The sequence below is a fragment of the Triticum aestivum genome, chromosome 5A (assembly GCF_018294505.1).
Source record: "Triticum aestivum cultivar Chinese Spring chromosome 5A, IWGSC CS RefSeq v2.1, whole genome shotgun sequence".
Taxonomy (NCBI): Eukaryota; Viridiplantae; Streptophyta; class Magnoliopsida; order Poales; family Poaceae; genus Triticum; species Triticum aestivum.
In genome coordinates, this window is record NC_057806.1 from 4,648,669 (window position 1) to 4,720,757 (window position 72,089).

General features: G+C 46.0%; 2 protein-coding genes and 1 pseudogene across 2 annotated transcripts; all 3 read left to right on the forward strand.

The window, feature by feature from the left end:
• The first annotated feature begins 10,093 nt into the window (after positions 1-10,093).
• Positions 10,094-13,805, forward strand: LOC123106233 (probable periplasmic serine endoprotease DegP-like; annotated as a pseudogene).
• Positions 13,806-22,796: 8,991 nt separating this feature from the next.
• On the forward strand, positions 22,797-26,782 carry LOC123106277 (probable periplasmic serine endoprotease DegP-like). Its single transcript, XM_044528483.1, has 9 exons — positions 22,797-23,285; positions 24,213-24,359; positions 24,454-24,608; positions 24,814-25,101; positions 25,258-25,388; positions 25,881-25,998; positions 26,072-26,164; positions 26,278-26,337; positions 26,455-26,782. Exons 1-9 carry the CDS (start codon positions 23,063-23,065, stop codon positions 26,560-26,562), a joined length of 1,323 nt encoding a protein of 440 aa, XP_044384418.1. The 5' UTR covers positions 22,797-23,062; the 3' UTR covers positions 26,563-26,782.
• A 9,244-nt stretch (positions 26,783-36,026) lies between these two features.
• Positions 36,027-54,554, forward strand: LOC123106234 (probable periplasmic serine endoprotease DegP-like). The gene is made up of 11 exons (XM_044528454.1): positions 36,027-36,278; positions 37,091-37,237; positions 37,332-37,486; positions 37,692-37,807; positions 52,096-52,267; positions 52,424-52,554; positions 53,047-53,164; positions 53,238-53,330; positions 53,417-53,503; positions 53,944-53,957; positions 54,545-54,554. Exons 1-11 carry the CDS (start codon positions 36,056-36,058, stop codon positions 54,552-54,554), a joined length of 1,266 nt encoding a protein of 421 aa, XP_044384389.1. The 5' UTR covers positions 36,027-36,055.
• Positions 54,555-72,089: the final 17,535 nt, after the last annotated feature.

A 72,089-nucleotide genomic window follows, 5' to 3' on the forward strand; every position in this document is an offset into this window, starting at 1 on the left:
CTTCCTAAGCCGACAATCTCATTTGTGATGAGAGCAAGCCTAGAGTACATTTCAGCGACACCTTCACCATCCTTCATTTTGAACTTGTCAAGTTGACTTTGAAGCACATCCAACTTGGATTCCTTGACGAAGTCGGTACCTTCGTGCATATCAATCAAAGTGTCCCAAATTTCCTTTGCATTCTCAAGACGGCTGATTTTGTTGAATTCTTCGGGGCACAATCCGTTGAAGAGAATATCACAAGCTTGAGCATTGTATTGCAACATCTTCAACTCATCCACGGTAGCTTCACGGTTTGGTTCTCTCCCATCGAAGAAGTCACCTTGCAAACCAACACAAACAATAGCCCATACGGCGGGATTATGTCCAAGAATATGCATTTTCATTTTATGCTTCCAACTAGCAAAATTAGTGCCATCAAAGTAAGGACCTCTACGGTGATAATTTCCCTCGCTAGACGCCATACTCTCCTAGGTTGTGAAACCAAGGCTATGATCACCAAAAGCTATGGAGATCAAGGCAAATGGAGACCAAAGCTCTGGTACCACTTGTAGGATCGAAAGTATGTCTAGAGGGGGGGTGATTAGACTACTTGACCAAATAAAAACTTAACCTTTTCCCAATTTTAGTTCTTGGCAGATTTTAGCTATCTTAGGACAAGTCAAGCAATCATCACACAATTCAAGCAAGCATGCAAAGAGTATATTGGCAGCGGAAAGTAAAGCATGCAACTTGCAAGAATGTAAAGGGAAGGGTTTGGAGAATTCAAACGCTATTGGAGACACGGATGTTTTTCCCGTGGTTCGGATAGGTGGTGCTATCCTACATCCACGTTGATGGAGACTTCAACCCACGGAGGGTAACGGTTGCGCGAGTCCACGGAGGGCTCCACCCACGAAGGGTCCACGAAGAAGCAACCTTGTCTATTCCACCATGGCCGTCGCCCATGAAGGACTTGCCTCACTAGCGGTAGATCTTCACGAAGTAGGCGATCTCCTTGCCCTTACAAACTACTTGGTTCAACTCCACAATCTTGTCGGAGGCTCCCAAGTGACACCTAGCCAATCTAGGAGACACCACTCTCCAAGAAGTAACAAATGGTGTGTTGATGATGAACTCCATGCTCTTGTGCTTCAAATGATAGTCTCCCCAACACTCAACTCTCTCTCATAGGATTTGGATCTGGTGGAAAGAAGATTTGAGTGGAAAGCAACTTGGGGAAAGCTAGAGATCAAGATTCATATGGTTGGAATGGAATATCTTGGTCTCAACACATGAGTAGGTGGTTCTCTCTCAGAACACATGAGTTGGAATGGTGTATGTGTTCTGATGGCTCTCTCCACGAATGAAGAGGAGGTGGAGGGGTATTTATAGCCTCCACACAAAATCCAACCGTTACACACAATCTACCAATCTTGGTGGGACCGAATCATAAAACTCGGTCGGACCGAAAAGGTAAACCTAGTGACTGTTAGAGATTTCGGTGGGACTGACATGCAACTTGGTAGGACCGATTCGGTTAGGATTTGGGCATAACGTAATCTCGGTGAGACCGATTGCACAAACTCGGTGAGACCGAGTTTGGCAATAAGCTAACCAGAGAGTTGGTCAGGTAAACTCGATGAGACCGATTTGCTCTTTCGGTGAGACCGGAATGTTACAAAAAGGAAACAGAGAGTTTACATTGCAATCTCGGTGGGACCGATTCGCTCTTTCGGTGAGACCGAAAAGTTACGAAAGGGAAACAGAGAGTTTGCAATCCCATCTCGGTGAGACCGAGATCCTTATCGGTAGGACCGAATTGCTAGGGTTTGGCAGGGCAAATGACAAGAGAAACTCGGTGGCGCCGGATTGGAAGAATCGCTATGACCGAGTTTGGCTTAGGGTTTAGGTCTTTTGTGGCTATGGAAAAGTGGTTGAGGATTTTGGAGCATATCACCAAGCACATAAAGCAAGAGGCTCATTAAGCAACACCTCATCCCTCCTTTATAGTATTGGCTTTCCTAAAGACTCAATGTGATCTTGGATCACTAAAATGTAAAATGAAGAGTCTTGAACTTTTGAGCTTGAGCCAATTCTTTGTCCTTAGCATTTTGAGGGTTCCACTTTCACATCCATGCCATGCCAATCATTGAGCTTTCCTGAAATAATCATCTTGGAATAGCATTAGCTCAATGAGCTATATGTTGTTATGAATTACCAAAACCACCTAGGGATAGTTGCACTTTCAAAACGGGGAGATGGTAATGCATGATCTTTAAGCAGGATGGTAAGATGCATGATTGAAAAGTTGGAAGACTTACAAAGTTGAAAGTAGGAAGAGGTGGAAGTGGAGGAAGATCCGGCAAATTGGAACCCTGCATATTAGCTCTGAACTGAGCGAACGCCTCCTGCAGGGATGCCTGCTGTGTAGCCATGAATTGCTGTTGTTGAAACAGGGGTTGCTGCATTTTCATGGCTTGCTCCTGTTTAAGCTGGGCATTCGCCTGAGCCTCCTCCTGCAACCTGGTTTCTTTCTCTAGGCGGGCCTACAATATGCCATCGCAACAAGTTCACCATCGTTGCAATACAAAGAAGAAATCACAAGGAATGTCAATTAAGCAAAACATACCTCGAATTGATAGAGCATGTGCAGCCCAGGTTGTGGGCGACACTCTATAGCAGGACCTGAGCTCGACGTGGTAGCACTGAGGTGGGAGAGTTTTGGAATGTCCTTACGGATGGCACCGTCGCCAACATATAACCAGCCACACTTATTGCCTTGTCCTGACTGGACGGAAATCGTAGCGTCAATATCCCTTGAGGCCGGATCAGAGTCGGGCCCGTTGTGCTCCTTGAACTTCCCACTGTATGCATCAATCCTCAAGCCAGCACCTCGGTTGACCCACCCCCTTCTGGTCTCTTTGACTTGCGAGAGACATAATCCCATGAATGTATTGAGCGGCTCTTCGCCGTAACATCTCTCCCTATTCTGCAATAGAAGCAATAATATCCATAAGGGCACAAGTTCAGAAGTTCCGAGCCGGATGAAATTATTACCTTGTTCTTCATGTAAGCACTGCTGTACACCCTGCCCCACTTGTCTTCGGTATCCGGAGCGCGTTTCCAATGCTCCCAAGACCAAGCTGGCTCCTCCTCACCGTCTCCTATGGGGACCATGCGAGGGTAATAATGCCTGCCAAGACATCCAATGATGCTGCTTGGCTGGCATGGCACCTTTATGTCTTCTCGAAGAACCACCAAGGCCCTGCACAATGAAAAGGCAAGTAAGTTAGTATCTGCAAAAGATCTTGAATGTAAAGACGCAAGTAAGAGTCCACATAAGCACTTACCTCACACCGACTGGTTTGACAATGAGACCCTTATGTGGATATGGTCGCGAAGGGAGCGTGGACACACCACGCAACCAGATACGTGCTCTGGCCACTCCTTTTGTATTTACAGTGACAACACTTGTATTTCCACAAGCTTAACATATAATTGACATGCCTGACTTATTCACTAGATTACAATATATGTATGAATTCTAGCATTTGTAATGTTTGCCCGTGCCTTTAACTTGTAAGGGGGGCAAATAATTTCTTCTAAAGAGATTTGGCAGAGAGCACAAAGAGGTTATTCATATATGCGCCATGGCCCTCTCAGTGGAATCAAGGATTTGCATCAGAAATAAAACCTGCCACCAGGTTTCACACCATCGAGCTTTTCCCCGTCTTTCGATCCGGAAGCAAGGCTGTGCTCCTCGCTGCGAAATTTCTTCTAGGGATTTCATCCTCTCGCGGTACTTTTATATGTATCCTTGTACACTCTATGATTTGGATTAGTTGATCCGTCGTCGCGCAACTTAACATATATATTGTGTTTGAATCACACAGATGGTGAACCGCTAAGAAGGTGCTCTGGCTTCTGGGTCGATTGGGATGAGGAGAAGAAAACGGGCCTTATTTTGACAACTGCGCGGCTGATTCGCACAGAGGATGCTCCTTACAGTGTCTGGTCAGGGGGTCAAATTCCCTCCTGACAACACAAACCTACATAATTTGAGAACGAGCAAAAATGGGGCGGCCTTATTTCAGGTCAGGTACCAACTCCAGGTTACAGAACCAAACCAGGGGGTCGCCATTTTCCAAAATGCAGTTTTTTATGTACGCCAGCCTTATTTCCAACCAAATCTATGATCATATCTCATACACTTGCTGTTTGTGTCCATCACAATTGATTCAAATAAAATTACAAAGTAATGGACAGATGCAAACTGAACCAAATATGTAACAGAACATGCATTTGTTCCTGAAGATGCAATTGGGGGAGGGAGGGGAACCAATACCTGGTTGCTGATGTCGTTGTTGCACGAGGAGGAGATTAGCAGGGGCACGCCGGACTGCCGGAGCACCTTGCCGCCGGAGGAGCCGGCCCTGGACAACAGACAAATAGGCCGGTCAGAGAGAGAGAGAGAGAGAGGTACCTGCCGGCGGAGGTGGCGTAGCGGAGATGGCCAGGCGACCTCAACCCTAGCGGACGGGGAGGGGCGGCGGCGCCGATGGGAGGGCCGGCTCGGGTCAGCTCGGGGCTCCTCATGCTCGGGAAGGGGGCGGGGGAGATCTGTGCGCCGAGGAGAGGACGGCACCGGGGGGAGGGGGTGACGGCGAGGCGGCAGGTGGGTGGAGGGTGGGCGGCGGCGTGAGGAGAGGGACGGCGCGGGGGGGAGAGACAGGGGGGCGGCACGGTTTGGGGCCAAAAATGAGCTATGCGCACGGTCGATTTGGGCCAAAAATGAGCTCTGCGCACGTGTATTTTCGCTAAGTCCCGCCCTGGGTAAGCCGAGTGTCATAGCTAGATACATGGTTTATAATTTATTTTTATTTTATCTCAATATAAAATTTTATTAATTTCACTTTTAATAATTACCGTATTTCATTTTATTGTATTTATATTATACTTAATTTATTTTCTTTTTATTTTATTGTTTTCATAAATGAAACCTTTCCCCTTATTTCATTATTTTCATTGTTCAAGATATCGGCCGATATTCCGGTAAACCGGCCGATTTATCGCTTCAGTGTCTGTCCGATAAGATAAATTGGCCGATATATGCCGATAAATCGGCTGATATGCCGATAAACTGACCAATTTACGCATTATCTCGAATCGACCGATAAGTTCCCGATAAGTGCCCCAATATTGATTATTTCATACATATATTAGGTCATTGTTACATGTCGAACCAACATTGGGTCGCACGCATGTGCGAGCGGTCTTCCTACCCTCTCTCGTACTGTTTAAATTATCGAAAAATCGTACGATGCCGGAAATCCTCGGGAGCTGGCACGCGTCACCAAATGCCCCCTGTAAGGTGTGGTAAAAGTTTGGGCGCATTTCGAATAGGCCTAACATTAGGCCGCTTGTAAACTACACCATCTCCGAGGTAGTCTATGGGTACCAAGAGGGAACGAGACGGGTTTGTGAAAGTAGTGCAGGCCCTATTGCTCCGTTGGCCTCGGAACTTCTCATGCTCTCAAAGAAGGCCATCGAATGACATGTGTCAGGCCACTACATTTTTCGGACCCGCCAAGAATATTTGAGAGATTTATTGCACTGCTAGTGTTTCAGCGCCGAAAATTGCAGGGGGGGGAAACGGCCACGTCGGGTCGACACGGAGGGAATCTTGTGGTGTGTTTGGCCCGGACCTTGTTCCGAAGTGTTCCTATGGGCTCACCTACCACAACCGGGTGGAGAGATCCATTGGTCAAAGCCCGTCCGATGAAAGTCAAAGGGTTAGATCTCCTGGTCAACCGCTGCAAGGTTTGGCGGGATGGGGTCCTTGGGGGTAGCAATGCCACCGGAGCATCGCGCGGGGCCCTCATACATGCCTTAAGGTATGGTGGCATGTCCGAAGAGGCAGCACGCGGCTCCAGGGTGTGCCCCCCCTCACGGACGGCGATGACACGGTATAGTAAACGTTCTGCGGTAACTGTGTGGCGTGAATATTATTGAACACTCGGAGCGCGATAAAAACATGATTTTCTTACACGGCGTGCACACATGTGATAAAGGACGGATGGTAATTTTTCATAATTTTTGGTGATGCCGAAGTATCTGAACAATTCCCTCTATGCGGATTGCTCCTCGCGTGTCTATGATTGTGGCCGGCGGCCTTCGGGGGCTAGCGATGCCGCCAAATCTTGCGTCGGGGCCTCTTACACGTCTAGAAGTGTGGTGGCGAGTGCCAGCACCCAGCACGCGTCCCCGGAGTGTGACCCCCTTCACGGTCGGCGCCGGCGCCGGCACATGGAGGGGGGAAACGGCGGCGTCGGGTCGACATAGAGGGAACCTTGCGGTGCGTTTGGCCCGGACCTTATTCCGAAGCGTTCCTATGGGCTGACCTACCACAACCGGGTGGAGAGGTCCATTGGTCAAAGCCCATCCGGTGAAAGTCAAGGGGTTAGATCTCCTGGTCAACCGCTGCAGGGTTTGGCGGGACGGGGGCCTTTGGGGTTAGCAATGCCACCGGATCATCGCGTGGGCCCCTCATACATGCCTTAAGGTGTGGTGGCATGACCGAAGAGGCAGCACGCGGCTCCGGGGTGTGGCCCCCCTCACGGATGGCGATGACACGGTATGGTAAATGTTCTGCAGTAACGGTTTGACGTGAATATCATTGAACACTCGGAGCGCGATAAAGTTATGATTTTCTTACACGGCGTGGGCACATGTGATATAAGACAGATGGTAATTATTCATAATTTTTGGTGATGCAGAAGTATCTGAACAATTCCCTCTACGCGGATTGCTCGCCGCGTGTGTACGATTGTGGCCGGCGGCCTCCGGGGGCTAGGCATGCCGCCAAATCTTGCGTCGGGGCCTCTTACACGTCTAGAAGTGTGGTGGCGGGTGCCAACACCCGACACGCGTCTCTGGAGTGTGACCCCCTTCACGGACGGCGCCAGCGCCGGCACATGGATGAGGGGAAACTGCCGCGTCGGGTCGACACAGAGGGAATCTTGCGGTGCCTTTGGCCCGAACCTTATTCCGAAGTGTTCCTATGGGCTGACCTACCACAACTGGGTGGAGAGGTCCGTTGGTCAAAGCCCGTACGGTGAAAGTCAAAGGGTTAGATCTCCTGGTCAACCGCTGCAGGGTTTGGCGGGACGGGGTCCTTGGGGGTTAGCAATGCCACTGGAGCGTCGCGCGGGGCCCTTGTACATGCCTTAAGGTGTGGTGGCATGTCCAAAGAGGCAGCACGGGGCTCCGGGGTGTGGCCCCCCTCACAGACGGCGATGACACTGTATAGTAAACGTTCTGCGGTAATGGTTCAACGTGAATATTATTGAACACTCAGAGTGCGATAAAATTATGATTTTCTTACACGGCATGGGCACATGTGATATAAGACAGATGGTAATTATTCATAATTTTTGGTGATGCAGAAGTATCTGAACAATTCCCTCTACGCGGATTGCTCGTCGCTTGTGTATGATTGTGGCCGGCGGCCTCCGGGGGCTAGCCATGCCGGCAAATCTTGCATCGGGGCCTCTTACACATCTAGAAGTGTGGTGGCGGGTGCCAACACCCGGCACGAGCCTCCGGAGTGTGACCCCCTTCATGAACGGCGCCGGCGTCTGCACATGGAGGGGGGAAACGGCCGCGTCGGGTCGACACAGAGGGAATCTTGCGGTGGGTTTGGCCCGAACCTTGTCTCGAAGTGTTCCCATGGGCTGAACTACCACAACCGAGTGGAGAGGTCCATTGATCGAAGCCCGTCCGGTGAAAGTCAAAGGGTTAGATCTCCTGGTCAACCGCTCCAGGGTTTGGCTGGACGGGGGGCCTTGGGGGGTAGCAATGCCACCGGAGTATTGCGCGGGGCCCTCATGCATGCCTTAAGGTGTGGTGGCATGTCCAAAGAGGTAGCAAGCGGCTCCGGGGTGTGGCCCCTGTCACGGGCGTCGATGGCATAACATAGTAAACGTTCTCCAGTAACGGTGCGGCGTGAATATTATTGAACGCTTGGACCGCGATAAAATCATGATTTTCTTACACAGCGTGGGCACATGTGATATAGGATGGATGGTAATTTTTCATAATTTTTGGTGATGCAGAAGTATCTAAACAATTCCCTCTATGCGGATTGCTCGTCGCGTGTCTACGATTGTGGCCGGTGGCCTCCGGGGGCTAGCCATGCCGCCAAATCTTGCGTCGGGGCCTCTTACACATCTAGAAGTGTGGTGGTGGGTGCCAACACCCGGCACGCATCTCCGGAGTGTGACCCCTTTCACGGATGGCGCCCCCGCCGACACTTGGAGGGGGGAAACGACTGCGTCGGGTCGACACAGAGGGAATCTTGCGGTGGGTTTGGCCCGGACCTTGTTCTGAGGTGTTCCTATGGGCTGACCTGCCACAACCGAGTGGAGAGGTCCAATGGTCAAAGCCCGTCCGGCAAAAGTCAAAGGGTTAGATCTTCTGGTCAACCGCTCCAGGGTTTGGCAGGACGGGGGCCTTGGGGGTAGCAATAACACCGGAGCATCGCGTGGGGCCCTCATACATGCCTTAAGGTGTGGTGGCATGTCTGAAGAGGCAGCACACAGCTCCGGGGTGTGCCCCCCTCAGGGACGGCGATGACACGGTATAATAAATGTTCTGCGGTAACGGTGCGGCGTGAATATTATTGAACACTCGGAGCGCGATAAAATCATGATTTTCTTACACGGCGTGGGCACATGTGATATAGGACGGATGGTAATTTTTCATAATTTTTGGTGATGCAGAAGTATTTGAACACTTCCCTCTACGCGGATTGCGCTTTGCGTGTCTACGATTGTGACCGGCGATTTCCGGGGGCTAGCCATGCCGCCAAATCTTGCGTCGAGGCCTCTTACACGTCTAGAAGTGTGGTGGCGGCTACGTTAGGGTGTCGAAGGAGTCATCAAAATATTAAAACTGGCGTTAAATTAAGAATTTCACAAATAAGACACATGAAAACTAGTCAACAGAAAAATAGGTGAGAATAATAATACTAATTAAGTAGTAAATATAAATGCAATGAAAACCATCTTAAACCAATTTCGCACAAATGTTACCGTTGCAAAAAAACCGCAAAAATGTAAGCCTAGTGCTTTTATCGGACACACGGCTTACATTTCCTATAAGCCGAGTGTCTGTTTTGGGCACACGACTTATATGTGCTATAAGCCGGGTGCCTTCTTCGGACACACGGCTTATAGGCTGCTCCGTGACGGGCGCCGTCAACCACTGCCGTTGCAAACACGTGGCAGAGGTCTTTGCCGAGTGTGTGCTGTAAGCCGGGTGCCTTTTCCCGTAGATACCATGTGTTTCATGTTAGCCGTGAGCTTTTTGCGAAACTCGGCTTATAGATGACCATAAGCCGAGTTCTTTGTATTTACCGGGTGTTTTTTCCTCGAGACTCAGCTTAGATGAGCATAAGCCGGGTGCACGAAAAAAAGCACTCGGCTTATAGGATAACACGCGGGAAACTGGGATTTTCCTGTAGTTAATATCTTATAGGCGAACTAAAAAAGACCGAAGGGAGTACCATTCCCGCAAAAAAGTAATTAATATCTTACCAAATACCAACATGCAACATATAAACGTGTATTGCACGTACATTATTACTAGTCTTAACAAGAAAATGAAGTAGGAATCCATATGGGTACGTACGCATGCATCCTCGTACGTACGTACTCCCTGGAAAGATTTACGGCGGTTCGTTCCACTCCCCCGCACCCTTCGCTGGTATCACTTTTAGAAATGGCGGGATGCAACGAACCCTAGTAGGCGGCGCATGCCCCGTACGCTGGCGTACGACGCGATACTCCTTCCGCCGAGAGATACACCAGGCGTAGGAGCTAGATGCCGGATGTTGGCACCTTTGCCACCGCATGTACACAAAAAATTAGCAGGAAACCCCCGTGTACGGTCAGATCGACCCCAACGTACGGCTTAGGGTTAACCCCAACGGCGAACACGACACAGTCGGTAGCAGCGGCGCGATTGCAAGAGGGTCGGTCGACGGTGGATTCCCATCGATCCGAGAAATAAGATGGGCGCGGGTGCGGAGAGATCCAGCAACAAAAGAACCATGGCGGCCGATCCGACCAGCCGAGACGATCCCTTGCCGGAGAAGAAGAAGAAGGTGGTGGATCTGGGGAGCGACAGTGACGAGGACTTGCCTAATCCGTCACAATGGGCGGGGGTTAATCCCGATTCCTTCGGCGATGACTACTTGGCCAAGATGGAAAAGGCTAGACTCGACGAAGAATCAGGTATGAATATGATCGCACGATTCCCGACCACCATCCAATTTGTCATCAGTTTACTACTCTAGCGTTGGCGCCCCCTAGCTGGCGGCGGGGTTGCAGGCATCGCGCCGCGAGCTCTGGTGCGGCGTGGCTCCCCGGCGGCATCTGGAAGCGGATTCGGGGCTGCCCTTGGGGATCTGGCGTGGGGAAGGGATGGCTTGTGGCGGGAGGCGGGCTGGTGGTGCGTGGTGTTGAGGCCGGGGGTCGCGACGAGGGCGCCGGTGGCCGGCCTGATTGAGCAGCTCCGGAACTTTGGTTTTATGATCTTGGGCTGGGAGAAATCCCTGCTTCATGACACTGAGGCTAGCATGGCAACGTCCGTGGACTCCCTCCCTCGTGCTCAAGGGAAACCCTTGGTTCGGCCTTCGGACCAGGCGGCGGCGACCTGGAATTCCGTCGTTCCCTCCTTGGTGCTCGAGGAGTCCCGGTGGCATGGCTCTTATTGGTGTCGGCTACTACTTTGGGCGTGGTCCTCCGAGGCGCAATTAATGTACACCATTGCCGGAGCTCTCTCGATGATGACTCCTGTAGGTTTGCCCAGGCCCTACCGTCCACTTACTGACTTCCTCTTGGCGTAGTGGGTGGGGTACGTTGGTCTGTGTTGTCCTTGAGTCTTGGCATTGTTGTAGAGGTCTCTGCCGTCCATCATGACATGCCTAGGTGGAGCATGTATTGTAGTTCCTGTGATGGGTGCGTTTGGTGGATATGGATTCTAATCCTTGTGATTGGCATTGTAATGGCCGAAAGGCGTTGTATGTATCCGGCTTCTTTGCCGCTTCTTCTTCAATATATGATATGCATGCTTATGCGCATTGTAGAAAAAAGTAATAACGCAACTGTTCAATTAATTACCCTCGATTTATATATTTATGTCCCACATTTATGTCTTCTCGAAGAACCACCAAGGCCCTGCACAATGAAAAGGCAAGTAAGTTAGTATCTGCAAAAGATCTTGAATGTAAAGACACAAGTAAGAGTCCACATAAGCACTTACCTCACACCGACTGGTTTGACAATGAGACCCTTATGTGGATATGGCCGCGAAGGGAGCGTGGACACACCACGCAACCAGATACTTGCTCTGGCCACTCCTTTTGTATTTACAGTGACAACACTTGTATTTCCACAAGCTTAACATATAATTGACATGCCTGACTTATTCACTAGATTACAATATATGTATGAATTCTAGCATTTGTAATGTTTGCCCGTGCCTTTAACTTGTAAGGGGGGCAAATAATTTCTTCTAAAGAGATTTGGCAGAGAGCACAAAGAGGTTATTCATATATGCGCCATGGCCCTCTCGGTGGAATCAAGGATTTGCATCAGAAATAAAACCTGCCACCAGGTTTCACACCATCGAGCTTTTCCCCGTCTTTCGATCCGGAAGCAAGGCTGTGCTCCTCGCTGCGAAATTTCTTCTAGGGATTTCATCCTCTCGCGGTACTTTTATATGTATCCTTGTACACTCTATGATTTGGATTAGTTGATCCGTCGTCGCGCAACTTAACATATATATTTTGTTTGAATCACACAGATGGTGAACCGCTAAGAAGGTGCTCTGGCTTCTGGGTCGATTGGGATGAGGAGAAGAAAACTGGCCTTGTTTTGACAACTGCGCGGCTGATTCGCAAGGATGCTCCTTACAGTGTCTGGTCAGGCGGTGAAGAGTATGCTACAGATGCTGATGTGAGTCAATGTGCTTTTTCTATTAATTTCTATATATGCATGTACTATCTTTTACAGCTGGTTCCATCTAAAAAAATGATAATCTTGTATTGCAATTCACATGTTTTTTGTGTGTGCTATTGGCCTTTTCTAATAACGAAATGGAAACAAAACACACCTTCGCTTACCAAAAGTCGTATATAATCTGTTCTGCAACCATTTTTAGGTCACTGTTCATTTGCTAAATGGCACCAGTGCAAAGGGCCAGCTGGTCTATCTCCAGCCCCACTACGATCTCGCTTTCCTGAACGTTCAGGTGGATCAACCAATCAACTTACCATCTTTGAATGAAAAAGATGTAGAATTTGCTCAAGAGGTTTTTCGGCTCAGAAGAGACAATTCCTTAAATCTAAGGATAACATATGCCAGGGCAGAATATTTGAATCCAACCATGTTTGAGCGGCACCACAATGTATACTTCCGTTCTGCAGATGGCCATGGTGATGATAATGAGGTGATATATCTTATCATTAGATAGTATTATATACATTTGGTACAGTTTTGAGTTTTGTGTGATGTCATCTTTATGTTCTATATTGCAATCTATTGTTATAACATTTTTTTTGTTCTTGCAAACTTTCATATATGTTGCCAATATGAATTGTTGCAGTTTGACTATGGGGGGCCAGTTATTGACCTGCGTGGAGAAGTTGTCGGAATGGTCAACGTCCCTAAGAGATTTGGGTCTTTCATACCTTCTTCATTTTGCTCAATTGTTTGGATTCATGGAAGAAATATCAGTACGTTTTCTCTCTCAGTGCTGTGATAGTATTAGACTAATGTGGTGTCTCCTAATTGTTCTTTTTACGTATTTTTAGGAGTCATTATTTTTAGTAGTATCTATTTTCTCACTTTTATGAAATTTAATGACCATAAGTTGTGTAAAGATTTTCAAAGAAAATATCATCATCATCTCGTTTGAACATGTGGCTACAGTAAATAATTTAGCAATAATGCTCATTTGTAAGAAAATCAAGAACTAGATCTTTGATGGGGCCTAGATAGGAAGAAACAAGTAGAACGGCGCTGAGAGTGCAAAATGTGTTACTTTTACGTAATATCAAATCCCCTCTATGAGTTTTTGTCAACTACTATGAACGATTCATCCCTGTTGGGCCTTCTGAACTCTATTTGAATCAAAATATTTGATTATTGTTGATTTTTTAACATGTTAGATGGAAGCCTGGTTCCACCAAAGATATGTTAAATGATGATTATCTGATTTGATGTAGGCACATCGCCCGGCCTCATCTTGGAATGATGTTTAAGGACATCAAACTTCTAGAACCTGCTCATGTTGACATGTTATGGCGTATGTTTAACATTGATGATGGTCTTATTGTTCAAGAGGTAGGTAATGACTTCCTGAAAGTGCTCAATTTCTCATCTGTGTAAAGGTTTATTATTGACATTTGAACATTAGGTGCCGGGAGGGTCGCCTGCTGAGAAATTTGGAATCCAAAAAGGTGATATTATCGAATCTTTCAATGGAAAGCCTGTTTCTTCCACAATTGAGGTGAGTGAATTAGAGATTTGTTAGGTAAACAAACTGAAAATAAATTTAATTTGTGTGATATTTAGTAACTTCACGGTCTTGACTAGAATGTTTTTGTTTCCTGCAATTATCAGTTGGAAAATACACTGATGAGCATATACAAGGGAACTTTAGATGCTGAAGTTCGTATTTCTGTAAGTTCATTTCTATATATGAGGGCGGTTTTCTTGATCCCGGCCATACATTTATTTGTACCGAAGTATTATTAGCAAAATGCTAGCTCTAAGAGATGTGTTTGGCAAACTCCGTAGGTTGGGGTGTTTCACACACTCAAAGAACAATGGAGCACCATAGAGTTGACTGCAAAATTATCAGAACTTGGAGAAGTTATTACAAGAGGTGCAAATCTCCTTTTTTAACTAGCCCCGTCTACAGATTATTATGTCAATTCTCAAGCATGTATGTTCTATTTTTTTGTACACACCTATTATCCAGACAGAATGCTATCACTAAGTATGCAAGCTCATGTGCATTGTGCAATACATTCTTACATGACACACATCTGATGTGTAAAATATCACACCAAACCATACACTATTATGATATTTTGGAAGTTTACGATTTTTATAAACAGGTGGTGTGCAGCAAGTAAGTTGTACAGAACAGACTTCACCCATGTTTTTTTACCAAAGTGTCCATATTCCATTTGTAGACTTGGAAGTTTTAGGATTTTTTGGAACAAGAGATGCATGTCTGGGTTTTGTGGCACTAACTTTGAGTTGTGTGACATTTTGCAAAGAATGTGGATTAAACATTGCTTTCACGTTTGCTCTTAGTTTTCTTTCTGGATATGCACTACAGGAAAAAACTTTTAAGCCGTGTATCCAAAGAACTCGGCTTATATCGATATAAACTCGGTTTATATATAAGCCGAGTAAAACTCCCGGCTTATATGACACGGCTTACAGTGGACCGGCTTATCAGGTATAAGCGTGCCGTGGCAAAAATACTCGGTTTATATATAAGCCGAGTGTTTATACAAGCCACTCGGCTTAATAAAGTAACATGACGGCAGCCAGCTATTAACGGCCACGTGTCACCGTCTGTATAAGCCGAGTGCCAGTGTGTGTTGCACAGTTTATACATACGCTGAGTGCCCTATACGTTGCACGGTTTATAGATAAGCCGGGTGCCATATAGCTGAGGCACACGGCTTATATAGCCCTCCGGTGGCTTATTTATCCTATAAGCCGGGTGCCATTTTGCTGGGATACACGGCTTATAGCCTGCCCGTGGCTTATATGGCCTATAAGCCGGGTGCTATTTGCTGGGGTACACGGCTTATAGCCCATATGGCATTTTTTTACTTGCTTCAGAGCAGCAACAATGTATATCCAACAATGTATGTATCCAACAAATATATATCCAGCAATGTATATATCCAACAAATATATATCCAACAATGTATATATCCAACAAATAAGCAATATATATCCAACGAAGGTTCACAACAACAATATATTACAAGTTGACAACCATAACAAACGAAAGAACCATTAGTTCAAAGTCCACACATGCATACATATGCAACAAGAGTTCACAAACGAAATGACCGTGAGTTCCAAGTCCACACATGCATACATATCCAACAAAGGTTCACAACAACATACATGTAACCAGAAGTTCACAAATGAAAGGACCATGAGTTCCAAGTTCACACCAAGCATGAACCTAAAAGATGCAATGAGCTCCACCGCAGCATGTATGCCCACCGTCAACGGCATCCACGATGCAAACCTACAAGTCCATTATCACACGCATGAGTTTCTAAAGTTAAGTTGCAAAGATCGATAAGGCACAAGAGTCAACAAGCATCAACATATAAGGTTCAAATTGAAGCTAAGAAGTATGAACAATATAAGCATCAACACTTGTGGGCTCTACCATCAACAATGCACAAGTTGTAAGTTGAGAAGCACAAGCAACGACAAGACGCAAGCATCAACAATGCACAAACATAGACAACTACCTCGAGTGATCATTGTTGCGGGGAGATCGAGGCGACATGAGCCGTAGTGGGTGGGTGTCACTGGGCTTGCTTGGCCAGGTGTAGGTCCACCTACCACACAGTTATTGGAGCCTTGTCCCGACTGAGAGCACCTCAAGCATGAAACGGTGAGATGGTAATGCATGATCTTTAAGCAGGATGGTAAGATGCATGATTGAAAAGTTGGAAGACTTACAAAGTTGAAAGTAGGAAGAGGTGGAAGTGGAGGAAGATCCGGCAAAGTGGAACCCTGCATATTAGCTCTGAACTGAGCGAACGCCTCCTGCAGGGATGCCTGCTGTGTAGCCATGAATTGCTGCTGTTGAAACAGGGGTTGCTGCATTTTCATGGCTTGCTCCTATTTAAGCAGGGCATTCGCCTGAGCCTCCTCCTGCAACCTGGTTTCTTTCGCTAGGCGGGCCTACAATATGCCATCGCAACAAGTTCACCATCGTTGCAATACAAAGAAGAAATCACAAGGAAGGTCAATTAAGCAAAACATACCTCGAATTGATAGAGCATGTGCAGCCCAGGTTGTGGGCGACACTCTATAGCAGGACCTGAGCTCGACGTGGTAGCACTGAGGTGGGAGAGTTTTGGAATGTCCTTACGGATGGCACCGTCGCCAACATATAACCATGCCAGGGTAATAATGCCTGCAAAGACATCCAATGATGCTGCTTGGCTGGCATGGCACCTTTATGTCTTCTCGAAGAACCACCAAGGCCCTGCACAATGAAAAGACAAGTAAGTTAGTATCTGCAAAAGATCTTGAATGTAAAGACGCAAGTAAGAGTCCACATAAGCACTTACCTCACACCGACTGGTTTGACAATGAGACCCTTATGTGGATATGGTCGCGAAGGGAGCGTGGACACACCACGCAACCAGATACGTGCTCTGGCCACTCCTTTTGTATTTACAGTGACAACACTTGTATTTCCACAAGCTTAACATATAATTGACATGCCTGACTTATTCACTAGATTACAATATATGTATGAATTCTAGCATTTGTAATGTTTGCCCGTGCCTTTAACTTGTAAGGGGGGCAAATAATTTCTTCTAAAGAGATTTGGCAGAGAGCACCAAGAGGTTATTCATACATGCACCATGGCCCTCTCGGTGGAATCAAGGATTTGCATCAGAAATAAAACCAAGTGAGCATTTTCAATAAACATCTAGCAGATAAGGAACTCTTGCATCTCATGAACACTTTTATTTAGCCAGCGTGCTATTTCATTTGTTTGGTATTCTTGCAGCTCATGAACACCTGGGTAGACAAAATGCATTTATTTATTTTTGAAGCGAAAACGGAAACAAAAGCAGTGTCAACAAGTACCAACTCAAGGTTACAGAACCAAATCAGGGGGTCAAATTCCCTCCTGACAACACAAACCTACATAATTTGAGAACTGAGAAAAAATGGGGCGGCCTTATTTCGGGTCAGGTACCAACTCCAGGTTACAGAACCAAACCAGGGGGTCCCCATTTTCCAAAATGCAGTTTTTTTATGTACGCCAGCCTTATTTCCAACCAAATCCATGATCATATCTCATACACTTGCTGTTTGTGTCCATCACAATTGATTCACATAAAATTACAAAGTAATGGACAGATTCAAACTGAACCAAATATGTAACAGAACATGCATTTGTTCCTGAAGATGCAATTGGGGGAGGGAGGGGAACCAATACCTGGTTGCTGATGTCGTTGTTGCACTAGGAGGAGATCAGCAGGGGCACGCCGGACTGCCGGAGCACCTTGCCGCCGGAGGAGCCGGCCCTGGACAACAGACAAATAGGCCGGTCAGAGAGAGAGAGAGAGAGAGAGGTACCTGCCGGCGGAGGTGGCGTAGCGGAGATGGCCAGGCGACCTCAACCCTAGCGGACGGGGAGGGGCGGCGGCGCCGATGGGAGGGCCGGCTCGGGTCAGCTCGGGGCTCCTCATGCTCGGGGAGGGGGCGGGGGAGATCTATGGGCCGAGGAGAGGACGACACCGGGGGGCAGGGGGTGACGGCGAGGCGGCAGGTGGGTGGAGGGTGGGCGGTGGCGCGAGGAGAGGGACGGCGCGGGGGGAGAGACAGGGGGGCGGCATGGTTTGGGGCCAAAAATGAGCTATGCGCGCGGTCGATTTGGGCCAAAAATGAGCTCTGCGCCCGTGTATTTTCGCTAAGTCCCGCCCTGGGTAAGCCGAGTGTCATAGCTAGATACATGGTTTATAATTTATTTTTATTTTATTTCAATATAAAATTTTATTAATTTCACTTTTAATAATTACTGTATTTCACTTTATTGTATTTTTATTATACTTAATTTATTTTCTTTTTATTATATTTTTATTTTATTGTTTTCATAAATGAAACCTTTCCCCTTATTTCATTATTTTCATTGTTCAAGATATCGGCCGATATTCCGATAAACCGGCCGATTTATCGCTTCAGTGTCTGGCCGATAAGATAAATTGGCCGATATATGCCGATAAATCGGCTGATATGCCGATAAACTGACCAATTTACGCATTATTTCGAATCGACCGATAAGTTCCTGATAAGTGATATCCCCAATATTGATTATTTCAAACATATATTAGGTCATTGTTACCTGTCGAACCAACATTGGGTCGCACGCATGTGCGAGCGGTCTTCCTACCTTCTTTCGCACTGTTTAAATTATCGAAAAATCGTACAATGCCGGAAATCCTCGGGAGCTGGCACGCGTCATCAAATGCCCCCTATAAGGTGTGGTAAAAGTTTGGGCGCATTTCGAATAGGCCTCACATTAGGCCGCTTGTAAACTACACCATCTCCGAGGTAGTCTATGGGTACCAAGAGGGAACGAGACGGGTTTGTGAAAGTAGTCCGGGCCCTATTGCTCCGTTGGCCTCGGAACTTCTCGTGCTCTCAAAGAAGGCCATCGAATGACACGTGTCAGGCCACTACATTTTTCGGACCCGCCAAGAATATTTGAAAGATTTATTGCACTGCTAGTGTTTCGGCGCCGAAAATTGCAGGGGGGAAATGGCCGCGTCGGGTCGACACGGAGGGAATCTTGCGGTGCGTTTGGCCCGGACCTTGTTCCGAAGTGTTCCTATGGGCTAACCTACCACAACCGGGTGGAAAGATCCATTGGTCAAAGCCCGTCCGATGAAAGTCAAAGGGTTAGATCTCCTGGTCAACCGCTGCATGGTTTGGCGGGACGGGGTCCTTGGGGGTAGCAATGCCACCGGAGCATCGCGCGGGGCCCTCATACATGCCTTAAGGTATGGTGGCATGTCCGAAGAGGCAGCACGCGGCTCTAGGGTGTGGCCCCCTCACGGACGGCGATGACACGGTATAGTAAACGTTCTGCGGTAACTGTGTGGCGTGAATATTATTAAACACTCGGAGCGCGATAAAAACATGATTTTCTTACACGACGTGCGCACATGTGATAAAGGACGGATGGTAATTTTTCATAATTTTTGGTGATGCAGAAGTATCTAAACAATTCCCTCTATGCGGATTGCTCTTCGCGTGTCTATGATTGTGGACGGCGGCCTTCGGGGGCTAGCGATGCCGCCAAATCTTGCGTCGGGGCCTCTTACACGCCTAGAAGTGTGGTGGCGAGTGCACACACCCGGCACGCGTCCCCAGAGTGTGACCCCCTTCACGGACGGCGCCGGCGCCGGCACATGGAGGGGGGAAACGGCGGCGTCGGGTCGACACAGAGGGAACCTTGCGGTGCGTTTGGCCCGAACCTTATTCCGAAGCTTTCCTATGGGCTGACCTACCACAACCGGGTGGAGAGGTCCTTTGGTCAAAGCCCGTCCGGTGAAAGTCTAGGGGTTAGACCTCCTGGTCAACCGCTGCAGGGTTTGGTGGGACGGGGGCCTTGGGGGTTAGCAATGCCACCGGATCATCGCGTGGGCCCCTCATACATGCCTTAAGGTGTGGTGGCATGACCGAAGAGGCAACACGCGGCTCCGGGGTGTGGCCCCCCTCACGGATGGCGATGACACGGTATGGTAAATGTTCTGCAGTAACGGTTTGACGTGAATATTATTGAACACCCGGAGCGCGATAAAATTATGATTTTCTTACACGGCGTGGGCACATGTGATATAAGACAGATGGTAATTATTCATAATTTTTGGTGATGCAGAAGTATCTGAACAATTCCCTCTACGCGGATTGCTCGCCGCGTGTGTACGATTGTGGCCGGCGGCTTCCAGGGGCTAGCCATGCCGCCAAATCTTGCGTCGGGGCCTCTTACACGTCTAGAAGTGTGGTGGCGGGTGCCAACACCCGACACGCCTCTCCGGAGTGTGACCCCCTTCACGGACGGCGCCGGCGCCGGCACATGGATGAGGGGAAACTGCCGCGTCGGGTCGACACAGAGGGAATCTTGCGGTGCGTTTGGCCCGGACCTTATTCCGAAGCGTTCCTATGGGCTGACCTACCACAACCGGGTGGAGAGGTCCATTGGTCAAAGCCCGTACGGTGAAAGTCAAAGGGTTAGATCTCCTGGTCAACCGCTGCAGGGTTTGGCGGGACGGGGGCCTTGGGGGTTAGCAATGCCACCGGAGCATCGCGCGGGGCCCTCGTACATGCCTTAAGGTGTGGTGGCATGTCCAAAGAGGCAGCACGCGGCTCCGGGGTGTGGCCCCCCTTACAGACGGCGATGACACTGTATAGTAAACGATTTGCGGTAAGGGTTCAACGTGAATATTATTGAACACTCAGAGTGCGATAAAATTATGATTTTCTTACACGGCATGGGCACATGTGATATAAGACAGATGGTAATTATTCATAATTTTTGGTGATGCAGAAGTATCTGAACAATTCCCTCTACGCGGATTGCTCGTCGCTTGTGTACGATTGTGGCCGGCGGCCTCCGGGGGCTAGCCATGCCGCCAAATCTTGCGTCGGGGCCTCTTACACGTCTAGAAGTGTGGTGGCGGGTGCCAACACCCGGCACGCGTCTCCGGAGTGTGACCCCCTTCATGAACGGCGCCGGCGTCGGCACATGGAGGAGGGAAACGGCCGCGTCGGGTCGGCACAGAGGGAATCTTGCGGTGGGTTTGGCCCGGACCTTGTTCCGAAGTGTTCCCATGGGCTGAACTACCACAACCGAGTGGAGAGGTCCATTGGTCGAAGCCCGTCCGGTGAAAGTCAAAGGGTTAGATCTCCTGGTCAACCGCTCCAGGGTTTGGCTGGACGGGGGCCTTGGGGGGTAGCAATGCCACCGGAGCATTGCGCGGGGCCCTCATCCATGCCGTAAGGTGTGGTGGCATGTCCAAAGAGGCAGCACGCGGCTCCGGGGTGTGGCCCCTGTCACGGACGGCGATGTCATAACATAGTAAACGTTCTGCAATAACGGTGCGGCGTGAATATTATTGAACGCTCGGACCGCGATAAAATCATGATTTTCTTACATAGCGTGGGCACATGTGATATAGGACGGATGGTAATTTTTCAAAATTTTTGGTGATGCAGAAGTATCTAAACAATTCCCTCTATGCGGATTGCTCGTCGCGTGTCTACGATTGTGGCCGGTGGCCTCCGGGGGCTAGCCATGCCGCCAAATCTTGCGTCGGGGCCTCTTACACATCTAGAAGTGTGGTGGTGGGTGCCAACACCCGGCACGCATCTCCGGAGTGTGACCCCTTTCACGGATGGCGCCCCCGCTGACACTTGGAGGGGGAAACGACCGCGTCGGGTCGACACAGGGGAATCTTGCGGTGGGTTTGGCCCGGACCTTGTTCCGAGGTGTTCCTATGGGCTGACCTGCCACAACCGAGTGGAGAGGTCCAATGGTCAAAGCCCGTCCGGCAAAAGTCAAAGGGTTAGATCTTCTGGTCAACCGCTCCAGGGTTTGGCAGGACGGGGGCCTTGGGGGGTAGCAATAACACCGGAGCATCGCGTGGGGCCCTCATACATGCCTTAAGGTGCGGTGGCATGTCTGAAGAGGCAGCACACGGCTCCGGGGTGTGGCCCCCCTCACGGACGGCGATGACACGGTATAATAAACGTTCTGCGGTAACGGTGCGGCGTGAATATTATTGAACACTCGGAGCGCGATAAAATCATGATTTTCTTACACGGCGTGGGCACATGTGATATAGGACGGATGGTAATTTTTCATAATTTTTGGTGATGCAGAAGTATTTGAACACTTCCCTCTACGCGGATTGCGCTTTGCGTGTCTACGATTGTGACCGGCGATTTCCGGGGGCTAGCCATGCCGCCAAATCTTGCGTCGAGGCCTCTTACACGTCTAGAAGTGTGGTGGCGGCTACGTTAGGGTGTCGAAGGAGTCATCAAAATATTAAAAGTGGCGTTAAATTAAGAATTTCACAAATAAGACACATGAAAACTAGTCAACAGAAAAATAGGTGAGAATAATAATACTAATTAAGTAGTAAATATAAATGCAATGAAAACCATCTTAAACCAATTTCGCACAAATGTTACCGTTGCAAAAAAACCGCAAAAATGTAAGCCTAGTGCTTTTATCGGACACACGGCTTACATTTCCTATAAGCCGAGTGTCTGTTTTGGGCACACGACTTATATGTGCTATAAGCCGGGTGCCTTCTTCGGACACACGGCTTATAGGCTGCTCCGTGACGGGCGCCGTCAACCACTGCCGTTGCAGACACGTGGCAGAGGTCTTTGCCGAGTGTGTGCTGTAAGCCGGGTGCCTTTTCCCGTAGATACCGTGTGTTTCATGTTAGCCGTGAGCTTTTTGCGAAACTCGGCTTATAGATGACCATAAGCCGAGTTCTTTGTATTTACCGGGTGTTTTTTCCTCGAGACTCAGCTTAGATGAGCATAAGCCGGGTGCACGAAAAAAAGCACTCGGCTTATAGGATAACACACGGGAAACTGGGATTTTCCTGTAGTTAATATCTTATAGGCGAACTAAAAAAGACCGAAGGGAGTACCATTCCCGCAAAAAAGTAATTAATATCTTACCAAATACCAACATGCAACATATATCTTATCTAATATAACGTACAACTAATACGCTACCTAATATAAACGTGTATTGCACGTACATTATTACTAGTCTTAACAAGAAAATGAAGTAGGAATCCATATGGGTACGTACGCATGCATCCTCGTACGTACGTACTCCCTGGAAAGATTTACGGCGGTTCGTTCCACTCCCCCGCACCCTTCGCTGGTATCACTTTTAGAAATGGCGGGATGCAACGAACCCTAGTAGGCGGCGCATGCCCCGTACGCTGGCGTACGACGCGATACTCCTTCCGCCGAGAGATACACCAGGCGTAGGAGCTAGATGCCGGATGTTGGCACCTTTGCCACCGCATGTCCACAAAAAATTAGCAGGAAACCCCCGTGTACGGTCAGATCGACCCCAACGTACGGCTTAGGGTTAACCCCAACGGCGAACACGACACAGTCGGTAGCAGCGGCGCGATTGCAAGAGGGTCGGTCGACGGTGGATTCCCATCGATCCGAGAAATAAGATGGGCGCGGGTGCGGAGAGATCCAGCAACAAAAGAACCATGGCGGCCGATCCGACCAGCCGAGACGATCCCTTGCCGGAGAAGAAGAAGAAGGTGGTGGATCTGGGGAGCGACAGTGACGAGGACTTGCCTAATCCGTCACAATGGGCGGGGGTTAATCCCGATTCCTTCGGCGATGACTACTTGGCCAAGATGGAAAAGGCTAGACTCGACGAAGAATCAGGTATGAATATGATCGCACGATTCCCGACCACCATCCAATTTGTCATCAGTTTACTACTCTAGCGTTGGCGCCCGCTAGCTGGCGGCGGGGTTGCAGGCGTCGCGCCGCGAGCTCTGGTGCGGCGTGGCTCCCCGGCGGCGTCTGGAAGCGGATTCGGGGCTGCCCTTGGCGATCTGGTGTGGGGAAGGGATGGCTTGTGGCGGGAGGCGGGCTGGTGGTGCGTGGTGTTGAGGCCGGGGGTCGCGACGAGGGCGTCGGTGGCCGGCCTGATTGAGCAGCTCCGGAACTTTGGTTTTATGATCTTGGGCTGGGAGAAATCCCTGCTTCATGACGCTGAGGCTAGCATGGCAACGTCCATGGACTCCCTCCCTCGTGCTCAAGGGAAACCCTTGGTTCGGCCTTCGGACCAGGCGGCGGCGACCTGGAATTCCGTCGTTCCCTCCTTGGTGCTCGAGGAGTCCCGGTGGCATGGCTCTTATCGGTGTCGGCTACTACTTTGGGCGTGGGCCTCCGAGGCGCAATTAATGTACACCATCACCGGAGCTCTCTCGATGATGACTCCTGTAGGTTTGCCCAGGCCCTACCGTCCACTTTACTGACTTCCACTTGGCGTAGTGGGTGGGGTACGTTGGTCTGTGTTGTCCTTGAGTCTTGCCATTGTTGTAGAGGTCTCTGACGTCGATCATGACATGCCTAGGTGGAGCATGTATTGTAGTTCCTGTGATGGGTGCGTTTGGTGGATATGGATTCTAATCCTTGTGATTGGCATTGTAATGGCCGAAAGGCGTTGTATGTATCCGGCTTCTTTGCCGCTTCTTCCTCAATATATGATACGCATGCTTATGCGCATTGTAAAAAAAAGTAATAACGCAACTGTTCAATTAATTACCCTCGATATATATATTTATGTTCTACTTCTGCCCGTAGCTCCCCGCCCTGTGAAAATTTCTCCGCTCGACTACTACAAACCTGCCACCAGGTTTCACACCATCGAGCTTTTCCCCGTCTTTCGATCCGGAAGCAAGGCTGTGCTCCTCGCTGCGAAATTTCTTCTAGGGATTTCATCCTCTTGCGGTACTTTTATATGTATCCTTGTACACTCTATGATTTGGATTAGTTGATCCGTCGTCGCGCAACTTAACATATATATTGTGTTTGAATCACACAGATGGTGAACCGCTAAGAAGGTGCTCTGGCTTCTGGGTCGATTGGGATGAGGAGAAGAAAACTGGCCTTGTTTTGACAACTGCGCGGCTGATTCGCACAAAGGATGCTCCTTACAGTGTCTGGTCAGGCGGTGAAGAGTATGCTACAGATGCTGATGTGAGTCAATGTGCTTTTTCTATTAATTTCTATATATGCATGTACTATCTTTTACAGCTGGTTCCATCTAAAAAAATGATAATCTTGTATTGCAATTCACATGTTTTTTGTGTGTGCTATTGGCCTTTTCTAATAACGAAATGGAAACAAAACACACCTTCGCTTACCAAAAGTCGTATATAATCTGTTCTGCAACCATTTTTAGGTCACTGTTCATTTGCTAAATGGCACCAGTGCAAAGGGCCAGCTGGTCTATCTCCAGCCCCACTACGATCTCGCTTTCCTGAGCGTTCAGGTGGATCAACCAATCAACTTACCATCTTTGAATGAAAAAGATGTAGAATTTGCTCAAGAGGTTTTTCGGCTCGGAAGAGACAATTCCTTAAATCTAAGGATAACATATGCCAGGGCAGAATATTTGAATCCAACTATGTTTGAGCGGCACCACAATGTATACTTCCGTTCTCCAGATGGCCATGGTGATGATAATGAGGTGATATATCTTATCATTAGATAGTATTATATACATTTGGTACAGTTTTGAGTTTTGTGTGATGTCATCTTTGTGTTCTATATTGCAATCTATTGTTATAACATTTTTTTTGTTCTTGCAAAGTTTCATATATGTTGCCAATATGAATTGTTGCAGTTTGACTATGGGGGGCTAGTTATTGACCTGCGTGGAGAAGTTGTCGGAATGGTCAACGTCCCTAAGAGATTTGGGTCTTTCATACCTTCTTCCATTTTGCTCAATTGTTCGGATTCATGGAAGAAATATCAGTACGTTTTCTCTCTCAGTGCTGTGATAGTATTAGACTAATGTGGTGTCTCCTAATTGTTCTTTTTACGTATTTTTAGGAGTCATTATTTTTAGTAGTATCTATTTTCTCACTTTTATGAAATTTAATGACCATAAGTTGTGTAAGATTTTCAAAGAAAATATCATCATCATCTCGTTTGAACATGTGGCTAAAGTAAATAATTTAGGAATAATGCTCATTTGTAAGAAAATCAAGAACTAGATCTTTGATGGGGCCTAGATAGGAAGAAACAAGTAGAACGGCGCTGAGAGTGCAAAATGTGTTACTTTTACGTAATATCAAATCCCCTCTATGAGTTTTTGTCAACTACTATGAACGATTCATCCCTGTTGGGCCTTTCTGAACTCTATTTGAATCAAAATATTTGATTATTGTTGATTTTTTAACATGTTAGATGGAAGCCTGGTTCCACCAAAGATATGTTAAATGATGATTATCTGATTTGATGTAGGCACATCGCCCGGCCTCATCTTGGAATGATGTTTAAGGACATCAAACTTCTAGAACCTGCTCATGTTGACATGTTATGGCGTATGTTTAACATTGATGATGGTCTTATTGTTCAAGAGGTAGGTAATGACTTCCTGAAAGTGCTCAATTTCTCATCTGTGTAAAGGTTAATTATTGACATTTGAACATTAGGTGTCGGGAGGGTCGCCTGCTGAGAAATTTGGAATCCAAAAAGGTGATATTATCGAATCTTTCAATGGAAAGCATGTTTCTTCCACAATTGAGGTGAGTGAATTAGAGATTTGTTAGGTAAACAAACTGAAAATAAATTTAATTTGTGTGATATTTAGTAACTTCACAGTCTTGACTAGAATGTTTTAGTTTCCTGCAATTATCAGTTGGAAAATACACTGATGAGCATATACAAGGGAACTTTAGATGCTGAAGTTCGTATTTCTGTAAGTTCATTTCTATATATGAGGGCTGTTTTCTTGATCCCGGCCATACATTTATTTGTACCGAAGTATTATTAGCAAAATGCTAGCTCTAAGAGATGTGTTTGGCAAACTCCGTAGGTTGGGGTGTTTCACACACTCAAAGAACAATGGAGCACCATAGAGTTGACTGCAAAATTATCAGAACTTGGAGAAGTTATTACAAGAGGTGCAAATCTCCTTTTTTAACCAGCCCCGTCTACAGATTATTATGTCAATTCTCAAGCATGTATGTTCTATTTTTTTGTACACACCTATTATCCAGACAGAATGCTATCACTAAGTATGCAAGCTCATGTGCATTGTGCAATACATTCTTACACGACACACATCTGATGTGTAAAATATCACACCAAACCATACACTATTCTGATATTTTGGAAGTTTACGATTTTTATAAACAGGTGGTGTGCAGCAAGTAAGTTGTACAGAACAGACTTCACCCATGTTTTTTTTACCAAAGTGTCCATATTCCATTTGTAGACTTGGAAGTTTTAGGATTTTTTGGAACAAGAGATGCATGTCTGGGTTTTCTGGCGCTAACTTTGAGTTGTGTGACATTTTGCAAAGAATGTGGATTAAACATTGCTTTCACGTTTGCTCTTAGTTTTCTTTCTGGATATGCACTACAAGAAAAAACTTTTAAGCCGTGTACCCAAAGAACTCGGCTTATATCGATATAAACTCGGTTTATATATAAGCCGAGTAAAACTCCCGGCTTATATGACACGGCTTACAGTGGACCGGCTTATCAGGTATAAGCCGGGTGCCGTGGCAAAAATACTCGGTTTATATATAAGCCGGGTGTTTATACAAGCCACTCGGCTTAATAAAGTAACATGACGGCAGCCAGCTGTTAACGGCCACGTGTCACCGTCTGTATAAGCCGAGTGCCAGTGTGTGTTGCACAGTTTATACATACGCTGAGTGCCCTATACGTTGCACGGTTTATAGATAAGCCAGGTGCCATATAGCTGAGGCACACGGCTTATATAGCCCTCCGGTGGCTTATTTATCCTATAAGCCGGGTGCCATTTTGCTGGGATACACGGCTTATAGCCTGACCGTGGCTTATATGGCCTATAAGCCGGGTGCTATTTGCTGGGGTACACGGCTTATAGCCCATATGGCATTTTTTTTACTTGCTTCATAGCAGCAACAATGTATATCCAGCAATGTATGTATCCAACAAATATATATCCATCAATGTATATATCCAACAAATATATATCCAACAATGTATATATCCAACAAATAAGCAATATATATCCAACGAAGGTTCACAACAACAATATATTACAAGTTGACAGCCATAATAAACGAAAGAACCATTAGTTCAAAGTCCACACATGCATACATATGCAACAAGAGTTCACAAACGAAAGGACCGTGAGTTCCAAGTCCACACATGCATACATATCCAACTAAGGTTCACAACAACATACATGTAACCAGAAGTTCACAAATGAAAGGACCATGAGTTCCAAGTTCACACCAAGCATGAACCTAAAAGATGCAATGAGCTCCACCGCAGCATGTATGCCCACCGTCAACGGCATCCACGATGCAAACCTACAAGTCCATTATCACACGCATGAGTTTCTAAAGTTAAGTTGCAAAGATCAATAAGGCACAAGAGTCAACAAGCATCAACATATAAGGTTCAAATTGAAGCTAAGAAATATGAACAATATAAGCATCAACACTTGTGGGCTCTACCATCAACAATGCACAAGTTGTAAGTTGAGAAGCACAAGCAACGACAAGACGCAAGCATCAACAATGCACAAACATAGACAACTACCTCGAGTGATCATTGTTGCGGGGAGATCGAGGCGACATGAGCCGTAGTGGGTGGGTGTCAATGGGCTTGCTTGGCCAGGTGTAGGTCCACCTACCACACAGTTATTGGAGCCTTGTCCCGACTGAGAGCACCTCAAGCATGAAACGGTGAAATGGTAATGCATGATCTTTAAGCAGGATGGTAAGATGCATGATTGAAAAGTTGGAAGACTTACAAAGTTGAAAGTAGGAAGAGGTTGAAGTGGAGGAAGATCCGGCAAAGTGGAACCCTGCATATTAGCTCTGAACTGAGCGAACGCCTCCTGCAGGGATGCCTGCTGTGTAGCCATGAATTGCTACTGTTGAAACAGGGGTTGTTGCATTTTCATGGCTTGCTCCTGTTTAAGCAGGGCATTCTCCTGAGCCTCCTCCTGCAACCTGGTTTCTTTCTCTAGGCGGGCCTACAATATGCCATCGCAACAAGTTCACCATCGTTGCAATACAAACAAGAAATCACAAGGAAGGTCAATTAAGCAAAACATACCTCGAATTGATAGAGCATGTGCAGCCCAGGTTGTGGGCGACACTCTATAGCAGGACCTGAGCTCGACGTGGTAGCACTGAGGTGGGAGAGTTTTGGAATGTCCTTACGGATGGCACCGTCGCCAACATATAACCAGCCACACTTATTGCCTTGTCCTGACTAGACGGAAATCGTAGCGTCAATATCCCTTGAGGCCGGATCAGAGTTGGGCCCGTTGTGCTCCTTGAACTTCCCACTGTATGCATCAATCCTCAAGCCAGCACCTCGGTTGACCCACCCCCCTTCTGGTTTCTTTGACTTGCGAGAGACATAATCCCATGAATGTATTGAGCGGCTCTTCGCCCTAACCTCTCTCCCTATTCTGCAATAGAAGCAATAATATCCATAAGGGCACAAGTTCAGAAGTTCCGAGCCGGATGAAATTATTACCTTCTTCTGCATGTAAGCACTGGTGTACACCCTGCCCCACTTATCTTCGGTATCCGGAGCGCGTTTCCAATGCTCCCAAGACCAAGCTGGCTCCTCCTCACCGTCTCCTATGGGGACCATGCCAGGGTAATAATGCCTGCAAAGACATCCAATGATGCTGCTTGGCTGGCATGGCACCTTTATGTCTTCTCGAAGAACCACCAAGGCCCTGCACAATGAAAAGGCAAGTAAGATAGTATCTGCAAAAGATCTTGAATGTAAAGACGCAAGTAAGAGTCCACATAAGCACTTACCTCACACCGACTGGTTTGACAATGAGACCCTTATGTGGATATGGTCGCGAAGGGAGCGTGGACACACCACGCAACCAGATACGTGCTCTGGCCACTCCTTTTGTATTTACAGTGACAACACTTGTATTTCCACAAGCTTAACATATAATTGACATGCCTGACTTATTCACTAGATTACAATATATGTATGAATTCTAGCATTTGTAATGTTTGCCCGTGCCTTTAACTTGTAAGGGGGGCAAATAATTTCTTCTAAAGAGATTTGGCAGAGAGCACAAAGAGGTTATTCATATATGCGCCATGGCCCTCTCGGTGGAATCAAGGATTTGCATCAGAAATGAAACCAAGTGAGCATTTTCAATAAACATCTAGCAGATAGGGAACTCTTGCAGCTCATGAACACTTTTATTTAGCCAGCGTGCTATTTCATTTGTTTGGTATTCTTGCAGCTCATGAACACCTGGGTAGACAAAATGCATTTATTTATTTTTGAAGCGAAAACGGAAACAAAATCAGTGTCAACAAGTACCAACTCAAGGTTACAGAACCAAATCAGGGGGTCAAATTCCCTCCTGACAACACAAACCTACATAATTTGAGAACTTAGCAAAAATGGGGCGGCCTTATTTCGGGTCAGGTACCAACTCCAGGTTACAGAACCAAACCAGGGGGTCCCCATTTTCCAAAATGCAGTTTTTTATGTACGCCAGCCTTATTTCCAACCAAATCCATGATCATATCTCATACACTTGCTGTTGTGTCCATCACAATTGATTCAAATAAAATTACAAACTAATGGACAGATGCAAACTGAACCAAATATGTAACAGAACATGCATTTGTTCCTGAAGATGCAATTGGGGGAGGGAGGGGAACCAATACCTGGTTGCTGATGTCGTTGTTGCACGAGGAGGAGATCAGCAGGGGCACGCCGGACTGCCGGAGCACCTTGCCGCCGGAGGAGCCGGCCCTGGACAACAGACAAATAGGTCGGTCACAGAGAGAGAGAGAGAGAGAGAGTGAGTGAGAGAGAGAGAGAGAGGTACCTGCCGGCGGAGGTGGCGTAGCGGAGATGGCCAGGCGACCTCAACCCTAGCGGACGGGGAGGGGCGGCGGCGCCGATGGGAGGGTCGGCTCGGGTCAGCTCGGGGCTCCTCATGCTCGGGGAGGGGGCGGGGGAGATCTGTGCGCCGAGGAGAGGACGGCACCGGGGGGAGGGGGTGACGGCGAGGCGGCAGGTGGGTGGAGGGTGGGCGGCGGCGTGAGGAGAGGGACGGCGCGGGGGGAGAGACAGGGGGGCGGCACGGTTTGTGGCCAAAAATGAGCTCTGCGCGCGGTCGATTTGGGCCAAAAATGAGCTCTGCGCGCGTGTATTTTCGCTAAGTCCCGCCCTGGGTAAGCCGAGTGTCATAGCTAGATACATGGTTTATTAGTTATTTTTATTTTATTTCAATATAAAATTTTATTAATTTCCCTTTTAATAGTTACTGTATTTCAGTTTATTCTATTTTTATTATACTTAATTTATTTTCTTTTTATTATATTTTTATTTTATTGTTTTCATAAATGAAACCTTTCCCCTTATTTCATTATTTTCATTGTTCAAGATATCGGCCGATATTCCGATAAACCGGCCGATTTATCGCTTCAGTGTCTAGCCGATAAGATAAATTGGCCGATATATGCCGATAAATCGGCTGATATGCCGATAAACTGACCAATTTACGCATTATCTCGAATCGACCGATAAGTTCCCGATAAGTGATATCCCCAATATTGATTATTTCATACATATATTAGGTCATTGTTACATGTCGAACCAACATTGGGTCGCACGCATGTGCGAGCGGTCTTCCTACCCTCTCTCGCACTGTTTAAATTATCGAAAAATTGTACGATGCCGGAAATCCTCGGGAGCTGGCACGCGTCATCAAATGCCCCCTGTAAGGTGTGGTAAAAGTTTGGGCGCATTTCGAATAGGCCTCACATTAGGCCGCTTGTAAACTACACCATCTCCGAGGTAGTCTATGGGTACCAAGAGGGAACGAGACGGGTTTGTGAAAGTAGTGCGGGCCCTATTGCTCCGTTGGCCTCGGAACTTCTCGTGCTCTCAAAGAAGGCCATCGAATGACACGTGTCAGGCCACTACATTTTTCGGACCCGCCAAGAATATTTGAGAGATTTATTGCACTGCTAGTGTTTCGGCGCCGAAAATTGTAGGGGGGAAATGGCCTCGTCGGGTCGACACGGAGGGAATCTTGCGGTGCGTTTGGCCCGGACCTTGTTCCGAAGTGTTCCTATGGGCTGACCTACCACAACCGGGTGGAGAGATCCATTGGTCAAAGCCCGTCCGATGAAAGTCAAAGGGTTAGATCTCCTGGTCAACCACTGCATGGTTTGGCGGGACGGGGTCCTTGGGGGTAGCAATGCCACCGGAGCATCGCGCGGGGCCCTCATACATGCCTTAAGGTATGGTGGCATGTCCGAAGAGGCAGCACGCGGCTCCAGGGTGTGGCCCCCCTCACGGACGGCGATGACACGATATAGTAAATGTTATGCGGTAACTGTGTGGCGTGAATATTATTGAACACTCGGAGCGCGATAAAAACATGATTTTCTTACACGGCGTGCGCACAAGTGATAAAGGACGGATGGTAATTTTTCATAATTTTTTGTGATGCAGAAGTATCTGAACAATTCCCTCTATGCGGATTGCTCTTCGCGTGTCTATGATTGTGGCCGACGGCCTTCGGGGGCTAGCGATGCCGCCAAATCTTGCGTCGGGGCCTCTTACACGTCTAGAAGTGTGGTGGCGAGTGCCAACACCCGGCACGCGTCCCCGGAGTGTGACCCCCTTCACGGACGGCGCCGGCGTCGGCACATGGAGGGGGGAAACGGCGGCGTCGGGTCGACACAAAGGGAACCTTGCGGTGCGTTTGGCCCGGACCTTATTCCGAAGCGTTCCTATGGGCTGACCTACCACAACCAGGTGGAGAGGTCCATTGGTCAAAGCCTGTCCGGTGAAAGTCAAGGGGTTAGATCTCCTGGTCAACCGCTGTAGGGTTTGGTGGTACGGGGGCCTTGGGGGTTAGCAATGCCACCGGATCATCGCGTGGGCCCCTCATACATGCCTTAAGGTGTGGTGGCATGACCGAAGAGGCAGCACGCGGCTCCGGGGTGTGGCCCCCCTCACGGATGGCGATGACACGGTATGGTAAATGTTCTACAGTAACGGTTTGACGTGAATATTATTGAACACTCGGAGCGCGATAAAATTATGATTTTCTTACACGGCGTGGGAACATGTGATATAAGACATATGATAATTATTCATAATTTTTGGTGATGCAGAAGTATCTGAACAATTCCCTCTACGCGGATTGCTCGCCGTGTGTGTACGATTGTGGCCGGCGGCCTCCGGGGGCTAGCCATGCCGCCAAATCTTGCGTCGGGGCCTCTTACACGTCTAGAAGTGTGGTGGCGGGTGCCAACACCCGACACGCGTCTCCGGAGTGTGACCCCCTTCACGGACGGCGCCGACGCCGGCACATGGATGAGGGGAAACTGCCGCGTCGGGTCGACACAGAGGGAATCTTGCGGTGCGTTTGGCCCGGACCTTATTCCGAAGCGTTCCTATGGGCTGACCTACCACAGCCAGGTGGAGAGGTCCATTGGTCAAATCCCGTACGGTGAAAGTCAAAGGGTTAGATCTCTTGGTCAACCGCTGCAGGGTTTGGCGGGACGGGGGCCTTGGGGGTTAGCAATGCCACCGGAGCATCGCGCGGGGCCCTCGTACATGCCTTAAGGTGTGGTGGCATGTCCAAAGAGGCAGCACGCGGCTCCGGGGTGTGGCCCCCCTTACAGACGGCGATGACACTGTATAGTAAACGTTTTGCGGTAACGGTTCAACGTGAATATTATTGAACACTCAGAGTGCGATAAAATTATGATTTTCTTACACGGCATGGGCACATGTGATATAAGACAGATGGTAATTATTCATAATTTTTGGTGGCAGAAGTATCTGAACAATTCCCTCTACGCGGATTGCTCGTCGCTTGTGTACGATTGTGGCCGGCGGCCTCCAGGGGCTAGCCATGCCGGCAAATCTTGCGTCGGGGCCTCTTACACGTCTAGAAGTGTGGTGGCGGGTGCCAACACCCGGCACGCGTGTCCGGAGTGTGACCCCCTTCATGAACGGCGCCAGCGTCGGCACATGGAGGGGGGAAACGGCCGCGTCGGGTTGACACAGAGGGAATCTTGCGGTGGGTTTGGCCCGGACCTTGTTCCGAAGTGTTCCCATGGGCTGAACTACCACAACCGAGTGGAGAGGTCCATTGGTCCAAGCCCGTCCGGTGAAAGTCAAAGGGTTAGATCTCCTGGTCAACTGCTCCAGGGTTTTGCTGGACGGGGGGCCTTGGGGGGTAGCAATGCCACCGGAGCATTGCGCGGGGCCCTCATGCATGCCTTAAGGTGTGGTGGCATGTCCAAAGAGGCAGCACGCGGCTCCGGGGTGTGGCCCCTGTCACGGACGGCGATGGCATAACGTAGTAAACGTTCTGCAGTAACGGTGCGGCGTGAATATTATTGAACGCTCGGACCGCGATAAAATCAGGATTTTCTTACACAGCGTGGGCACATGTGATATAGGACGGATGGTAATTTTTCATAATTTTTGGTGATGCAGAAGTATCTAAACAATTCACTCTATGCGGATTGGTCGTCGCGTGTCTACGATTGTGGCCGGTGGCCTCCGGTGGCTAGCCATGCTGCCAAATCTTGCGTCGGGGCCTCTTACACATCTAGAAGTGTGGTGGTGGGTGCCAACACCCGGCACGCATCTCCGGAGTGTGACCCCTTTCACGGATGGCGCCCCCGCCGACACTTGGAGGGGGGAAACGACCGCGTCGGGTCGACACAGAGGGAATCTTGCGGTGGGTTTGGCCCGGACCTTGTTCCGAGGTGTTCCTATGGGCTGACCTGCCACAACCGAGTGGAGAGGTCCAATGGTCAAAGCCCGTCCGGCAAAAGTCAAAGGGTTAGATCTTCTGGTCAACCGCTCCAGGGTTTGGCAGGACGGGGGCCTTGGGGGGTAGCAATAACACCGGAGCATCGCGTGGGGCCCTCATACATGCCTTAAGGTGTGGTGGCATGTCTGAAGAGGCAGCACACGGCTCCGGGGTGTGGCCCCCCTCACGGACGGCGATGACACGGTATAATAAACGTTCTGCGGTAACGGTGCGGCGTGAATATTATTGAACACTCGGAGCGCGATAAAATCATGATTTTCTTACACGGCGTGGGCACATGTGATATAGGACGGATGGTAATTTTTCATAATTTTTGGTGATGCAGAAGTATTTGAACACTTCCCTCTACGCGGATTGCGCTTCGCGTGTCTACCATTGTGACCGGCGATTTCCGGGGGCTAGCCATGCCGCCAAATCTTGCGTTGAGGCCTCTTACACGTCTAGAAGTGTGGTGGCGGCTACGTTAGGGTGTCGAAAGAGTCATCAAAATATTAAAAGTGGCGTTAAATTAAGAATTTCACAAATAAGACACATGAAAACTAGTCAACAGAAAAATAGGTGAGAATAATAATACTAATTAAGTAGTAAATATAAATGCAATGAAAACCATCTTAAACCAATTTCGCACAAATGTTACCATTGCAAAAAAACCGCAAAAATGTAAGCCTAGTGCTTTTGTCGGACACACGGCTTACATTTCCTATAAGCCGAGTGCCTGTTTCGGGCACACGACTTATATGTGCTATAAGTCGGGTGCCTTCTTCGGACACACGGCTTATAGGCTGCTCCGTGACGGGCGCCGTCAACCACTGCCGTTGCAGACACGTGGCAGAGGTCTTTGCCGAGTGTGTGCTGTAAGCCGGGTGCCTTTTCCCGTAGATACCGTGTGTTTCATGTTAGCCGTGAGCTTTTTTGCGAAACTCGGCTTATAGATGACCATAAGCCGAGTTCTTTGTATTTACCGGGTGTTTTTTCCTCGGGACTCGGCTTAGAGGAGCATAAGCCGGGTGCACGAAAAAAAGCACTCGGCTTATAGGATAACACACGGGAAACGGTTTCCTGTAGTTAATATCTTATAGGTGAACTAAAAAGGACCGAAGGGAGTACCATTCCCGCAAAAAAGTAATTAATATCTTACCAAATACCAACATGCAACATATATCTTATCTAATATAACGTACAACTAATACGCTACCTAATATAAACGTGTATTGCACGTACATTATTACTAGTCTTAACAAGAAAATGAAGTAGGAATCCATATGGGTACGTACTCATGCATCCTTGTACGTACGTACGTACTCCCTGGAAAGATTTACGGCGGTTCGTTCCACTCCCCCGCACCCTTCGGTGGTATCACTTTTAGAAATGGCGGGATGCAACGAACCCTAGTAGGCGGCGCATGCCCCGTACGCCGGCGTACGACGCGATACTCCTTCCGCCGAGAGATACACGCAGGCGTACGAGCAAGCTGCGGGCCGTACCCCGTGCATGTACGGCCCGACCCCGAACCCAACCACGAACACGAAGCAGTCGGCAGCAGCGGGGCGATTGCAAGAGGGTCGACGGGTCGACGGTTGATTCCCATCGATCGGAGAAAGAAGATGGGCGCGGGTGTGGAGAGATCCAACAACAAAAGAACCATGGCGGCCGATCCGACCAGCCGAGACGATCCCTTGCCGGAGAAGAAGAAGAAGGTGGTGGATCTGGGGAGCGACAGTGACGAGGACTTGCCTAATCCGTCACAATGGGCGGGGGTTAATCCCGATTCCTTCGGCGATGACTACTTGGCCAAGATGGAAAAGGCTAGTCTCGACGAAGAATCAGGTATGAATATGATCGCACGATTCCCGACCACCATCCAATTTGTCATCAGTTTACTACTCTAGCGCCAGGGAAGGGATGGCTTGTGGCGGGAGGCGGGCTGGTGGTGCGTGGTGTTGAGGCCGAGGGTCGCGACGAGGGCGCCGGTGGCCGGCCTGATTGAGCAGCTCCGAAACTTTGGTTTTATGATCTTGGGCTGGGAGAAATCCCTGCTTCATGACGCTGAGGCTAGCATGGCAACGTCCGTGGACTCCCTCCCTCATGCTCAAGGGAAACCCTTGGTTCGGCCTTCGGACCAGGCGGCGGCGATCTGGAATTCCGTCGTTCCCTCCTTGGTGCTCGAGGAGTCCCGGTGGCATGGCTCTTATCGGTGTCGGCTACTACTTTGGGCGTGGGCCTCCGAGGCGCAATTAATGTACACCATCGCCGGAGCTCTCTCGATGATGCCTCTTGTAGGTTTGCCCAGGCCCTACCGTCCACTTACTGACTTCCTCTTGGCGTAGTGGGTGGGGTACGTTGGTCTGTGTTGTCCTTGAGTCTTGGCATGGTTGTAGAGGTCTCTGCCGTCCATCATGACATGCCTAGGTGGAGCATGTATTGTAGTTCCTGTGATGGGTGCGTTTGGTGGATATGGATTCTAATCCTTGTGATTGGCATTGTAATGGCCGAAAGGCGTTGTATGTATCCGGCTTCTTTGCCGCTTCTTCCTCAATATATGATACGCATGCTTATGCGCATTGTAAAAAAAAGTAATAACGCAACTGTTCAATTAATTACCCTCGATATATATATTTATGTTCTACTTCTGCCTGTAGCTCCCCGCCCTGTGAAAATTGCTACGCTCGACTACTACAAACCTGCCACCAGGTTTCACACCATCGAGCTTTTCCCCGTCTTTCGATCCGGAAGCAAGGCTGTGCTCCTCGCTGCGAAATTTCTTCTAGGGATTTCATCCTCTCGCGGTACTTTTATATGTATCCTTGTACACTCTATGATTTGGATTAGTTGATCCGTCGTCGCGCAACTTAACATATATATTGTGTTTGAATCACACAGATGGTGAACCGCTAAGAAGGTGCTCTGGCTTCTGGGTCGGTTGGGACGAGGAGAAGAAAACTGGCCTTGTTTTGACAACTGCACGGCTGATTCGCACAAAGGATGCTCCTTATAGTGTCTGGTCAGGCGGTGAAGAGTATGCTACAGATGCTGATGTGAGTCAATGTGCTTTTTCTATTAATTTCTATATATGCATGTACTATCTTTTACAGCTGGTTCCATCTAAAAAAATGATAATCTTGTATTGCAATTCACATGTTTTTTGTGTGTGCTATTGGCCTTTTCTAATAACGAAATGGAAACAAAACACACCTTCGCTTACCAAAAGTCGTATATAATCTGTTCTGCAACCATTTTTAGGTCACTGTTCATTTGCTAAATGGCACCAGTGCAAAGGGCCAGCTGGTCTATCTCCAGCCCCACTACGATCTCGCTTTCCTGGGTGTTCAGGTGGATCAACCAATCAACTTACCATCTTTGAACACTGGTAGAAAAAGGGCCTACAGTCCCGGTTCGTAAGGGCCTTTAGTCCCGGTTTCTGAACCGGGACTAAAGTGTCGGTACTAATACCTCCCCCCTTTAGTCCCGGTTCAATCCAGAACCGGGACTAAAGCCCCTCCACGTGGGCAGTGCGCAGAGCCCAGTCAGGAGACCCTTTGGTCTCGGTTGGTGGCACCAACCGGGACCAATAGGCATCCACGCGTCAGCTTTTCTGTGGCTGGGGTTTTTGTTCTTTTTTTTGAAAGGGGCGGGGGGTTGGGGGTTTTGGGGGGTTAATTTAGGTGTTTCATATATTGTGTTAGCTAGCTATAATTAATATAGAGAAGTGTCCTCTCTTATGTCCGTGCTTGGTTGACGCTACGTACTATACATACGTATAGAGAGGATTAGACACGCTGGCTAGCTAGTAAAGCAAACGAAGGAAACAGAAGATCGTCATGAACATATATGCATACAGAGAGAAGTGATATCGACCACCTCTCCTTCTCCGAGAGATTGGTCGAACAACAAGTTCTCGTATATCTATCTGACACTACCGGCTACATATATACAATAATTATCTCTTACAAATATAATCTCCTAAATTACGGACTCAGGGTTGACATATAGTTCTCTGTCTTCAGGGATCACGTGGTCAAGAAAGAATGCCGCCAATTCCTCTTAAATTGCTCGCATGCGAGCTGGTGCTAGGAGTTCATCCCGCTTCCGAAACATCTAATTTGAAGAAGGGGGTCAATACATATATATATGAATGAATGAAACTCAACACAAATGATGGTAATAAAATAAAATTGTGAATGTTGTTATTTACGTACTTCATATTGTTCGTTAGAGTACCCGCCCCGCTCACACGTCGTGTGCGCGGATGGACTCGCAGATGTAGTATCCACAGAAATCATTCCCTTGTTCCTGCCACAACCACTTTACAAGAAGTAGAGGTCAATCAAACTGATGAGCAAGAATGCTAAATGGTATTGATGAAACTAGCGCTTGAATCACTAGGAGATGCGCGGAACATGCTACTATAGTACTTACTTTCGGGTGTCTAAATTCCAGCTCCTTCGGCAGTCCCGGAACTTTTTTGGTGAATTTTCTCCAAACCCTGCCGGACAAAGAAAACAATTACTTGATATCAGGAAATGAACAAAGTTTCTGATATGGTGGATAATGATCGATTTAACTTACTTCTTGAGGATTTCAGTCATGTCTGCATAGTCCTGGGGATCTTTTCGTCTTGAGTCTAAGACGGTTACTAGTCCCTGCTCAAGCTTAATCTCTAGGAGAATATAGTGGAAACTGCACACGCATGCATAACTCATGAATTACATTGCTATAACCTCGACTAATATATAAGGGAAACCGAATACGCACAAGACAGTAACACTCACTTGAAGTTGTAAGGAAAGAGTATTATATCTTTGTTTTGATTTATTACGAATGATTGTAGCAAGTTGGCCTCGGTAGCTGCGGCATGAAGTTTAACCTTAGTTGCATCTATGAGATATGTGTTAATGAACCCAATATCACTGACTTGTCTTTTCTTCAATTCGACGATCTTCAATCTGCATAATATAGTGAGGATGATTATAAATACATGCAATGAAAGAGCTAAGCTATATAGAGAAACTTAATGACAGAAGTAGTACTACTTACAGACAGTAGCAGGCGACCGTTGTTTTATCGAGGGCCAATTGATTGAAAAACTGATAGAACTCCTCAAATGGAACAGGCAACAGATCAATTCCAACGAGGTCATGCTCCTTTTTAACTTTCACATACAAAGTACTCCTCCCCCAGAGTCTCTGCAGATTTTCAAGTACCAATCATGCAATCTTCGCATCATCGTTGATAGAGATCTTTCATCTTTGACGAGAGGCTTCCCGTACTCGTATCTTTGCATCTGCATGTCCATGGGTTCATAATGTACTTCGTCGGGCAGGTAATCTGCAAGATTGCTATAAACGGGCACCATCCTCGGATCATTAGCGACGTTGTGGCTAGGCACCTTGAGCGGGGGGCATGATTGCTTCGCTTGTTTGCCGAGCTGGGCAATTTGTTTCCCAGCTCGTCGTTCTTTCAGCCTTTGATCACTGATAGTACTTCCCGACCACTCCGCTTCGGCAAATTCCTTTCCAATAATGCGGTCATAGTTTCCTTTCGGCGGATCAGACTTCGGTGGTTTTGTCAGGGCAGCCAGAGTGCGCTTCACTTTCACCCGATCTACCTTCTCCTCTGGAGGTGGATGTTTCTTTGCTTTCACCCCTTCAAAGAATTTCCTCACTTCTTCTCGCGCGATCTCGATGTTCTCCTCCTGGGTCCTCTCGTATGTTAACTTCTCTGGAGTCTTCAGAGAAGGACCGAATCTGTATGTCCTCCCGCCTCTGGTTGTACTGCTAGACGCCGACCAAGCAGACGAAGCAGTTGTCTTCTTTACTTGCTTAAGAGGCGGAGGAGAAGGACTACGACCCGCCGGAGCAGCCGGAGCGGCGGCAGGTCTCTTCCGCCCTTGCTGACGAGGCGGAGAAGGAGGAGGCTGGCTGCTCGGGCGTGTCGGCGCAGGCGGAGAAGGAGGCGGAGTGCCGCCACGCGCCGGAGAAGGAGCCGGCCGAGGGCCCTGATCGTCACTCGCCGGAGGAGGAGGCGGTGGAGGAGGCGGAGTACCCTGACTTGCCAGAGGAGGAGGAGGCGGAGGCGTCCAGTTCGGAAGGTTGATGAGGTCCTTCCGCCATAGGCATGGAGTCTTCAGAGCAGACCCCAGCCGAGTCTCCCCTTCACCGGTAGGGTGGTCAAGCTGGAGGTCCTCAAATCCCTCCGTTATCTCATCCACCATCACCCTAGCATATCCTTCTGGAATCGGCTGGCAGTGAAAAGTTGCGTCGGGTTCAGTAGGATAAACAGAGCCAACAGCCGCCTTGACCTTCAAATTCATCCATTGCGTCATAAGGTGGCAATTTTGAGACTCCGTTATAGCATCCACAGGATAGCTGGCAGGAGCCGTCAAGGCATGCTCCGGCTGAAGCAGCTCGGTGGAAGCCACGCTGCTTCTGCGCTGAGATGGCGGGGTGGCTTCGGGGGAGGCTTCGGCAGTACGTTTGCTGCGATTTGCTTCTCGTTCCTCTATCGCTTGTACCCTTGCGTGCAGCGCCTGCAGTTCGGTCTGCTACACTTTTTTCCTCCTCTCATGGGATTTGTAACCGCCTGCGTTCGGAAACCCAACCTTCCACAGAACGGAGCCTTGCGTGCCTCGTGTCCGTCCAGGGTGCTCAGGATTCCCGAGGGCCATTGTGAGCTCGTCGTGCTCTCTGTCTGGAAAGAACGTCCCTTCCTGCGCTGCTTCGATATACTGCTTAAGCTTACTGACTGGTATGTCCATTTGTTCGTTCGTCCAAATGCACTTCCCTGTTTCAGGGTCCAAGGTTCCGCCAGCCCCGAAGAACCAAGTCCGGCAACGGTCTGGCCAGTTATTTGTCTCTGGTTCGATCCCTTTATGAATCAGATCATTCTCAACCTTGGACCACTTAGGCCGGGCTACGAGGTAGCCACCTAACCCCGTGCGATGGTGAAGCTTCTTCTTTGCAGCATTTTGCTTGTTTGTCGCCGACATCTTCTGACTCTTTTCCGATGTCTTGCAGGCCACAAATGCGGGCCAGTGATCTCTGATCTTCTCATATCTGCCCTTGAATTCTGGTGTCTCTTTTTTATCGACAAACCTATTCAGCTCTTTCTTCCACCTCCTGAATAGATCTGCCATCCTCTTCAGAGCAAAAGACTTGATTAATTTCTCTTTAATTGGGTTCTCTGGATTACCCTCTGGCGGTAGGGTGAAATTTGACTTCAGCTCAGTCCAAAGATCATTTTTCTGCATATCATTGACATAAGACACCTCAAGGTCTTCTGTAGCCGGCTTAAACCATTGCTGGATGCTTATCGGGATCTTGTCCCTAACCAGAACCCCGCACTGAGCAACAAATGCGCTCTTTGTCCGGAGGGGTTCAATAGGTTGGCCGTCGGGCGCGATTGCTGTGATCTCAAGCTTTTCATCCGAGCTCAACTTTTTCTTCGGGCCTCGTCTCTTTACCGAAGTTGTGCTCGATCCGGAGGGCTAGAAAAAAGAACAAAGACTTAATTAATATGTGTACATACCAAAACAATGAATGCATCAATCAGCTAGTCAGCATAGGCTTAACTAATATATATACCTGGCCGGACTCGGTTCGGTCACCGGAGCCATCATCACGGTCTCCTTCTTGCACCGGCATTGGGTCACCGGAGCCGTCCTCATGTTCTTCTTCTTGCACCGGCATTAGGTCACGGTAGCCAGCTTGTTCACCCTCTCCTTCCAGACCATCGGTTTCGTTGAGATAGTACAAGACGGCATCACTTCCTTGTGCGATTATCTCCCTCAACAACGATTCTTTTGTTGCTTCGTCTAGGGCGGTGTCCATAGTTTCTACAAATATTTACAACATGGCAATTATTATTCAAACATGACAGATGGATATATTAGTGCCAAATGTAGAACTAGCTACCTAATCATAGTAAGCTATTGGGAGGGGGCATATATCGACAACGACGACACTACATCTATGTCCCTCGACGACCCTCGTTCCCGATAAAAAAAAGAGGAAGAAGAAAAAAAAAGAGGAGAAGAAAGAATAGAGGAGAAGAACTCCTCTATTCTTTCTTCTCCTCTTTTTTCTTCTTCTTCCTCTTCTTTTTTTATCCTCTTCTTCCTCTCATGTTCGAGAGGATCGCCGAGGGGTCGGGAGGTTGCCTAGTGTCAAAGGATTCAACAAAACCATGTCTTCATCATTAGGCGAAAGTAACATGTGCATGATGGTAGGAAGCTCTTCAAAGTTGTTCTGGAACGGAGTCCCAGATAGGATAATTCGCTTTTTGGTACAAAGTTCAGAAAGAGCCTTCCGAATATTGCTATTTGGAAGGCCTTTGCTGAATTCGTACCAAAAGGCAAATTATTCTATCCGGGACTCCATTCCAGAACAACTTTGCAGAACTTCGTACCAACATGCCCTGGTTACTTCCGGCTAATGATGAAGGCATGGATTTCTTCAATACTTTGACACTAGGAAACCTCTCTCGACCCCTCGGTGATCCTCGACCCCTCAAACCCTCGACGACCCTGGAACCCTCGACCCCTAGACGACCCTCTTCTTCCTCTCATGTTCGAGAGGATCGCCGAGGGATCGGGAGGTTGCCTAGTGTCAAAGGAAACCCTAAATAGCTAGCAAGTATCGTGGGTGTGAGATACATGTGGCCTTCGGTGTCGAACACTACATCCACGTCCCACAAGTGACGTGGGCGTCGAAGCCCGCGCCACTTGTGGGATGTAGATGTAGTGTCCGACACCGACGGTACATGTATCTCACACCGATGATACTTTCTATTTAGGGTTTCTCCTCTACCGCTCGGCGATCCTCTCGACGACCCTCGTTCCCGATAAAATAAAGAGGAAGAAGAAGAAGAAAAAAGAAGAGAAGAAAGAATAGAGGAGAAGACTTCCTCTTCTTCCTCTCCTCTTCTTCCCCTTCTTCCTCGCCTCTCTCATGAATGTCCGGCGTTCTCGACCCCCCTCCCCCCCACGTGTCGAAGAAAAAAAAGAAGAAAAAAAAGAGGAGAAGAAGAAAGGAATAGAGGAGAAGAAGAGAAAAATAGAATATATTCTATTTTTCTCTTCTTCTCCTCTATTCCTTTCTTCTTCTCCTCTATTCTATTTTTCTCTTCTTCTCCTCTATTCCTTCCTTCTTCTCCTCTTCTTTTTCTTCTTTTTTCTTCTTCTTATTTATTTCTCCTCGTCTTCCTCTCCCCTCTCGGCGACCCTAGACCCCCTCTCGACCCTCGACCCCTAGGCGACCGTCGACCCCTCTCTTTTTTTTCTTCCTCTTCTATTTTATCCTCTTCTTCCTCTACCGCTCGGCGACCCTCGACGACCCTCGTTCCCAATAAAAAAAGAGGAAGAAGAAGAAAAAAAAGAGGAGAAGAAAGAATAGAGGAGATCTTCTCCTCTATTCTTTCTTCTCCTCTTTTTTCTTTTCTTATTCCTCTTCTTTTTTATCCTCTTCTTCCTCTCATTATATTTTCTACGAATGTTCTATATACATACATCCATCGATATCATTCCATACATACATATACATCTACATTATATATGAACAAAAAAATATCAAAATTCATCATACATACATCTACAGTATATATGAACAGTATATATGAACAAAAAAATATCAAAATTCATCATACATACATCTACAGTATATATGAACAGTATATATGAACAAAAAAATATCAGAATTCATCATCATACATACATCTACAGTATATATATATGAACAAATATCAAAATTCCTCATACATACATACATACATCTGCAAATTCAGGAGCAGGGAAGGAAGGAAGGGGAGAGGAGGCGGTAGCTACCTCTCACGGAGGGATCGGGGAGGAGACGCGGGCGGCCGGCGTCGGGGGCGACAGCGACGAGGACGGGCTCGGGGTCGGCGAGGGCGAGGGCGACGGCGGGGCGCGCTCGGCGGCGGCGGACGGGCTCGGGGGCGAAGGGGGTGCTCGGGGGCGGTGGACGGGCGGCCGGCGACGACGGCGGGGGAGGGCGCGCTCGGGGCGGGCCGGGCAGGGACAACGGCGTTGAGGGCGAGGCGCAGAGGGTGCTCGGTGGCGCAGGGGGTGCTCAGGGGCGGTGGACGGGCGGCCGCGGACGACGGCGAGGGGGCGCGCTCGGGGGCGGGGCAGGGGCAACGGCGGCGACGGCGAGGCGAGCAGAGGGGCAGCCTGGCGGCGTCGTCGGGGCGGGTTGAAGAACAGATCCAAAATTTTCACAAGTCTTGCTTATATAGACGGCGCATTGGTCACGGTTCGTGGCACCAACCGTGACCATTGCCCCCTTTAGTCCCGATTGGTGCCACCAACCGGGACCAAAGGCCTCTTTTCGACAGCCCAAAGGGCGGGAAGCGAAGGCCATTGGTCCCGGTTGGTGGCACCAACCGGGACTAAAGGGGGGCAATGGTCTCGGTTGGTGCCACGAACCGTGACCAATGCACCCTTTAGTCACGGATTGATTTGTTCAAGGATAAGAAGTTCATCGATAAGTGCACAAGGACTTTGATATCCTTGATGATGGTTCCCAACCAGAACTCGGTAGTCTTTTATTATAAGACTACCATGTGGTCATGCTTGTCTGGGACAGCATGTTCACATGTGTGTAGCAGAACCAGCTCATGTTTTGGAGCTTGCTATCATAGTTCATTTCCCGAGAATCTCGCAACGCCATCTCGTCGTTTTGTGTTGCAAACTTTCATTTTTTTTCCTTCTAGACTTGATGAGTCTAGAATATTCTGACACCAACCAGATCTGAATCTCAGGCAAATATGATGGTTGGAACATCTCTCAAGAACTATAATAATGGTCTCTCTGTAATCCGCTAAAGTGGATGTCGTGGCCAACACACCCAGCCGGAAGACCTGTTGTTGTAGTATCTCGATTGAGGAAGTTGGCCACCTCCCCATAAGAATTTCGTAGGATTTACTCCAATAAGCTACTCCTTATGGATTCTTGTGCTCCCGAAGTCTGACCTTTTACTTGATGTTCTAGATACCAAACCATATCTATGAATGGGTTACGCTAGCACATCAAGGAGAACATTAGAAGCGGAGTGCTAAATGTCTCTCGGTCGATCATCCGGATTTTGATCCCTTGGCCTCGCTAAGGTGAAATCTGAGACGGTGTTATCTTCCTTTGCATATGCATCTCTTCCACCGGTATTCATCATGGTAGTACATTGTGTTGCCAGGATCCTTGACACACCCCAGCGCCGCCCTTCTCCATGGCTGCTGCCGGCCAAGCTCAAAGCTCCGCCCCGGAGCTGCTCCGCCCCGAGGCCCTAGCCTCGACCTCTTGTTGCCTCCTCCTCCCTCCCACCGGAGCCCAAGTCCAGCGCCTCCCCATGCCAGCGCGACCCCATGCACCATCGCCGAACCTTGCCGTCCTTCTGCACAACATCACCGGCCCCGCTTCACCTCGTTCCTGCCCTACCGGCGAGTCCCTACTCCTGCTCGACCCTGCCGTCCGTCGCGCCACCGGTAACCAGCTCCTAGGAGCAGAGCTCCTCCTTCGCCACCTCATCATCCTTCGTCGCCAGTGCGCCAAGCCCCGATGACCTGCAGGCCCCTTCTCGCCAGTCCCCTACATCGAGCAGCAGTTCCTCGACCGCTGCGCACGACCCTGCGTTTGACTCCGGGAGCACTTTCGGGTCTTCCCCCAACGCCGTGTCTTCTTTTTGGATCACGCCAAGATCAGGGGCCTAGTACCACGACGACCGACACAAGTTCCACTACCGCCGGTGTGCATTTTGACAAGTCCGACTACGACATGAACGGCTACACGAAGACCCTCGAAGACTTTGGATTCGACAAGTCCGTGCCACCAACCGGGAACAATGCCCTTGTGCGCCCCGCGCCCAAAAGTTTAGTCCCACATCGCTAGTTGACAGCGCCCAACACCAGTTTATAAGCTCAGCTGCCTCCTCCCACTCGAACTCCTCTGAACTGAAGGCCTATGGGCCTAATTTGACACTGCTTTGCCTGTGGGCCTATTGGGCCTTCTGCGGGCCTGAATCCTGGCCCATGTAGGGTTTCTAGTCGTATTCAGGCCGTGGAGGCCCAGTAGGTGGCATTTTTTTTTCTTTTTTCTTTTTTATTTCTACATTTTTTTGGTTTTTTATTTTTTTATTTCTACTTAAAACTAAATACTTACAGTTTTTTAGTGATTTCTTTTTGCTTTTAAGTCACAAAAATTATAAACCTTCTGTTAGTGCCATGAGTTTTAAATTTTAAATAGTTTAAATTTGAATTTTTAAAAATTTGTGTGAATCACTAGTTTATGAATAACTTTACTATAAAATTAGAATTTTTTTTCTATTTATTTTTTATTTCTACTTACAACTAAATACTTACAGTTTTTTAGTGATTTCTTTTTGCTTTTAGGTCACAAAAATTATAAACTTTCTGTTAGTGCCATTAGTTTTAAATTTTAAATAGTTTAAATTTGAAATTTTAAAATTTTGTGTGAATCACTAGTTTATGAATAACTTTACTATAAAATTAGAATTTTTTTTCTTTTTTGCTATTTATTTTTTATTTATACTTACAATTAAATACTTATAATTTGATTTTAGGTCACACAAATTATATTCTTTTTGCTATTGAAGAATATTATAGTTTTATTTTAGTTGATCATAACATAATATTTTAATTGATTGTTTTTATTTTCATAAAAGTTTTGTAGTTCATTCTGTTTGCTATTAATTCATTCTTTGAGCTAAATGACTCTGAAATTGGAAAGCATTTCAAAATGAACTCTGAAAAGGTTGAAAGTTGGCATGGTATCATCATTTCACCCACATAGCATGTTCCAAAAAGTAGAGAGGGTTACGACAAAAACTTGATGCACTTCGTGTACAAAATGGACAATCACTTTCGAAGTATCAAAGTTTCAAACCATAAGACATGAAAGCATTTCAAATGACCTCTGAAAAAGTTGAAAGTTGGGATGGTATCATAATTTCACCCACATAGCATTTGCTTATTGCGGGAGAAAGTCTTCACTTTTTCTTCGCTTGTGTCATTTGCTTATTGCGCCGTAACCATGGATAATCTTCATTGTTTATCAGGATGCTTGGGTCAGCCTTGACATTGAAGGGAGGAATTTCATGAAACTTTTCATAATCTTCAGACATGTCTGTCTTGCCGTCCACTCCCAGGATGTCCCTTTTTCCTGAAAGAACTATGTGGCGCTTTGGCTCATCGTATGATGTATTCACTTCCTTATCTTTTCTTTTTCTCAGTTTGGTAGACATGTCCTTCACATAGATAACCTGTGCCACATCATTGGCTAGGACGAATGGTTCGTCAGTGTACCCAAGATTTTTTAGATCCACTGTTGTCATTCCATACTGTGGGTCTACCTGCTGTACCCCGCCGCCTAACAGATTGACCCATTTGCACTTAAACAAAGGGACCTTAAAATCAGGTTCGTAGTCAAGTTCCCATATGTCCACTATGTAACCATAATATGTGTCCTTTACGCTCTCGATTGCTGCATCAAAGCGGACACCGCTGTTTTGGTTGGTGCTCTTTTGATCTTGGGCGATCGTGTAAAATGTATTCCCATTTATCTCGTATCCTTTGTAAGTCAATACAGTCAAAGATGGTCCCCTGGACAACAAGTACAACTCATCACAAACAGTGTTGTCACCTCTGAGACGTGTTTCCAACCAACTGCTGAAAGTCCTGATGTGTTCACATGTAATCCAGTCGTCGCATTGCTCCGGGTGTTTGGAGCGCAGACTGTTCTTGTGTTCATCGACATACGGGGTCACCAAGGTAGAGTTCTGTAGAACTGTGTAGTGTGCTTGAGACCAAGAATATCCGTCCCTGCATATCATTGAGTCTCTTCCAAGAGTGCCTTTTCTAGTCAGTCTCCCCTCATACCGCGATTTAGGGAGACCTATCTTGTTAAGGCCAGGAATGAAGTCAACACAAAACCCGATAACATCCTCTGTTTGATGGCCCATGGAGATGCTTCCTTCTGGCCTAGCGCGGTTACGGACATATTTCTTTAGGACTCCCATGAACCTCTCAAAGGGGAACATATTGTGTAGAAATACGGGCCCCAGGATGACAATCTCGTCGACTAGATGAACTAGGACGTGCGTCATGATATTGAAGAAGGATGGTGGGAACACCAGCTCGAAACTGACAAGACATTGAGCCACATCACTCCTTAGCCTTGGTACGATTTCTGGATCGATCACCTTCTGAGAGATTGCATTGAGGAATGCACATAGCTTCACAATGGCTAATCGGACGTTTTTCGGTAGAAGCCCCCTCAATGCAACCGGAAGCAGTTGCGTCATAATCACGTGGCAGTCATGAGACTTTAGGTTCTGAAACTTTTTCTCTGGCATATTTATTATTCCCTTTATATTCGACGAGAAGCCAGTCGTGACCTTCATACTGAGCAGGCATTCAAAGAAGATTTCTTTCTCTTCTTTCGTAAGAGCGTAGCTGGCAGGACCTTTATACTGCTTCGGAGGCATGCCGTCTTTTTCGTGCAAACGTTGCAGGTCCTCCCGTGCCTCAGGTGTATCTTTTGTCTTCCCATACACGCCCAAGAAGCCTAGCAGGTTCACACAAAGGTTCTTCGTCACGTGCATCACGTCGATTGAGGAGCGGACCTCTAGGTCTTTCCAGTAGGGTAGGTCCCAAAATATAGATTTCTTCTTCCACATGGGTGCGTGTCCCTCAGCGTCATTCGGAACAGCTAGTCCACTGGGACCCTTTCCAAAGATTACGTAGTGTAAATCATTGACCATAGCAAGCACGTGATCACCGGTGCGCATGGCGGGCTTCTTCCGGTGATCTGCCTCGCCTTTGAAATGCTTGCCTTTCTTTCGACATTGATGGTTGGTCGGAAGAAATCGACGATGGCCCAGGTACACATTCTTCCTGCATTTGTCCAGGTATATACTTTCAGTGTCATCTAAACAGTGCGTGCATGCGTGGTATCCTTTGTTTGTCTGTCCTGAAAGGTTACTGAGAGCGGGCCAATCGTTGATGGTCATGAACAGCAACACCTTAAGGTTAAATTCCTCCTGTCTGTGCTCATCCCACGTACGTACACCGTTTCCATTCCATAGCTGTAAAAGTTCTTCAACTAATGGCCTTAGGTACACATCAATTTCATTGCCGGGTTGCTTAGGGCCTTGGATGAGAACTGGCATCATAATGAACTTCCGCTTCATGCACATCCAAGGAGGAAGGTTATACATACATAGAGTCACGGGCCAGGTGCTGTGATTGCTGCTCTGCTCCCCGAAAGGATTAATGCCATCTGCGCTTAAAGCAAACCATACATTCCTTGGGTCCTTTGCAAACTCATCCCAGTACTTTCTCTCGATTTTTCTCGACTACGACCCGTCAGCGGGTGCTCTCAACTTCCCATCTTTCTTTCGGTTCTCACAGTGCCATCGCATCAACTTGGCATGCTCTTCGTTTCTGAACAGACGTTTCAACCGTCGTATTATAGGAGCATACCACATCACCTTCGCAGGAACCCTCTTCCTGAGAGGCTCGCCGTCAACATCACCGGGGTCATCTCGTCTGATCTTATACCGCAACGCACCGCATACCGGGCATGCGTTCTTATCCTTGTATGCACCGCGGTAGAGGATGCAGTCATTAGGGCATGCATGTATCTTCTCCACCTCCAATCCTAGAGGGCATACGACCTTCTTTGCTGCGTATGTACTGTCGGGCAATTCGTTATCCTTTGGAAGCTTCTTCTTCAATATTTTCAGTAGCTTCTCAAATCCTTTGTCAGCCACAGCATTCTCTGCCTTCCACTGCAGCAATTCCAGTACGGTACCGAGCTTTGTGTTGCCATCTTCGCAATTGGGGTATAACCCTTTTTTGTGATCCTCTAACATGCGATCGAACTTCAGCTTCTCCTTTTGACTAATTCATTGCGTCCTTGCATCGACAATGACCCGGCGGAGATCATCATCATCGGGCACATCGTCTGGTTCCTCTTGATCTTCAGTAGCTTCACCCGTGGCAGCATCATTGGGCACATCGTCTGGTTCCTCTTGATCTTCACCAGCTCCCCCCGTTGCAGCATCACCGTATTCAGGGGGCACATAGTTGTCATCGTACTCTTCTTCTTCGCCGTCTTCCATCATAACCCCTATTTCTCCGTGCCTCGTCCAAACATTATAGTGTGGCATGAAACCCTTGTAAAGCAGGTGGGAGTGAAGGATTTTCCGGTTAGAGTAAGACCTCGTATTCCCACATTCAGTGCATGGACAACACATAAAACCATTCTGCTTGTTTGCCTCGGCCGCATCGAGAAACTCATGCACGCCCTTAATGTACTCGCGGGTGTGTCTGTCACCGTACATCCATTGCCGGTTCATCTGCGTGCATTATATATAATTAAGTGTCCAAATTAATAGAAGTTCATCATCACATTAAAACCAAAGTGCATACATAGTTCTCATCTAACAACATATAGCTCTCCAGAGTATCTAATTAATTAAACCATACATTGAAACTATGTAAAACATTTCAATGTGAAAACAAATGCGATCATAATCGCAACCAAGGTAACAATTGATCCAACGGCATAATGATACCAAGCCTCGGTATGAATGGCATATTTTCTAATCTTTCTAATCTTCAAGCGCATTGCATCCATCTTGATCTTGTGATCATCGACGACATCCGCAACATGCAACTCCAATATCATCTTCTCCTCCTCAATTTTTTTTTATTTTTTTCCTTCAACAAATTGTTTTCTTCTTCAACTAAATTTAACCTCTCGACAAGGTCGGTTGGCATTTCCGATTCACATACATCCTAGATAAATAAAATCTATGTCACGTTGGTCGGCATAATTTTCATAAACAATAAATGAACCAATAGTTATAAAGATAATATACATACCAAATCCGAATCATAGACAGGACGAGGGCCGACGGGGGCGGATACCAAAACCATCGCACTATATAAGATGCAATAAAAATGTAAGAAAATGATACAAGTATCTATCTAAACATACAAGTAAGAATATTTTTCTTTCAGAAAGAAGATAAGAACAAGAGGCTCACCACGGTGGTGTCGGTGATGAGATCGGCGCGGGTGATCGACGACGGTGAAAACGGGGACGGGGCGTGACGGACCGCTAAATCTAGACAAATCTCAAAGAAAATGGAGCTTGGAGGTCGAGCTTTGAGAGGAGAAAGCTTAAGTAGTGTGGCTCGGGCATTCCATCGAACACCTCATGTGCATAGGAGGTGAGCTAGAGCACCACAAAGCCCTCTCCCCCTCGGCCAGAAAAAACAGAGCACTGTGCTCTGCTCTTGCGCGAGGGGGTATATATAGGCACCTCATTGGTCCCGGTTGGTGACCTGAACCGGGACTAAAGGGCATCCTTTGGTCCCGGTTCAAGCCACCAACCGGGACCAATGGTGGTGGGCCAGGAGCGAGGCCCATTGGTCACGGTTTATACCACCAACCGGGACCAAAAGGTCCAGATGAACCGGGACCAATGGCCCACGTGGCCCGGCCGGCCCCCTGGGCTCACGAACCGGGACCAATGCCCACATTGGTCCCGGTTCTAGACTGAACCGGGACTAATGGGCTGATGCGGCCTGGACCATAGCCCTGTTTTCTACTAGTGGAATGAAAAAGATGTAGAATTTGCTCAAGAGGTTTTTCGGCTCGGAAGAGACAATTCCTTAAATCTAAGGATAACATATGCCAGGGCAGAATATTTGAATCCAACCATGTTTGAGCGGCACCACAATGTATACTTCCGTTCTCCAGATGGCCATGGTGATGATAATGAGGTGATATATCTTATCATTAGATAGTATTATATACATTTGGTACAGTTTTGAGTTTTGTGTGATGTCATCTTTATGTTCTATATTGCAATCTATTGTTATAACATTTTTTTTGTTCTTGCAAAGTTTCATATATGTTGCCAATATGAATTGTTGCAGTTTGACTATGGGGGGCCAGTTATTGACCTGCGTGGAGAAGTTGTCGGAATGGTCAACGTCCCTAAGAGATTTGGGTCTTTCATACCTTCTTCCATTTTGCTCAATTGTTTGGATTCATGGAAGAAATATCAGTACGTTTTCTCTCTCAGTGCTGTGATAGTATTAGACTAATATGGTGTCTCCTAATTGTTCTTTTTACGTATTTTTAGGAGTCATTATTTTTAGTAGTATCTATTTTCTCACTTTTATGAAATTTAATGACCATAAGTTGTGTAAAGATTTTCAAAGAAAATATCATCATCATCTCGTTTGAACATGTGGCTACAGTAAATAATTTAGCAATAATGCTCATTTGTAAGAAAATCAAGAACTAGATCTTTGATGGGGCCTAGATAGGAAGAAACAAGTAGAACGGCGCTGAGAGTGCAAAATGTGTTACTTTTACGTAATATCAAATCCCCTCTATGAGTTTTGTCAACTACTATGAACGATTCATCCCTGTTGGGCCTTTCTAAACTCTATTTGAATCAAAATATTTCATTATTGTTGATTTTTTAACATGTTAGATGGAAGCCTGGTTCCACCAAAGATATGTTAAATGATGATTATCTGATTTGATGTAGGCACATCGCCCGGCCTCATCTTGGAATGATGTTTAAGGACATCAAACTTCTAGAACCTGCTCATGTTGACATGTTATGGCGTATGTTTAACATTGATGATGGTCTTATTGTTCAAGAGGTAGGTAATGACTTCCTGAAAGTGCTCAATTTCTCATCTGTGTAAAGGTTAATTATTGACATTTGAACATTAGGTGTCGGGAGGGTCGCCTGCTGAGAAATTTGGAATCCAAAAAGGTGATATTATCGAATCTTTCAATGGAAAGCCTGTTTCTTCCACAATTGAGGTGAGTGAATTAGAGATTTGTTAGGTAAACAAACTGAAAATAAATTTAATTTGTGTGATATTTAGTAACTTCACGGTCTTGACTAGAATGTTTTTGTTTCCTGCAATTATCAATTGGAAAATACACTGATGAGCATATACAAGGGAACTTTAGATGCTGAAGTTCGTATTTCTGTAAGTTCATTTCTATATATGAGGGCGGTTTTCTTGATCCCGGCCATACATTTATTTGTACCGAAGTATTATTAGCAAAATGCTAGCTCTAAGAGATGTGTTTGGCAAACTCCGTAGGTTGGGGTGTTTCACACACTCAAAGAACAACGGAGCACCATAGAGTTGACTGCAAAATTATCAAAACTTGGAGAAGTTATTACAAGAGGTGCAAATCTCCTTTTTTAACTAGCCCCGTCTACAGATTATTATGTCAATTCTCAAGCATGTATGTTCTATTTTTTTGTACACAACTATTATCCAGACAGAATGCTATCACTAAGTATGCAAGCTCATGTGCATTGTGCAATACATTCTTACATGACACACATCTGATGTGTAAAATATCACACCAAACCATACACTATTCTGATATTTTGGAAGTTTGCGATTTTGATAAACAGGTGGTGTGCAGCAAGTAAGTTGTACAGAACAGACTTCACCCATGTTTTTTTTACCAAAGTGTCCATATTCCATTTGTAGACTTGGAAGTTTTAGGATTTTTTGGAACAAGAGATGCATGTCTGGGTTTTGTGGCGCTAACTTTGAGTTGTGTGACATTTTGCAAAGAATGTGGATTAAACATTGCTTTCACGTTTGCTCTTAGTTTTCTTTCTGGATATGGGTACAAAACATTCGCCTTGAGAGAGGTGTTTTGACAAGCAAAAGTAGGCTTGGTTATTTGATACTCATGTTGTGTTATTATTTATTACAGGTTCTACAGACTCTTGAACTGGCTGCTCGGTTGAGGAGGGATGTTTGTATAGTGTGGCTTACTGTGATACATGCTTACGTGTGACCACATGTAGTACTCTAGATATATTAGAAATAATGTTTTTATCTGTAACTAAACCCATCTTAGTTCCTGAGGAAGCGTTGTTTGTTCTTTGTTGCCTTATCTCATTTGGCTATGCATGAGAAGGACCAAGTATCTTGGCTCGTGAACTTTGTGAAAAAGCACTACTAATTTTTAACTGTTGCTGATTTGTGGAAATTCTTTTCCAGGGTGATCTGATTGTAGACAGTGTATATTTTTTTCTGGGTGTTATACTTAGATGAAAATTCTAAGTTGCAAGTTTAAGGTGGCCTCCCCATTATGAAACCACGTGTCACAATCCTACCATGGTATGTTGACCTCTAGGCATTTGGCATGTGTCATATATACGCCTCTCCACTATTAAACCATGTGTCAGAATCCTAGCAAGTGTAAGGTCTCTTATCTATTTGTGTCTTGACTTCTACTAGTCATTTGGCATGGAATTTGCAGTGTTCCATATTATTGATTTTGGTACATGGACAATTCCGATGTTATGTCCTGAAGCATTAATCTATCCTTCCCAGTTGCTGATAACAACTGGTGATGTGCAATGACTCGGCCTGATTCCACTTCTTTGACTGAAAGAAGGAATATTTTGTCTCTAATGTTGTGACGCTAATATTTTTGGTATATATGGACTCTGTTTTGCAGCTATGTGCGAGAATTGTGATGTGAATATACATAGTTGCTCCTTTTTGTTGCATTTCTTATTGGACGGGTTTTCATGCATAAATTTCTAGATTAACATTTATTTTTCGTTGGCATGACAAATAAATAAATAGCCAGACTATTTCTGTGAGAAACTGGACGTAACCATAGGGACGGTGCGGAAGTGGAACAGAGTAAGTTGGGAACCAAAATCATAGATCAAATTGCAAAGGGGTTCTTTTCTATCAAATATTCATTTTTTTTGCTCGCCCAGAATGGCGTCCAGGATTTACTAGTGTATCAGAGTTCTGAGAACTTCCTCCTCCCTCGCATGGCTTTATGATGTCAGCTGATCTTTTTAGAGAAAAAGAGAGAACCTGACTTTATAATTAAATCACACGGCAGTATCCAGCACAAGCATACGGAAAGGTAGCAAAGAACCAACAAGTTTAAATGCTGCACCAACAAGGATTGCAGTCATAATGACAGACATGACATGCATGCCAGCAACCCACACACTAAAAGATTTAGCAAAAAGACTACATGGAAGCATTAGGTAGACAAAGGGACCCTTTCCCAGCTGATGAGATTTGACGTTGTGACCTCAATGTCAACATCTTTAACTAGCGGCTTCCACTGCTGTAAAAGTTTAAGCAATTTAGTATGTTCAATCGAGAACTTGTTTCTAGTGGTCCAAAGTGCCCAAGACATAGTAGCAAAGCCAAACCAAAAGATCCTATTCATTTGACCAGACAAATACTTGCTAAATCAGAGCAGTACTGACCGTAGGAGCCCCTTTTGGTCGTTGTTGAGCCTACCAAGAAAAACTATGTTGGTGTAGTTATCGAAGATTAGGAACTCTTTTTTACTTCTTTCCCCACCTGCCCTCCCTCTGGTAAGGAAGTGTGATGTAAGTGTCTTCATCTATTCCTTACACCTTTCAAAAGTTTTAGGATCATGGGGGTTTTGGAATTGATATGATATCGATTGCCGGCGGGAATTCTGGTCTTGGTGCCTCCTTACCGTATGGATGTGTCCCGGGAGTTGACTTACAAGAGATTCTTGCCACAATTGCATCATTTCAGTTCCATTACTTCTGGACACGGATTTTCAAAAATCATTTCAATACTATTGATGGTGGAAGTAGGCTGAGCATGATCCCTGGTACTTGATAGACAACGCAGATGGTATTGGCATATCAAGTATCGTTGCTTTTTTGAAAGTCCGAGGTAGACAAGTTTGTGAAGTTTGAGTTATGTGTTGATGGGGGTTGTATATGGAGCTATATTGTGATATTAGGTTGCTTTTATTTATGTAATTTCACTCATTGGATCAATTGTGCCAGATTGCATAATCAAAATTTTGGAATCTCGTATTTGGGAATTCAAGTAGTACACCTAGGTTCATTCTTTGTTATGGAATTCAAGTTGCTTCGATGCCAAGTGTTGATTCCATACCTTTCTAACTGGTGTTCTCATATTCCTACGGGAATGCTAATCCTTTTGATAAATCACAAGTATCGTTGGAAATTTCACTCCAATCGTTGCTCTTTCCATCCGTCCTAAGCATTATCTTTTCCCACCCTCTCACCCTTTTTTCTTCAAGAAGTTAGAGATGCTCTAATGAAATGTTCATTTTATTCATGAGAAGAATCTTTCTAATTTTATTTTGTGTTCTAATCTGGAGATTCCTTCATGAAGACGATGCCATGAAGATGATCAAGACCTCCAAGACATAATTCTTCGCTATCATTTTTTCCAGTGAGATGAACTCATCTTTCTTTGTTTTATGCTCTTGCGTGTCTGAAGTTCTTACCCAAGTATCCTCTCTCTCTCTCTCTCTCTCTCTCTCTCTCTATCTCTCTCTCTCTCTCTCTCTCTCTCTCTCTCTCTCTCTCTCTCTCTCTTTCTCTCATATTTTCTCAGTTTGAATCTGCGGAACATAGAAGATATCATATTGGTTTTCTAGTGTCGTTGTTTTCTCCATTATTCGAAGTTGTTCAGAAATTCCTATTTCGTTCAAGGTCCTTACAGAATTTCAAGATTGTCACTTCATCAAGCCATTTAGTTCAACTTTGTCCAACCTCTCTTTCCAAGCAATTGTTTCAATGATTTTTCCTTTGGATTGGGCCCATAACCCATAGGTACGAGGATTGTAACATGGCTTTGATACCAACTTGTCTAGCGCAACATGTGGTCCTAGCACCATGAAGACTTTGCAATCTTCGCTAAGGATAGAAGCACATATTAGTCGCCCCAACATACACACAGGGTCATATGTTGGTAACAAGGTGAACATCACAACAAATACAACTACTCATGAATAGAAGAGTAATACAAGATAACATTTTGGCAAACATATGCCAATACATAAGTAGTTCACCAAATAGAGGACACACCAACATTACATCAGTCATACATGCAAGAAGGCACGATTCTGAATACAGACAAGAAGCAAATATGCCTACGAGGAAAGAGAAATAAGCAATGTCCGCCCTGCTATTCCCAAGCTGCCAATTGGAATCCCATCCTAATGATCCGTCATCGAACAAGAACAAAAAGATCTCCACGTAGAACGTTCATGCTCTTGCCTTAGAGCAAAACTTTAATTGTACCCGCACCTGTTGTTGTGGTATCCGTGAGTCATTGAGACTCAACAATAACATTACCAAGGATACTAATGCTAACAACACTTGTGGGTAGGATATGGTTAAGTGATGAGGTTGCGTCAAGAAGCTAAGCAATATAGAAATGACAAGTCCAAAGAAGAAGGAAATACACTAAAGAGAAAAGACCAGTGTCCTCATTGTGAGAAAGTAACCGTAACTGTCTCTTCTTGTCGACAACTGTGAGAAACTAACCAAACGGTTGTCATGGACACACTATTTCCTCATGGACATCGTATGTGGAGTCGAGACAGTCATGGACTTGACGTGTCCTCAACTTTCTCATAGTTGCCCCAAAAGAATCTGCGGTGTTGACGGTATGTCCATTGCCAAAAAACATGGTAGTTGAGCGAGCCAGTATGAGATGTAGCCACATGAGCAACGCCCCTCACTTCCTATCTATCCGCAACACACAAACCCTAGATTAGCTAGCTCAACTTGCTTTGAGGTCTGTGTGCAAAAGAAGTAGTGTTAAAACTTAAAACACTAAGATGTTAAAACAAAACACTCTTGAACATGAGAAATTAACAGTCAATTTATGTTGGGTTGTCTATGTATTTTAAATCTATATACATCATGCTTGACCTGTAGAGTCGATAATACTTACTAAACATAATTCAAATTACAATGATGGGTGATTCACAATTGTTATAAAACTGTTGTTCGCCCATCCAATGCAACAAAAAGTATATGAAAGATGTTAACATAATACTGAGTAGAGAGGGAGATTATAGTCCATATTTTTCTAGTATCCATCACAGGTTCACTGTCACTAGACATAGTAGGAGACTATCAAAATATGTACATAAACCAATATTGAATATGTAAATGGTACGTGGCAAATCTAGCCACACAATTACGTAGGCAACCGACTAGTTTTATAAATATCAAAATAACATATCTAATTTATAAAACATGGCAAATTTATGATCTCATCAACACATCATTATTTCGAGAACCATAAGGTTGATACTTATCCACTGGATAAAGGAGAGATAACAAAACTACTTTGTTGTTCCTGCTGCTGGTATGTAATTAATCTTGCAGTGTCAGTTTATGAAGCATTCCCAAAGATTTGGCCAGCACAACTTATCTATTTACAGCAGAATTGTCTTTGGAGATTGTGCTTGTCTTTATAACAGCGGGCTTTGGGTATGTGGCTTACTTTGATCATCTTGTTGCCCCCCTTGTCGTTTATGATTTCACCTAAATAATGTAAAAGAAAGAACAGACTTATCATCTCAACATATAAACAATCGAGGTCAACAATTGATATCCCAAAATAAACAAACCATGAGTTATTAATCACCATATGTGCATCAAAGACAGGCCAAACACACCACAAGAAGGAAAGGAAGTATCACAAGACCTTGTACATTGTCCCTCATGTACTTGGTCATCATGACCGAGGACTAGAGATTATTAATGGGTTGTACTCTTGTAAACGGGACTGATGAGTGTATGACCATGAAGTGCTTGCTCTATGCATGGTTCGTATATACTAGAAGGGTTGGGCACGCTTTGCAGCACCGTTAGTGTTGTTGCATTTTCATAATTTTCTATTCCCTTTGTTTCAAAATATAAGGTATATTGTTTTTTGAAAAGTCAAACCTCTTTAAGTTTGACCAAATTTGTAGATAAGTAGAAATAAATGACAAATTTCAGAACATTCACAGATTTTAAGCAAAGTTCACAGATATTTGGAAAAAGGAAAACAACTTTTCTAATAGTTTACGAATTTTACAAAAAATATAAAAATCAAATAAATAGAAAAGAAAACTAAAACGAAAATACAAAAGAATAAAATGAAAACGAAAAATAAAATGAGAATAGCGTCTTCAGAAGAAAACAGGCAAGAAAAAATGCAGTATAAATCATTGGAAAAAGGTTAACGGAAAAAACGGAAGAAAAAAACACTTTTATGCGCCGGCTAGCGATTTGTACTCTATATCCAGCTCTCAAGCCACGGAATAGGAATTGGACGTACTATTTCACATTTTCACGCATAAGTGCCAAGTAGGATTTGCCACCGCACTCGATTACACTCGCTCGCTCAACCGGTCTTTTGTCATTTTGTTTTCCTGTGTGCTCTTCTTTCTAATAGATTAGGCCGTATTTTTTTTGCCTCCTTTTATTTTTTATTTCTTTTTCTTTACTTTTTCTCTCAGGCCCATTTTTCATTGTGCATAGAAAATAATGTCCCTAGAGTTTTTACAAAATGTTTGACATGTATTTTGAAAAGTTTACCTCATATTTTGTAAAAACAATGTTTGCATGTATTTAAAAAATATTGACCATGCGTTACGCATTAGGCATGTCCTTTAATAAGGTTCATCATCTATTTTTTTAAACATCATCTTTGAAAAAATAAGTTGAATATTCATTCTATTTTAATATGGGTTTATTCTTTTTAAATTTAGTTTGTTTTTAGTGTCCTTTCCTCATTTCAATTTTTCTTTCAATTTTTCCTTTCCTATTTTTTTCTTTTTTCAGAGTTCTATTTTCATTGTCGAATTTAAAAAATGTGTATATTGTTTTAAAACTGTCATCGTAATTGTAAAGGTGTTCATCATGTATTTTAAAACATATTCATTATTTTCTAAAATATGTCCATCATCTACTAAAATATAGTCTTCGTGTTGACAAAAGGGTCATCATGAATTTTAAGAAATTTCATGTTTTGAGTAATATTCTTCATGTATTTCTGAAAAATTATTCATTTATTTTAAAAAATAGCTATCATGTATAAGAAAAATCGTCCATGGTATATTTGAATTTAATTGTGTAACTAGACAATGTCACCGTGTATTTTAAAAAAATGTTCGTACTGTCTTTCAAAAATGTCTTCACGTGTTTAAAGAAATTATTGTGTATTTAAAAATAACTTTCACACTACATTTTAGAAAAATGCTCGTCTCATAACTTTCTTGCTTGAAACCAAACTGAATGTCCTCACAAGGCAAAATCGATCCGGTCTCAACTCATTGTAACGTTCTTGCCGGAGGCCATGCTGCTCCATGGAGAAGGGGTCGATTGGGATGACTATGCAGTTGAGTGGAAATCGTAGGGAGGAAGCTCCGTTATCACTTTCATTACGGTGCATATTGGGCGTAATCGGCAATGAATTGAGTCGTATCCGATTACCTGCTAACTAATTACATGGCAATGTAAATCAAATAAGTGTTACGTGGTAAGTGGTAAACTGGTAACTAATCGTATTACATGATGAAATCAATGAACTAAACACCTCTTTAGAGCATCTCTAGCAGAACCCCGCATCACGCCGGCCCGCAAAACGCGTTTGCAGTTCACGAAAAAACGGCTTTGCGGGCCGGCGCGGACGGCCGCAAATGCAGACCCCGCATAATGAATCCGTAAAAAAGAATATTCGCGTATATTCTTTCCCGTGTCTTCTTCTTCCTCTCGCATGTGTTCATAGTCAGCTCCTTTGTCCATGGTAGTCGCCGAATCGATCCAGGAGCAAGCTCCTCCGTTGACGGATGGATCCGGGAGCTAGCTAGCTATTCCATGGCCGGCTGGATCGAGGAGCTTGGTAGCTACTCCCTCAACGTTCGTGGCCGGATGGATCGAGGACCTTGCTACCTAGCTAGCTAGCTAGCTCGTTCATGGCCGGATGGATCGGGAGCTTGCGAGCTAGCTCGTTCGTGGCTGGGTAGCTGCTCGCTCTTGCGATCTACTCCGCAAGCCAACGCCGCAGCAGCGGTAAATGGCGAGATTCCAGCGAGTTCTGTGGCGGAAGGTCATCGGAGCACGTGTGCGCACGGCGGAATTTTCTTGTCGCGTACCGTTGACCGGTTTGCAGTTCCCTTTATATTTTGCATCCAAATTTACAAAATTAAGGGTCGTGGGGATGGATTCTCAGGGGCTGCAAAAATTTTACGGGTTGACCGCTTTTGCGGGGTCAATTCGGGACGTTTTTTGACATAACGAAACTGAAAACGCGGATTTTTACGAGTTTGATCGTTTTTGCGGAGTCTGCTAGAGATGCTCTTAGTAGGATCTAGAACAATATTATCTTGGAAAACAATGTTGAGCGTCCACATATAATGTGCTTCGACACTTGGAGCTGCAGAGTGTGCCGAGGCCCGAGGGTCAGGTCCATCACATGTTCCTGGTCCCTCCATTTGGCAAAGTGCAAAGACTACTCCAGTGCGGAATAATCTTGTTATAATGCGTATGTTTTGCTCTCGGCCAATATATTTTTGTGTGATGTTTAGGATTGGATCTACAGAGCCTGATATATTGTTACTGAAAATAATAATTGTAACTACAGGAGGGAAAAGGGTGAGGGCAGGGAGGGGGCAAGGCCCCCCTCCCGCTTCCCATGTATGAAGCTTATTAAATCAAGCTCGGATAATAACCACACTCAATTAGTAACTTGGGAAATATTATAAATCTTGAGAAAACCTCGATCATCTTTATACTCCCTCCGTTCGGAATTACTTGTCACAAAAATAAATGTATCTACAACTAAAATACATCTAGATACTTTCATTTCTTCGACGAGTAATTCCGAACGGAGGGAGTATAACTCAGTCTTGCAACAAGCTCCCCCACATCTTTATACATAGCAACCATGCGAGGGTCGATGGTAGTTGCACAACTACGCATGTCAAGTTCGTACCATTGATGTAGGTCTCTCAAGTCCTTGGCGAGGTCTTGGTCTTCTTGGATGGCCTCAGAGGTTTGACAGAGATGATTTCCTGTGAGGAAATAACCTTTGATCACATCGATGAACTTCCTGACTCTGTTCATGGTTTCTTGTGGTGAGTCTTCATTCTCTAGCTTGCGTAACATAAAATCATTAACGTAGTGCTCCATGTCGTATGGGAATTCTCTCACTTATCCTTCCTAGGCCTTGATTTGTGCATCAAGCTGATTCTGAGGCACCTCAAGCACCATGGAGAGGGTAGCCCGCATCACCATCAACTCCTATTGGAGACACTTGACGCCTTTCTTCAAAAGATTGTCCAGGTTTTATTCATCCTTGATCATCTCATGAGCATTGAGACGACGACAAGGCATCGGCCTCCATAGCTCGAGTTGACCTTGCACACTCGGCAACAACAACTTTGTGTTCAAACTCTGTAACGTAATCATAATGATTTTTAGGAGGGGGAATTTGCATAGTGTTCTTTGCAATGGATGGAATGACAACCTAAGATGAAGTAGTTGAAAATGAAACAATACCGAAATTCATTACCTCATATGGTTCAATATAGTGCCCAAATCTAAAGTTGTTTGCTTCGTGGAAACACCAGTGCACATATGAGAACCTGAATTTCAAAGGCGAAGATGAAGAAGAATACCCAGAATAGCGACTCTTCAACGGGACCGGCATTTTGGCTCCCGGGCTCAGATGAGCCCGGGCATGAATAGTAAATTCCTTACAAATAGAAAACAAATTAAAAAAATTCTCACATTTTTTTGTCGTGAAAGATGCTTGAGTGTGTGTTGTCCATTAAATTTTGGTGAAGTTTGGACAATTGAGGAGCTCTCAGAAAAAACCTTCGGGCCTATGAGAATGTTTGAAATTCTGCACTGTTCGGAGGTCATTTTTTCTTTTTTGCTATGAGCTCCTCGAATGTCGAAACTTCACCAAATTTGCCATGGGCATCATGCACAGAAGGATCTTGCACCACAAAAAATGATTTTTATTATTTCTTTTGCCATTTTAATGATATTACAAATCAATCGAGAGCCAATAAAATATGGAAATTCGTTTCATGATTAATATAATGATATCGTTGTGATATTATGTACATACTTTTCCAAGTCTTAAACTTTTTCAAATTTGTGAATTTACTTTAAAAATCAATGGTTTTTCTAAAAAATAAATGATTTTGTTATCAAAAGTCATCAATAGTTTGCAAATTCGTGATTTTTTTAATATTGTTGAGTTGTTTTCAAATACCTGAATTTTCTAAAATTTGTGAATATTTATTTTAAAACAACGAATTATTTTACATAATTCATGACCTTTTTATATATTGTGAACTATTTTTTCGAAATCCATGAACTTTTCTTAAATTCACGAGATTTTTCTGATGTTTTTCTCTTTTTGTAAACTTTCTTTGTTTGTGTTTTAAAAAAAATTCATGGTTGATAGGTTAAGTGGTCAACCATTGATCTACGAATCAGATGCACGCTGGCGAAGTGACGGCTTGTGGGTCTAATGGGCCGGCCCATGGCTGCGGACTAGTGGGCGCTAGAACTCCTAACTGGCCAACAAGCTGCCGATTAGAAGGTCTCAATGGTAGGGTTTTCTGGCCGTTTGATTGTGTTCCCATTTCCTGGATTCTTGGATTTTTGTGGGGTTCTAGGACAACATAACGTAAAAAATCGAATGTATCCTTGTGTTGGACCAAGGAGTCCAATCAATTTGCTGCACCATTGTATCTAACCAGCCTGAGTCCCGAGAGGAGAAGGGTCCAAAATACTAAATTATACCCCCTCCGTCCCAAAATAAAATAAGTGACTCAACTTTGTATTAACTAGATGATACCCCACGCGTTGCTGCGAAAATTCTGGCCGAAAAAACTGAATATATTAGACAAAGGAAATATAAATAATTTGAAACACTTGTTAAGCATGTTATCTCTCATGCTAAAAGAGGGATCGCACATAAATAGTTGCTGTGAATTCATCAGTTTACTAACAAAAACATAGATGGTTTCTTGAATCCTTCACTTTGCTAACCAACTAAATTGCACACTTGTGCATTATACTTCACCCATTCTGGAAGAGCAACACAAACTTTTGGTCAGAACATACTTTGAAACCAGCATGTTACAATCAATTCTCTTGATGTTGAGTTGAGGAACTAACATCATAAACCAAAACATTGATCTAAACATGGTACCTCTTCTAACATACCAAGACGACTAAAATGTATCTCCGCGTTCTAGAACCGCCTCGGACTTTTCCAAGTTTCTAATATGGGAGAAAGGTCGTAGTGTATGGTCTCATCCAGCTTTTGCAAATATAAATCACTTTGTTTGCTAAAGGACAGAGAAGAAAATATATCACTAAAAATACTGGTGTACAACTAAGCAGAGTTCAGAAAAGTAATGAGCAACTTCTAACAAATCAATGTAGACCATATATCATATGGTACAGTCCCGTAATAGCGGCATAAATGATGCCCCTGGAAGTAGGTAATTTAATGTTTATATTGGTAATAGTGTGCCCAATAAGAAAAACAATATTTCAGGGGAACAAAATTTTCCTATATTTAGTTTCATGATATGAGATCAAGATGAATTACATGCCAAAATAATTAGGTTCAGTAACTTGATCAAGATGTATGAACCGAGAAAAACATGCCCCAATTGATTAAATAGCCAAAGGAAGGATAGTTAATTAAATAGTCTCCAAGTTGATCGCCTTGAGCATGAAAACAGTGACAACCATCTCTGGCTAACGCATCCACGATGTGTGGTAAATGTGACCATCGAACAGTATCAGCCATGGCCTGAATGGAGATAATGTTCGTTTAAATTGTTGAGAAATACAAAAAGAGATGCATAGGTATGGAAAATAAGTTTTATGACCATAACATGTCCAGCGGGTTAGAATTGCCCGTCATTAAGAAATTAAAAAAAAAGTAAACTGCAAACAAATGATATTTTGATTATCTAGAGTTACATCCAGCATACATCAGTAGTCACAAATAGATGATGTGTTGAACGGCAATAAGATTATGAAAGCTAGTCCATCAAAGGAGATTTGTGCAAGCTAATTTCTTCACAGGTTGGCGGATTATACGTTGAACGATAAAAGGAGATATGTGGAAGCCATACCATCAAAGGAGATTTGTATCACCATAACGTGGCTAGCAGGTTAGAGTTGTCCATCATTAAGAAGAATTTAACAACAAAAGTAACCTGCAAAAACTATTTTGATTATTAGAGATACACCCAGAATACATCAGTAATCACAAATAGAAGATGTGTTGAACACGAAGAAGATTATTGAAGCCACGATATGGTGAATTGGTGCAAGATAATTTCTTCACATGTCTTCAGAAAAATCAGTGCAATCCTGCTAACAAAACTGAGGAATTGGAGTTACCTTAAGTAACACTATTGATACAATATGCTAGAGAAAATTTAAATAGTCAATAGCCAATCTGCAACTCGAGCTTGAAATTGTGCGCCATGGAGAAGATGGTCAACATGCAGTATTTGACGGGGTGGCCCTTCACAAGCTAGAACCTGCATAGGATGGCTAGCGTCATCTTCATCTGCAGGTACACCATGTATTTGCTCACGTAGATCGCATCCCTTCCTTGAATGGTGATGTTTTGCCGAGCGCCGTCGCCGCCGATCCATCGGTCTGACCAGAAGCTAGCGACGTCGGCGTTGTACTCCGTCTTCCCCGTGGACTGGGATGGTACGACACCATCCCACGAGCATGCACCATGGTGTCGTCCGGAAGCACCTTTCCCCTCGACGGCACAGATGTCCTCACACATGAGCGGTTCCCTTTATCTTAGCGAAGATGAAGATCATCTGCCATAGAAGATAATAAAGAGAATAATGGGAAATCAATTGTGGGGAAGTTAATTGGAGAGATGATTGGACAGTAAAAACGTTGGAAAATCAATTGACTCTAGAATTATTGGGAGGCGAGGAGCCAAGGAAGGAGGACCCAACAGGGAAAGGTGTGGAGCACGGGAGAGGCCAACCCATGGGATGCACTGATCTGAGCCACTGAGAATTTGTGAGGGCCAGCCTGTGAGGGAGGGAAAAAAATTATATGAGATCAGGTCTTACCTTAGTAGGTGAGACCTGTCCTGATGGATGACACGTGACATTCACAAATCACAAAGCATCTAATCTCTCTCCCCCCTGATTTTAACTCGGGGTGGGGGGTGCTTTGTGATTTGTGAATGTCACGTGTCATCCATCAGGATGGGTCTCGCGTGAGACCTGGTCTCATAGAATTCTTTTCCGCGAGGGAGGAAGACGCACGTGTGGGGCCGAGGAAGGAAAGGAGGAAGGGCGGGGGATGGGCGGCACTCCAGCGGTGGGATCCAATCCTGCGGAAGGGCCGGCGGCCGCGCGGGACGCAAGATGAGTGGCTGCAGGTGAAGGAGGAAAAAACATGTCTTTTTTCCAGCGGAATAAGATTGATTGGCTGTTTTTGGAAACTGAAAAATGACGTGGTATATGGGTGACGTGGGCAGTGTGCATGTCAAAAGAATAGGGAGTAGTAGGGAGCAATTTCTTAAGAATAGTAGATTTTGTACTAAAGTTAGTACAAAGTTGAGTCACTTATTTTGGGACGGAGGGATTACTAATGAGTACTATATCATTATTTATTATGTTCGAATTAGTAAAAATAATAAAAGACTCAATTTGCAGAAGCAGATCCACAACATGGAAAAATAGCATGTACTAGGAACAACAGAATTAAATTGGGGTCAGTGAGTTTTATTAGGCAACTATCCTTTCTCCTGAGGACGTCTGGCAATGTGTAGTGATATGTGATTTATTTATTTATTTGAGAGACTGACTGGAACTCATGTGTGCACATGAAACCAATTGAATTCTAGAAGAGGGTATCAAATAATCAAATCCTATTATGCAAAAGTAGAATTGAGGACACTTTAATATTTACTTGTATTATAAGCAATGCAATGTTGGCACAAAGTACAAAGCATGCACATGTTATGAACTTATTACTAAGCACAACTTGCAAAAACCATTTTCTAACAGATTTTTTTATCCTCAAAAAATTTCTATAGACATGTGTACCTATAATATGCTAGAAATAACTATTAAGATATTTGTTAGACAATAGGTTTAGCAATCTCTACCACAATATTTAATCATATCAAAGTATACACAAACATATGCATGTACACTGGAATATATATGTATATACTATGCATTTATGCACTTTCCTAATTTAATTAAAATATAACTTATGAATGTGCAGTCTAAATTTAACAGAACACCATTTCCAGCGATATACATTAGAAAGTTATTAAGGAAAAACTATACTTAATATTTAATAATATTTTTATGTAGTTAACTATGACATCTAAGAAATAGAAAATCATATCCGTTAAGAGATTAGTATGATGAAAATAATGTTCAAAATATAAAAATTTAGTATGAAATATTAAATGTAGTTCGACGGGCACATCCGCAAGTCATCCTATATCCCATCTTGTTGAGGCTCATCATGTCGATGATCCTGTTGTAGCTTGTCCATGCAGTCGCCTCGCCTATCTTGCCATGTTTGGTACAGTCCGGGGCAGACTCGTTGTTGTGGAAGTTCACCAAAGCCTATACTCCAATTGTGAGCACGGGGATGTCCTCCGCCCATGTCGATGCCGTCATTTCTGCCTCCACATACCACCTTGCCTCCTTGGGCACGTCGGCTTGCTGGCGAGCTTTCTCTTGATGGTAACAGATGACCGAGGCACGGAACAGGCAAGTCTTCTCCATGGTCAAGGGATCGACCCAAATGTAGATGTGTTTAGGGCTTATGCAGCCGTCACCACGTGACGTGCATCGTCGGCGGAATTGTGCCCAAAGACGACATATGTGCTTGGGCTCTGCACAACTTTCCTTCTCTCCTCCTCATCCTCGATGCTCCACACCCTTTCTGCAATCCTTTGTATCTCATCGATCAACTCAGGACTCAGGCCGAACTGTATGTAGAACACAAAATACTTAGCGACATTGAATCCACCTTACACCAATGCTAATTCATGAGAGTATAATTATACCATAACATTTGTATCAGGGACATCTGTCGATCCCCTCTACCACTGCTCCTGCTGGCGTAATTCATCGGAACTTGTTAAAGCCACATATCCGACGATCAAAAGCTACCTCAACAAGCTACTTCGGTGATCTACCTCGATAAACCGCGAAGGTCGAGGACCTGTTCGCCCAGAGAACTGACAGGGAGAAGCGTGCGAGGGAGCTCATTGAGGCTGTCCATGATCTGCAGCAAGAGCATGTCCATAGCACTACATCATCTAGTGAGGAAGCAGCGGCCAAGGCCGCCGCAACCCCGCTTCTCGCGACAGGTGGCTTCCTCTTTGGTGGCGGCCTTGGCACGGCTAGGGCTCCCTACGAGTATGCAGACCATGGCGATCTACTGCTACATCCGGGGTTCGGCATCTGTACACACACCGATGCTATGTACTCCCAGCCAACAGTCAATCTTCAGTCCATTCCCCGCTCACTGTCCCATCTCCCTTTGCACACACTAGGCAGATCCTCATGGGAATTGGTGAGGCACATCCTTCCACCATGCTACCGCTATTCACATGAGAGAATCCATGACTGACGCACGTTATGCGAACAATATTTTCATATGTTCGACATCCATGAATCTTACTGGGTTCCCATGGCATGTCTTGATTTTTGAGCTCTGCTTCTATTTGGTTGCAATCTGTTCACATAACGTATATACACTTTGTAGAAGTATCACTTGGTTTCGATTTGCATTTTTTGTTGTTGGATCGTTTCATTGACAATGCTTTGTTGTGTTCTGGAAATTGAGATAGATCCAATGCTCACTATTCAGTCCCATGGCTCGATTGCAACAAGGTGCTCCAAACACAGATATCTTCACCCTCGACCTGCATCCCATTCCCTACATTCTTAAGATTTGGTATTTAAAAAATTGTTCTCATTTTCCAAAAAAAGTTCAGAATTACAAAGGGCGTTTAAAGTTCCAAACTTTGTGAAGAATTTCAAAAATTGTTTGTGTTTACAACAAAATGTTCGGCTTTCGCAAATTGCTCAATCAATTAAAAATTTGTTCTCCTTTTTAAAAATTGTTTGGAATTTAAAAATGTTCCAAATTTTAAAAATTGTTTGCTTTTCTCAAGAAATATTTGAATGTGTTTTTTCAAATATTCAAAAATATTCGCATATTCAAAAGAAATTTTTGGGGTTGCGAAAATGTTTGCCTGGAAAAACCGCAAAAAAAGCTTAATAGTGCACTGCAGTAGATCGCTAGGAAATACCTTATGGTAAATGCTTAGCGGTATCTTAGGGTAAGAGACCCACGCTACTGTTAAGTAGCAGTTGTCGGATTTCGGGTTCCGGCAGACCCTTGAGGTTCGAACACAGGGGTGCGCGCGGAGATTTCGCCTTCTACCTACCTGCGCCCCACCGCCACGCTAAGATCTAAGCTATGGAAAGAACAGCATAAGAGACACGGAGTTTATGCTGGTTCGGGCCACCATTGTGGTGTAATACCCTACTCCAGTGTGTGGTGTGGTGGATTGTCTTTTGGGCTGATGATGATGAGCAATACAAGGAAGAACAACCTTGCGAGGGTCTGTTCTTGGCTGGGGGGATGAACTGCTAGGAGGAGTTCAGTCGCCCTTCTCTCTCTCTCTCTCTCTGTGTGTGATGCTACTCGATCCGATCCTAGCTAGTTTCTCTCTTGCCTTCTAGATTCTCCCTTCTTGATTGCGTCCCTACCCTGGGGGTGGCTAGTCCTATTTATAGGCAAAGGCCCTGGGCCTCTTCCCAAATATTGAGCGGGAAGGGCGCCAACAATTGGCCATTTTGAAGGGGAACATCTAGTACACTTACCCTGACTAAAGTTGGTCCTCGCCTGCCAAAGGCTCTGGTGGTGACGCTGGCTTGGGCTCCATAATGACTTCCTCCCTGCCGTTGGACTGGTCTTGGTCTTATTGCACCGAAACGGGTGCCTTTACTTGATGCTCTCGCCTGCGCTTGCTCCCTTTGCACCAAAGAGGAAAGGAGGACACTGCACGGGCTGGCGCCCGCCTGGCGCCCTTGGTCGTCATGGCTTGCGTCACGGGCACCTCGTGAGGTACCCCGCCTTGATCTCTCCGCCTCCTCGCGAGCCAACCTGATGAGGCCGTGCCTGAGGAAGCTCCGTGTCGTCCGCCCTGCAAGGCTTGGCCCCTCGCGAGGGTCTTGGGTCTGTGTTGATGAAGATGGGCCGTGCTGGGCCCCCTTTTGAGCCACGCCGCAGGCCGCAGGCAGGCAAGTCTGGGGACCCCCGTTCCCAGAACGCCGACAGTAGCCCCCGGGCCCAAGGCGCGCCCGGACTTGGCCGTGCATAGAGGCGAAAGGACAAGAGCAAAGTGCCGCGGGCCCTAACAGCCTGCGGCCTTGGGCGCCGCGTGGCGGTTGATTGGACGTGGGCATCTTTTGCAGGGGCGCGTGTAGTTAGCGTCCTTTTAGGATCTGTTCCCTGCAAGAATCAAAGACAAGTCCCGTGGGGGCTTGTAAGGTGCCTGTGATCCTGTTTGTTAATATAACCCTTGTCGTAGAATTGTGCAAGTTGCTCATTCCGTCTTAGCTCAGTTCTCCCTTTCGAACCTCACGAGGGCTTGGTGCTCTGCGCCGACAGGTCCCAGTCCCAAGGCGGCTTCAGTTGTCGCTGGTATGCCAGGTCGCGATGCCGTGGTCAAGGCCAGGAGGTGAGCGACCCGGGGTCCGGTAAGAGCCCCTGAGTCGCGATGCTCAGGAGGTCCCCTTTGGCGCTCAAGCAGCCGTCGTTCGGTGAGAAAGGAGAGTGGCGTCACTAACACGGGATTGCATTAGGTGCGGGGATGGTGCCACGGTAGCTGGTGCTTCCGGGTGGTGACTTATCTCGAGAATCAGGGACCGCTCTCTGGTGTGTCGCCGGGTCCGTGCATCGGCAAGCGTGAGGTTGCTCGGCGAGGTCCTCGCGTGTCCCTCCCCTCTCGCCTTTGCTCCCCTTTCTGCTCTATGTCCTCGGGTCCCGGCCCTCGAGCGAGTCTCAGCCGTCGCTGGTATGCTAGGTCGCGATGCCGTGGACAAGGCCAGAGGGTGAGGGCTGGAGAGCCAGCAGGAGCCCTGAGTCGCGATGCTCAGGCACCCCCCCTTTAACGTGCAAGCGGTTCGCGCGGATGAGAGTGAAGGAGAAACCGCAAGGGCCTCGCCTTACGCAGCTCCTTTAGGAGATCTTGTAGACCCATCATAGAAAGAACGAGGGGTTGCCATGACAATTAACAATCAGCCATTGGTTGCTTCCGAGGGGCGATGAGGCACTGAAGGCTTGACGAGGTGGCGCCATGCGGGGCTGCCGCGGCCAGAGCTCAGCCATTCAGGTTTGTCGGCGTTGCAGGGACGGACCCATGCGCAAGCGCCATGCCGTTTGAGAGCAGCTCCGTCAGTTGGCGTCAGTTGAGCGGGCAACTAGGTCAAACACATTAGCCGCGAAGGAGTGGATTCATTCAAATAGATGCTGGGAAGGCGGACATCTATGGGTCAGGCCCGAGCGACTTGGGGATGATGCAGCCCGTGGGGCACCCCCAACAAAGTAAGCTAACAACATGAAATAAAAGGGATACATGCCGCAGGGACGGTCCCACGCGGCCTGGGAATAATGCAGCCCTGGGGGGCGCTCCCAGCTGGAAA

Bases quoted from the DNA above. Each gene is read 5' to 3' on its own strand.
- LOC123106277 (XM_044528483.1), top strand. From the start codon at position 23,063: ATGGGCGCGGGTGCGGAGAGATCCAGCAACAAAAGAACCATGGCGGCC. The intron at 25,999-26,071 runs GTAGGTAATGAC...TTTGAACATTAG, and splicing joins ATGGTCTTATTGTTCAAGAG to GTGTCGGGAGGGTCGCCTGC. The intron at 26,165-26,277 runs GTGAGTGAATTA...TGCAATTATCAG, and splicing joins ATGTTTCTTCCACAATTGAG to TTGGAAAATACACTGATGAG.
- LOC123106234 (XM_044528454.1), top strand. From the start codon at position 36,056: ATGGGCGCGGGTGTGGAGAGATCCAACAACAAAAGAACCATGGCGGCC. The intron at 37,808-52,095 runs TTTGAACACTGG...TGTTTTCTACTA, and splicing joins CAACCAATCAACTTACCATC to GTGGAATGAAAAAGATGTAG. The intron at 53,165-53,237 runs GTAGGTAATGAC...TTTGAACATTAG, and splicing joins ATGGTCTTATTGTTCAAGAG to GTGTCGGGAGGGTCGCCTGC.